The sequence below is a fragment of the Pezoporus wallicus genome, unplaced genomic scaffold, assembly GCF_028554395.1.
Source record: "Pezoporus wallicus isolate ANWC-B61680 ecotype Strahan unplaced genomic scaffold, APGP_CSIRO_Pwel_v1 contig_6472, whole genome shotgun sequence".
In the NCBI taxonomy this organism is placed as follows: Eukaryota; Metazoa; Chordata; class Aves; order Psittaciformes; family Psittacidae; genus Pezoporus; species Pezoporus wallicus.
This window is the reverse complement of record NW_026641049.1, coordinates 408,042-480,130: the sequence shown is the minus strand read 5'-3', so window position 1 is coordinate 480,130 and position 72,089 is coordinate 408,042. Positions and strand designations below refer to the sequence as shown.

Sequence of the window (72,089 nt, the reverse complement as noted above, 5' to 3'; positions counted from 1 at the left end):
GGAACTGAAACTATGATCTAACAACAGGGGAACTGATCTGCAGAACCCAGAGATATTATTTTACTGAACCCCTGAGAATATCATAAAACTTGTGTGTAGGTACTCTCATATTTTAAGTGCATTTGCAGAGCACTAGGAAAGAGAAGCTATAGATTTGTAAAAGATTGTTTGAAATGGGAGCCGGTCAAAATAAGGGAATTCTGAAGAAAAGCCCATTGGGTTACATTTTGGCACATTGGAAAGAACTGGGAGGGTCTTCTGGGGGCTCGGTAAACAAGAAAACGTTGATAAAATATTGTAACCAATGTCTGTTTTTAGTTAGACTGTTGCCAACTTAAAAGTTAAAATTCTCCACTCCTGTAATTTTGCATGTACACCCCTGTTATTTTTAATTTGTAAAATTTGATAGGAAACTTCTGGATAAAGTTGAGTATTTGCATACGTATGGAATATCAAGTCTTGTGTGCAGGTATATTTTTTTTATGAAGACTGTGATGTTCCTATCTGTAAAAATGTTGTGAGTGTATAAAGCTTACTTTTGAAAAATTAATTGCCAAGCTTGTGATTGTTTATGACATTGGGGAAAGTATTAATTGGGATTTTGGTGTGAAGTTTCTGAAGTTGATTACCAGAGGACAGGTATTAGCCCCCTATTTATTATATCCGTAAAAAACCCATAAGACATTCAGGAATGATATGGAAAGAGAACAGTGTGTCAATGAAATGACTCTTTCCCATGGTCATCATCTATATGTGTTTGATTTGCCTTTCCAGACTTGGATTGTTCTGGAGACTGCTAAGCATTATTCCAATTTGATATGGAATTTTCCCTGACTTGGATTCCTCCTTCTGTCTGTCATGTGTTAGGGTTTGATAGCAGTTCTTTAAGGATGTTTGATGCCTAAGGCAGAGGATCCTTTATGGCAGTGTGTACATGTATAATTTATTTATTTTAAATTTGTCAGACCAGAAAATGGGGCTACAGCTCCCATTGTCTGGTAACTCTTAGTGAATTTAATTATATAAAGCAATGAAAATGGTTGAATTGTAGGAGAGATATTAAAAAAAAAAAAAAACAACCAAAAAAAACCCCAAACAAAACCACCACATTTTAATCTCATAATGACATGTCTCAAGCTGGGCATGGGGAGGCTTAGTCTGGGTATTAGGAAAAATTTCTTCACCAAAAGGTAATCAAGCATTGGAACAGGTGGCCCAGGGAAGTGGTGGAATCAGTGTCTCTGGAAGTGTTCAAAAAACATTGAGATGAGGCCTTTAATGACATGGCTTAGTGGTGGTTTTGGCAGTAATGGGGTAATGGTTGGACTTGATCTTAAAGGTCCTTTCCAACCTGGTTAATTCTACAATTCTGTGATCAGGAGAAATGGCCTAAAAATGGAACTTTGAATTATAATAAATTGTTGCAATTAATGTTGATTTTGAGGTGGCCAGGAAATGGGATGAAGTACTATATACAGATAGGTTTTTCACTTTAAAAAACCACCCGGAGTGGCAGACAGAATGTGAAATTAATATAGCTCTGCCAGATCCCTAATTTTGGCTTTGAAAAAGGACAGAGAAAACCAGAAAGCTAAGCAGGAGAGATGTTGTTCAGCCTGTGATATTGGAAAAATTATATATCACAGTTACCTCTGAGAGGAGCATCCTTTATATCTGTCCTATAAGATACTGATAAGGAGGAGGAGATTCTGTCACTGGCAGCAAGCAACACATTCACATTAACCCAGAAGTGCTGTTGCAGAGGCAGACATCTGTAACCCCTGCAGAGCAGGGTGAGCAGCTGTGAGAAGAAAAAAAGAAAAAAAGGGAAAACCAACGGGAAAGGAGGGGAGCTTGCACAGCTCCTGTGTTTGAGCACGGGATGGGTGCTGGGGCAGGCAAACAAGTGGGAACAGACATGTTGATAGACGGGACTGAGGGGTTGTTGAATGTTTTGAAACTGGTGAAGGAGGAATGTCGGACAAAGGTGGGGGAAGTGGGTTCTTCTCCTACGGGACCGGATCGGTGTGTGTGTGCTGTGGAGAGTTTTGGACGTTGGAAGTGAGACTGCCACTGCCCTGGGGGGAGAGTGCCATGGAGTGACTCCGGTGGCTGAATTGAAACTAGACTGGCAAGGGACCTGGGGAATCTGCCCTAGTAGATCCACTGGTTAAATTAAAACTAGAGACCAGAGGAAATAAAGTGGAATTTTAGTGGATACAGGAGCAATTTATTCGGCGTTAATTCAGAGGGAAAAGAATTTGTTACAGATGGGGGAGCTCCTGGCCACCAAGGAAAAGAAAAACAAAACAAACAAACAAAAAAAAAAGGTCAAAAAGAAGCACAAATTGAAAAACAAATAAGAATGCATAAAATTTTTATGCATACTAAATTCTTCCTGAAATAGAAGAAATCCTATAACAGAGAAAACTTGGAACTGCTAGAAAAGAAGCCATTTGTCAAGCTCCACGACTGTCAACCATCAAGGTGCTCCAGACGTTCCTGGGAATCACTGGATGATGCAGACTTTGGATGCATGATTATGGTGTTCTGGTAAGACCCCTATATGAACTGTTAAAAGAAACCCCTCTCTCTTTGGAATGGACTGATTCAGCAGAGGAGGGCTTTAGGAATTTAAAAGCAGAGCTAATGAGAGATGCAGCTCTGACTTCTGGATGTGACTAAATCCTTTTGGCTATATTCCTATGAAGAACAGGGAATAGCTTTGGTGGTCCTTACTCAGAAACTAGGACCCTGTAAGAGAACAGTGGTGTATTTTTCAAAACAGCTGAATGAAGAAAGCAAAGGATGGCCCGGATGCCCAAGAGCTGTGGCAGCAGTTATCATCAATATTGAAGAGGCCCGCTTATTTACCTTGGGACAAAAATTACTGTACTAGTGTCCTGTGTTGTATCAGCATTCCTGGAACAGAAAGAAGCCCACTAGTTTTTTTTTTCAATCCAGCAACTATTAGACTGATTCTAAATATGCATTTGGTGTGGTCCATGCACATGGTGCCATCTGGAAAGAACGAGGACCTTTGAACACACAGGAGAAACGACTACTGAAAGCTGTTCAGCTACCTGAGGAAGTAGCTATTATGTATTGTCAAGGATATCAACAAGGTGAAATTTGGCTGATTTTAACAATCTAAACTCATTCCCTTAATCCCTGACGGCAAACTAACAATTGAGAAATCTAAACCTAGAAAATCAAAGGAGGATAGAAAATTTATTGAAGATCTCAGAGGAGGAGAGGAAAACAAAGAAGATTGGGTTCAGATACCTGATGGGAGAATTATAATCCCCTATAACCAATTCTGGACGCTAGTTCAGGAGGAACATAATAAAACTCATCGAGATAGCAAGTCTTTGTATAAATACTTAGATGAACAAATTGAAGGAAGGAATCTATATATCATAGTTCAATTAGACAAATAATTTTTTACCAATTTTTGGTGTTAACGAAATACTTTTTTAGGGTGGCAAGAAGCATCCCCTTGTAGGTTTTGGAGTACCAGAGGCACTTTCTTCCGACCAAGGCTCGCCCTTTAGTGCAAAATAGTTACAAGGGCAACTACTAAACCTCAGTCGAAAGAAGAGGCTATCCTATGTAAAAATTTTATATGGAAGACCATATCAGTCCCAGTTTAAAGGAGAAAGTCTTCTGGAAGTGGGAGAAGTTTATCTCCTTAAATTTCTGGTCAATCTGGGAAAACAATTAGAAGAAATAAGAGAATACTAAGGACAAGAGTGAGAGGCATGGATTACCCGACTCACCCTTTTAGATCCAGAGACTGGGTTTATGTTAAGAATTTTTCAGGAGATCCTCTACAGGAGAAGTGGAGTGGACTGTATCAGACAATATTGGCCACCTTTACAGCAGTGAAGATGAAGGAACAACCTGCTTGCAAGAATAAAGAAAGCACCAGAACCAGAGAAGACATGGCGGATTGAACCTTCAGGACCCTCGCATATGAAATTATATCAGTCATAATTTGGATTTATGTGATAACTGACATACCATCTTGGGTCTAATACTTATACCTGAAATTAATGCAGAATGTTACTAAAGTTGTTAATTGTAGTGACTGTTGGGTGTGTGCACAGTTGCCTGAATCAGAAGAAGATCAGGGCCTTCCTGAAACAGATAAATATGTATTACACCAGGAACCAGAATAGGAGACTATGTTTATTTAAATACCACAGGTGTAAGTCACTATTCAAATTGTATAGATGGTATCGTGGTTCAGTGATAGCTTGATTCCTGAAGGGAAAGGATGGTATTGTTCAAGCGAATGTTTAACCCTATTGCATTTTGTGAGATGTTTTGTGAGGCAATCATAAATATCTCAGCAACCATAGAGGAAATACGGAAAAAGTTAACTTCATGGTTACCGGATCTCTCCTGCTTAAGGCAACTGGTTGCAGGAATATTATTATTAATTGTTTTAATATTGATTACTTGTGGTATAACAAAATTTTCTGGAATTGTAAACGGAAAATTTGTTGCAAAAAGAATTTGCAAAATGATAGAAAAAGAGGTATAGACATTTGTTAATACTACAGACACCTTTTCAGGTTGACCAGAAGCCTTTCCAACTAGAAGCACATAAGCCCGGGAGGTAACAGAGATTGTTATAGGATGGTCGTGGGGATTTCAAAAGTATGTGCTGCATGAACTTATCTGACCATTCTGAATCAATTCATGCTAAACTGCAAAAATTGCAGGAAAATATGCAAGAGCTTAGTATTATTGGAGGCAGATTGGATGAATGGTTAAATAACCTAGGAGTTACTGGATGGTTCAGGGACATAATGAAACAAGGCCTTTTAATCTCGGCTTTAGGACTAAGGAACATGGATAGCTCTGTCATGAATCATACAGTAAAAGAATTTACTAACTTTATAGAAAAAGGGGGGATTGATGCAGAGAGTTGACCAATGTACAGGGGGGTTGTACAGGGGGGTTGTACAAGGGGGCTAGAGGAATTTGCTTGCTTAAACAAAAGTATTGTCTGTTGTAAATGCCTGCTAAGCAGAACAAAGGCACCTGGTCCTATTGATAAGGAAAAGCAGACACTTGGTCCTATTGAGAAGCAGCTGTTGATAAGGAAAAGCAGACACCTGAATCTACTGATAAGGGGGAGAAGCAGATGGTTTATGGCTGGGATACTGACCAAACCCTAAGGCCATACATAAAGACTAAAAAAGGTGAAAAGTGCAAGAAGAGGAAGACTCATTTACTTCATCTTGAAGACCCCTACCCACAGGAGGAAGACTCAGTTACTTCATCTTCAGACCCCTGCCCATGACCAGAGGGGGCACTGCACAGGTGCAGAGGACCTTCTGGCTCATTATAATATGAAGCGGGGATAGGACATGAATATGTATAGGCGTGTTGTGCAACCTTATGAATATATATAACTTTAGAGAATAAATGTAGAGGGAAACAACACTGAGGTATGCATGACTTTGAGGAATTATCCTCGTGCGTCTCATTTACTGAACAGCCTTTGTAATTGGATTAATATGTTTAATTCCAAAAAGGCATAGGATGTGCAGATAAAAAAATGTATAGTATTGAGCAAATGCTACAAAACTGTGATGTTAATGATCTGCATGAAATACTGACCATGCACTGGCAGAGTGGAGCCCTGGAGACACCTTCCCACCTTCCAAGGACTGAGCTGTTTTTCATAGCAGTGGACTTAAAAATCTGTCAGAGCCAAAAATCTGCAGAGGTTTGCCAGGGGATGCTGGAGTATCTCCATTCCTGTGATGTGGTAAATATTTAGAGCTTCACTTTATTTAAACTTGGCTTATTCTGGATGAAGAGCAATGTTCTCACAAGAAGCAACTGTAATATCAGAGTACTAGTGTAGTTCTTTTTCATATATGTGATAGATAGATAGTCAGTAAACAAATCACAAATCCTATTTTCATCCAGTAAATTACTCCACTGTGTAACCTTGGATGTGTGTACTCTAGTAGAGCAAGTTCTTTTACATAATAATAAAGCTACATTGAGCAGACTGTACGTTTTCAATTCCATTTTGAAATAAAAGATAAAATGGTTCTTTGTAGACATTTTGCAAGCATTAGCATACAGGTCCATTTGCAAGCTAGGAAGAAAACTGTAGGCTCAATGCACTCTGTACAGCCATTGTTGCAGAGGTGCAGTTACTCTCTTTGATTTCAGAGGCACAAAGACTAGACTGGTATACAACAATGGAGGAAGGAATATCATTTTCCCATTTTAATGGCAATAAAAGCTACCACTTAAGTCACAAATGATTCTGCAAAATCATTATCAAGTAATCAAATTCAAATATTTTAAGGTTTCGTTCTTTTTACCAAAGAGCAGTAATACATCACCAAGAAACTGTTCCAATGTTTAGTGTTTTAAGCACATGCCCCCTTGATATGTCTTATGCCCAGGCAATGTATTTATTCAGTAGATCACTTCATTGACTGTCCAGTGCATATTCATACGCAGGAAGAAGTGGTAGCCCATTATTCACACAGATGTTCCATTAAATATTTTTTCTGCTGTTTAATGTGAGCAAATGATTGAAAGTTGAGAATGAGGTTTTGATAAGAAGAGTGAATATTCTCTGTAAAAATCAAAGGACCTCCTTTTGATGATGTGAATCAGCTATGTTTAACAATAAGCAATTAAGTTTCAGGAAAAAAAAAAGCAAAGCCGTTTACTGAGGGTGGGACAGGGGCCGACCTAATTTAGAATGAATATTTTTATTTCCAAAAATGCTTACAAAACCTCCCTAGGGATTCATCTTCAAATAAATTAGTATCTTATTTCGAGCAATTGTAACTTTTTCTGAGTTGTTTTTTTTGTTTTTTCCTTCTGCTTTCCAGCTGGCCTTTCTACCTGCTTACAGTTTGTTTCCAAAAGCACAGTTCAAAAAAACAGTGAGCTCTTTGCTTTAAATGGAACAAACCAGACAAAATAATGTCCATGTTCTTCATTATGTCCAAAATTTTGACATGATCTGTAAAAACAAAGAAGAAAATTATATCCTGAGCAATAGCACTGATTGAACTAATGGCCCTTGTACTTAGGGAGAAAATCATATAGTAGAATCTTCTCATGAACTACTGATTATTCTTAGGAAGACTCAGATTTGCTTTCTTGTTAAACCTGACATCATCCTCCATTCCCTGCACCACACTAACAGAAATGAAGAAAAATCTTGAATTTCAACAATGCTTTTGCCTGTATACACATCATTTTACATCTCTGGAGCAAGTCCAGAAAAAAAACACAATCCTCTTCTTGTGGTTTGACACATGAACCTAACCCTATTCTAGGTCTGTAACCTATTCTAGACTCTCTTATTTACAAAGCATCCACACTTCTAAGTACTTTTGCCAGTTCAGCAGTAAGGAAACAAATAAGAGAGATGTTTTGTTTGTCACACTTCTGATTAAATGATCATAGTCATCCTTTGTGGAGCTGATACATAATCACAGAACAGGAGTTTGAAGATTTCTGTACTTACATGCAAATAGAGACAACCCAGTTCCCTTCTGCAGGATACAAAAGCAGAGAAGTTATTTCTTAAAAGTATAATTGAGATGTTTATGCCAATTTAGTCTGCAAAATTAACCTAAGCATCTTCTGAAAATGATTCACTCTTAAAACTTACAGTTACTTTGTCCTGACCAAGTAGGAAATATACTTCACACTACTTCAGCTCAATCCTCATGCTGCTTCATATGGTAGAGACCTATTGACACCATTTGAAGTATGGAATGATTCTGCAGTCTCCACAGTGTCCCAGAGGAGAGTGTGTTGAATTCTTCATTGTGTTCTATGTCTGGCAACAATGCTATTACCAGTACTTACGTTTCTAGTCTATACAAGTAGCCACAGGCCTAGAACTGCACATACAGAAGTGGGCATTTAACAAGAGAGCCAACAGAAGTTTTTCAGACATTCACATTTTGTGTCTGATGTGTCCTTTGAATGTTAACCCAACCACACACATATGCAAACATGAATCATGATATGAAGCATACGCACTAGTCAGCTGCTATATTTCTCCACAGTGGATCAAGGTTGAATATAGACAGAGGTATTAGAGTGTAAACAACCTCTCACTGCTGGAGGTGATAACCTTTACAGCAAAAAGTGGTGCCAGTTACCTTCAAATTTCACACTTTATTTTGTTGTTGCTTTTCTCAATGACACGCTCAGCTATTCATTATGCCTCTTTCACTAAAGTGACTTGCTGAGACCAGTGTCAGTCTTCCGGACTTGGTCAGTCAGTGTGCCCTATTGAGTTTAATTTTACCAGCATCAATTTGATTGTGGTGCAAATGGTGGCTAAGAAAGATTAACTTGAGATCTTCTACTCTGAAGATCACATATACTGACTGGTTATTTTACTAACCTAGTTTAGATTCTGATTCATCTGCACAATGGATAAGATCTTACTCCACAATTGGTTTTTGTAAAATGAAACTGGAAGAAACAACAGAATGAACAGCGCCTTTTTAAAGGAAGTTAGTATTCAGAATCTGTCTCTCTTGAATACATAGCTTTTCTCCTAATTTTCGTTCCTGGCTGAAATCTATTTATGTCAGTGTACTCCAGGGCAGGAGGAAAGAAGTATATAATAAACACCTAGTTTTCCATCAAAAAGATCTGAAATTGGAAATTTTCAATCAACCTAATATTAGCATACTTTCTTTTGCACATAGCTTCCAAGTAAGCTAAGTATTCTACTTCAATAATTGTAATATTTTTGTATAAGTGGTTTTGTTTTTGTTTGTAATTTTATAGGATTACAAAGTATTTGACGGAAAAATTAACTTGGCTGAATTTTATATGAATTTCTAGATAGATGAAAAGCCACCATAAATAAGTGTCTTGTTTATATCAGTTATTTCTCCAACAAGCCACAAAATTGAAAGAACATTGGCAGAAAAAGTCTGTTGGGGAGAATATTTAAATATCTTTAATTCAATGTGGTCCGACAGAGTACTCTGGTGACTGTGAAAGATAGTTCAATTTACATTTAATTATTGAGAGGAAACCGTTTCAGTGTTTGAATTACTGCTAGTAGTTTGCATTAAGAGCTTCCTTGAAACACAGATGTAAGCAATTGCAACTCCTTTGTATGAGAATTATTCTGTGACAGAAATTTATATGCTTGTATTAGAATAGTTATCTAATGTATTAGAGCAGAGTATGTGTCTTCACTGAGGGCAGGTTTTGTTACCCTGTAGCATAAGGAAGCAAAAATATCACTCCTACGATCCCACATGCTGTAAAGAAATTAAATAAGCTGTCAGGCTTCTGCCAGAATCTGGAAAAGATTTGTATGGTGTTGGAAAGAGATTGCAGAGGATCAAATTAAATACAGAGTAATTATTAATCTTCTTTTACCAAGAGCACATGAGATTTATAAAAAAATCCTCCTTCTCCACGTGTTTTCTTATTAAAATGGGCTAATTCAGGGAAGGTGATCACAATATTGCAAAGGGATATTCTTGCCACTTAAAAATTTGCCACTCATCAAACTAGGATTCTATGGAAATTAAATTTGGATTTTCCCATAGAAGCCACATAGATTTCCATACATTGTAAATACAGCTTTTGTGAGTATTCTGAAGGATTCTTCTGAGCTACACTGTACTGAGGACATACTTAGTCCCCATGAAGCACCTATAAATACTGTTTTTTTCTAACGAGTGAAACAGGATCATTACATTGTTGTCAAGACTACACTCTCAAGTTTCCCACCTGACTTGTCCTCTGGTATTACTATTAGTAGATTTTTCACATGAACTGTCATGAATTCTATTAAAGAACTATTGTGGATTCAGTTTCTTTTTTTTCCTTCATCCACTTACTTACCAGAGCAACTTGCCTGAACTTGCTAGATGAGAAGAATACAGCAGTAAGAACAATTTTCTGTAGCAACCTGTTATGAGTTTTTCTGTTTTGAAAGACACTTCTTTTAAGCACACACTTAAGTGATTTTGGCTGGTCAGCATCTCAGATGTTTGCTCTTCATTTTGAAACAATCAAGCCCAAACGGAAAACTCTTGTGAAAGGCATTATGTACCATTTCCTATCTCTTGAGACAGACAATCTTGCAAAGAATTTGTTTTGGGTTTTTGTTGCATCACATCATTTTGTGTGTGCATCACAAAACTGTTGCACATAAGGGATGTTTTGAATCCAGCATATTAGTTGAAGTCATTTTGCTACAAAAGAAAGGAGCAAATAACCTTACCATTGAATAATTTGATGTCATCTAAGGTAGGTCTTACTTAATGAGTTTGGAAGGGGCCTGCCCTACCTAGAGCAGTCTCACTAGACCTGTGACATGCAACTTGTAGGTATTGCATAATGAGCTTCAGTATTTCAGTGTACAAAATCTTCTTTTATCTGATTAGCTTTGAAACTGTATGATACTGGACTTTGAACATGCTTTGTTTTTTTTCAAGTTTGAATCCAGTACTTCCCACTTTCTTGAAATATATACTGATAGTTAGACTGCCTGCCTGTGTCTAACCTGCTTATCATTTCTTATTCTCTATTACTGGAAAAAATAGTAATAATACTGGAAGAATAAGATTTTTTTCTTACTACTAGGCAACATGAAGATGGATTAACATTCTGTCTTCTGGGAAAGAAACACATATTGTTCCCAGCTTCTTGGAGAGCAGGAACATGGCGAAGGGTAGATAATTGTTCTGTATCTTCTAAGAGTTGTGAACACTGTAAATAATTGTCCTCCATTCTCTCGTATGCATGTGCACAGCAATAACTGTCACACAGGAACAACTGGCTGGTTTTAGTTTCCTAATGACTTCTTTTAAGAACACTTTCAGAGCTTTTTCACTTTAGAAATGTCTTAGATACTGGGTAGCAGTTAAAGACAGCCAAAGTTTATGCAGCATTTCCCAAACCTTTGCCCTCTCTATATCTCCTAGAGAAGTCTCTTCCTCCCCAAATAAACACTTGGCAGGCTGTAAGCCAGCAGGTTGGTGAGGAAGCAGCCAGCCTCAGGGAGTGCAGGTCTTTATTGCAGTAGATGGTAATGCTTTCTTTTCTTTTTTTTAGCAGCCCAATAGGGCTGGGAAATGGGTTTCCTGCTTATGTGCTTGGATTGCCTTCCTATTTCTGGTTTAGACATTAGGAGTCAGCAGGTGATCAGAAATGACAACAGGAGCAAGGATACTGAAATGCACTCTTGGCAAAAGGGTACAGCACAGTGTTGAGGTAGAGTGAACAGAAGGAAGCAGGTCTGACGCTGCAGCAGCAAGGGCTAAAGGGTGGATACAGGTTTTGCACACCTGCTGGTAAATGCTTCATTACTAGCTTAGACTTCCCAGAACTGGCAGTGGATAGTGGTGTCCTCAGTTGCCATCTTTTTCACTTACTCATATCCTCAAAATACTTTTCTGAAAGCATATTGTGAAACTCCTATTGTTGTTCCTTGTGTCATGGTTTGAGCATCTCCTGTACCTTCTTCATTTATTCCCCAGCCATAACATAGAGGAGGATTCAACCTGTGTGAAACTGACATATCAAAACCCAAAATAGCATAGGTGACCTCAGTTCTGTTCATAGAAGTATCTGTAACTAGTGTCTCCCAGCCAAATTCACTAGAGAGAAAAGAGCTTTCATTTCTATTCCTCATTTGTCAAGATGAAGGAAGTACAAGCATGCTCACAGCTTTCTGAGAAATCAGTAGAAAGTCCAATGAATAGGAAATTCTGCTTGTTTGGTGGTTGTGTATTTCAAACCAGGTTCCATTTATTTTCATTTTGTTTCATTTACACAAGAGTTGGAAACTGTTAAATAATACTACAATAGTATATTTCTAGTTGATAACTTTGGTGCTGGTTAATAAATTTCAAGGAGTTTTGGAAAACCCGTGTAAGAATTCTGACTGACTTTTTTAAGCTATTTACTCACATGCTTAAGTTATTAAATTTTCAAAACTGTGAGCATGTAGATTGGTTTCTCTTGATGTTTAGCTTTCCCTCAGGCTTGTTAAGGCAAAGAGTAGGAGTTTTACTTTTGCAATGATTAATCATTTAAATGGATTGCTTATATGAACCTACCAAGAAAATTATTTTATAAAGTTTTTAAAAATCTTATGTTGATGTTATATGTGCATATATATACATAAATATGTATGTAATTCTAGTACTGGTGTGTATATATATGTGTATGTATGTAGCACCAGAATTATGTACACTGTGTACATATGAAAATGTATTCAGAAATTAAACTGTTATTAGAGCAGCAGAAACAAAAAACTAAGAAAGGACACATTTTTAATTAAAATAGAAACAGATTTTTAAAACTTGAAAGCCACAGGTAGAATAGTCTCCACTGAAAGCATAAGTTGTCTTCAGGCCTGAACACTTCTAAATATTCAACCTACAATAAATTTCACATTGACTTTAACCTTAGCAGGAATGCAACCCTTAAATAATAATAATGAATGTATAAAATACACACAAGTATACTTGCTTCCTTTTTCCAGGTAAAATAGCTAAGCTTTTAGTGCTGCAACAGTGACATCCAGTGACTAAGCCAGTTAGTTCTAGACACGATCTGCATTTGGAATGAGACTATAGAACATGGGTGGAAAAAGGATATTTATTTACTAAGATCCTTAGTGAAAAAATGCTCTGTCTCACCAAGAGCATAAACAGACACCGCATGAGAATGAAAAACACAATAAACAGCTAATCCAGAAAAAATATAGAAATGTTTAATTAACCCATATCTATTTCAGACTTAGACATTTGCTGAGCCAAGTCAGGAATAAATTGTTTTAAAACAAGTGCTTTATCCAGTGAGGCAATTTGCTTAACAAGACTAAGCAGCCTTTCACACCTTTTTTTAACAGTAACAACAGAATTCAGTTAATAACTTCTATTATGTTTTGCTTCATATATGATCTCAGATCTAAATGCAGCTGTATGATGGAAAGTTCTTTCCATTTTTACCAGATTAATAAAATAAAAAGACCAAAAAGAGTTAAGAAACCTTTCTTGTGTAGGGAAGGTGACAAAATGGGTACCATGCTTTTATGTAAGTCCCTTACTCTGTTTCAGTTGAAGTCAGCATGAATCTGAACCTCATATAGATCCTGGCTCTAAAACTGAGTGGCATCTAGTACTGACCTGACCCCATAATCTCCTCAGCTATCCAAAAGGTTTTTTGATTGGAACTGAGTCTTGAAATCACCACATTATTCAAAATGTTACATATTATGCTCTGTACTCTGATTACAGTAACCATACTACAGAAGTAGCTTGTCTCTGGAGTTTTCAAAAAGATAGTAATAGCAACTAATTATTTAGGATTTCAACTTCTAAGTATGCTCCAAGTTTCCCATTTGCTTACTGTTAAGAATTTGATAAATGAAGAAATAAGTATATAAGAAATGAGTTTATCACAGCTCTTTGTTTGACAATGAGGCAATAGTTTGATAGTGACACCAGGAAAAGACCAAAAATTTAAGCCCTAGTCACAATTGCATTACTTTTCTGTGCTTCTTTTAAGCAGTTTTCAAATTACTAAGAACACTGTTTATTTAGTCCCCCTTTGTCTGGTATCTACAAAGTAATGTTATATTCTGCTAGTATGCCAGTACTGGATTTCTATGGGATCGAAGAAGATAAAGAGTGTTCACTTTAAAGAAAAGAATTCTTTTTAAAATAAAAGGAGAGCTATTTTTTAGTCCTGGATTTCATAGATGGATAACTGAAGAATAGAAACTTTCTCCAGGAACAAGCACAGCTGACTATAGAACCAGTGTACTTTTGCTGGGCAAAACAGAAGTTTAATTTCAAGTTGCTCAACATAAGGCAGCTGGGTTTATGAAATCAGAAAGGTAGATTTAGCCTTGCTAAATATTTGACTTTCAAAGCAGAAAAGCACAAGACATCTGTGATAAATCTGGGTGCAAAGCATGATAAATTTGATTCACTCCCCTTTAAAAATGTTCCTACATTTCCATCAGTCTGTAATTCCCTGAGCTCAGGGTGTCTTCAATGACAAACATCTTATTTTCAGACCATTACATTTCTGTGTTGCTCCTTATAGTCCTAAGATTTCGTGATTATGACCTTCAATAGAGAGGAAAGTGGAAATTCAGTAGTCAGTGCCTCAAACTGTCAAAAGGGGGAGAATGAGCAAGCAGCTTCATGGTTCTGAGTTACAGGCTGGGCTTAAACCACAACACTGCCTTAGTAACATGCCTTACTCTAAGGTTCTACCAGCTTTGAAGTGAGGACAGAAATAAAGCCTGTGTTTTTAGAGTTTCCTCATTGTACTACCTAAAAATTCTGCAATCAGCAACAATAGTCACGCTCTCTGTACAATCTCATTTCAGTCTTTAGAGGACATGGGATAGCCATGGTTTTTATGTAAAAACAGCAAAGAGGAACAATATGGGGAAAAGGAGAAGTGTATAGAGACAGGTTTTCAAGGGTCACATGTTAGGTTCTAGTTTTCCTTTCACTGGAGAAGATCCTTCACTTTCACTTCCTTTCATGTATTTTTAGATGGGTTTCAAATATTAAATTCTATAAACACTACAATAAAAATAACAGATATAACAGATATAAAACAGCAATACAGCCATTTTGCAAAAGTCTTACTTTATCATCAAACTAAAGGCAAAACACAGCACTGTGCCAGGTAATAGGAAGAAAATTATCCCAGTCAAAACCAGGAAAGGAAGTTAGATTCCTCTTTTAAAACCTGGTTGAGGTTCTAAAAGAACATGCAGATGTCCTCAGCTGGAAAAGAAGGCATACACTTCAGTGGCCTCAAAAAGATCAGCTAATTTTAAGATAATGTAACACTTACTTAACTACAAAACTGACTACTTATAGTGCAAACGTGGAGTCTGCGGTAGGTAGGTGACTGTCCCCTCCTGTAAATGTTCACTGTGTTGTGCCATTGTATATGGGAAACAGCAACTTTCAGTGCTTTTGGAAATTCTGCAAGAGCAACAGCGTTGCGCTGTGTAAGATGATTAGTGTCTGTGTGAAGAAAAAGGTCCTTGGGAGCTTTTGCCCTGTATGGTGACAATGTCTGCTACATACTAGCTCTGACTTTAAACTCACTGCGGCAAGCAGACTATGATGGTGGGTATTTTTCCTGTAAGCTTGCTATCTGGTTCCTTATGGGGATTCAGAAATATCCATGCTCTTTCATCTAATTCAAGCACTAAGCAGAAGCATTAAGTTATGACTTTGTTGAAGGCAAGAGACAGGAAGCTCTTGCCTCTATGAAAATTCTTACAGAACTAAGCAGTGGAAAAACGAAGCAACATCAGTAGGGGGCAACAAAACATAGCAAACGCCTATGTTGTTGACCAAGCAATGTCACACCCTCATTAAGGGAGGCATTTGTGTTATAACCTGAAGAACTGCTTGTCTGAACAAATGCTTTTGTGTTTTTCCAGCTGTGTTACATGGTAAATCCTGTTTCATGAATGATAAAAATCAAAACCCAGAGTATTATATATAGACACACAAAACTTTTCATGTAGATTTGTGCTGCTCTCTCTCTCTTCTAGTACAGTAAAACAATAACAAGATTGGACACTTCTGAATCATTTTCATTTCTAAATGCCGTGCATTTAGCACTATGGTTAATATAGAATATTCTGCTAAAGGCCATCCACTTTTTACAAATAAAGGTGCACTGTATAGGAGAGCTGGAATTTGAAGTTCACTGTCTTTCCTTCCATCCCTTTCAGTCTTGGCATGATTTTAAGATGACAGACATTCCAGAAGACAAGAAAAATGGAGCTGTAAGGAATTTTTTCTCCTTTTTTGACAGAAGTGCAATATTAACTGTGCTCATGTCAAATTTCTTTATGAAAGTTCTTGATTATATGAATGATCTGGAATGTATTCAGTAGCACTGGTCTTGTGTACTGTTCTTCAGACCTTCCTGTTGAGCCATTTCTGAACCTCTCCAATCTGTGATGTTCTGGAGGTGTAATCTCTGAGTAAAGCTATTCTGGTTACAGAAGAAGAATCATATAAATGCTTTCTGGACTTTCCCTTGACTCTCAAACCCAAGTCCTTTCAAAATAGCCCAGCAAAAAGCAGCGTGTAAAGGGGGCTGGAATAGTAGGCTTGTACTGCCACTGCTGCATGCCAGTATAATCAGTGAATAATAAGCAGAATTTGGTAGATAACCTGCTGATGTATATACTGTTGTCGTGGTTTAAGCCCAGCTGGTAATTCAGAACCACGCAGCCCCTCACTCACTCCCCCTTCTTCTTCCCCACTTCTGGAGGGTTGGGGAGGAGAATCAAAAGAATGTAATTCCCACAGGTTGAGATAAGAACAGTCCAGTAATTAAGGTATAACACAAATCACTACTGCTACCACCAATAATAATAATTATAAGGGAATTAACAAGGGGAGAGAATACAGTTACTTACCACCTGCAGATCAATACCCAGCCCAACCAGAGCAGCAATCTGGCCTTCCAGGCAATTCCCCCCCTAGATTACATACTGGGCATGACATGCTGTGGTATGGCTAGCTTTGGGTCAGGTGTCCTGTCTCTGCTTCCTCCCAGCTTCCCGTGCCACTCCTCACTGGTAGAACATGAGACTGAAAAGTCTTTGATCAGAGTAAACGTTACTCAGCAACAACTAAAACATTGGTGTGTTACCAGCATTGTCCTCAGACTAAAGTTGAAAACACAGCCCTGCATCATCTACTAAGGAGAAAAATGACTGCTATAGACAGAACCAAGGACAACTAGAAATAATCTTTTCTCACAGTGATTAAATAATGCGTACGGTTCCTACTATTGCATAATTAGCCAGAGTTTGACTGTGAGACTTGACCTCAGAAGGCATGTGAAATGATGATCTTCTGAATTACCATCTTTTTATTGGCAACTCGTTCTTGTAGCATATGCTATAAATAAACATGAAGAGAGAACATAATGTCACATACTCAAAGGTTAGAAATTCCTAAGTAAGGACTTTTGGGTTCTTCAGAACAGAAAAAAGGTTAATAAAAATAACCCCAGTTAGGGGTAGTCTGGTGATGTCCTAAGAAGCTAGGTTGGTGAGTTTTGTGATTTCAAGTTTTACATTTTGAGAGGATTCTAGACTTCCATAGGATTTTGGAGAAGTGCTTATCAATTACTAGTTTTAGTGCTAAAATTTCAACTTGCTTATCACAAAAGCCCCCTCTTATAAGGATCCAAAAATGTTTTTTAAAATTGTAGGGACTTTTTTCACTGTGGACCTTTAACTGTTGAAAACTGTCTTAAGCTATCAGCAGGTTTCAAAGCAAGCCTGAGATTAATGTGATTGTTTAGGCCAGGTCACAGCTGAATGGAATTCTTTGATCTCACTAAAGGTTCAAATAAGTGGTTTTTCCATCTTAAAACTCTGATTCCAGTTTCAACTGCAGCCTTTTGTGTTATAGCTATAATGCAAAGGAGTGCAGAGGCCTTCCTAGAAACTAAATTAGGATGACTGCATGTGGGAACTGGAGAGGCATTAACAGAATAGAAAGCAAAAATATTCACCTTAAAATGAAATACTGTTTCCTTTGAAATTTTCTTTTGGATATGTGTCCCTTTTGCACATGGAGGTCTTTTTACTCTTATCCTGTTTTATTATTTACCAAAGATTTCTTAGCTTTTAATCAAAATAAGGTATTGCATTCTCCTACATCTTCCCTACAGTAGTTTTGACCAGGTCAGGTCCCTAGACTTGGAATATATTTGCATGGACTGGTAAATTCAGACCATTCAGTATCTGGTATGACTAAAAAGAAAGCAGTTTATCTGTAAATTACTTTAAGTTTGAAACTATCTCTGTTCATCCACATAATAATTCTAATAACATTATTCTAATAAAAGCAAAATGAAGTATCTAAATGAAGAAGTATCTAAAACAAATCTAGTTGGTTTTGTTTCTATTGTAAATGTACAGACTAAGATTTCTTTAAATTATCATGTCATTTTAGTACATCTGTTTTGGGCTCTCTTACTTGTGACCCTCAAGGAGACATATGGATAGCACCGATACATACTAATTTGTAACACATGGACACCCAAAATACGTTTTTCAGAGTGTTGATGTCGCACAGATTTCAGACCAGCCATTTCATTTTAACTGACTTCTCCTGGGCTGGGTTGCTCCTTGGTTTATCTGAGCAGGGAGTTAGTGGTAAGTATGGTAGAAGTCCACCTCCAGCATTTTAAACTGCCCCTTTGTGAGTGCTTCTAGTCCATTTCAGGAGGGTTAATCCATTTGAATACTGACCTGGTTAACAGAGGGCAGACTCAGCTGACTACTGGCTTTGCCCTGAACATTATTACATGCATTCTTACAGTCAAGAATAGCAGACAGGAGATTTAAGAAGCTGCCAGGAGCACTTCCGTTTGTTTCAGAGATTGTTAACCTGTTAACTGACTGTGAGAAACTTCCAGTCTATTTCAGGATGGTGGTGGACAGATGATTATAGATCTCTAATGAAAGTAATTTAACACACCTTTTTGTCTTTGATCAGAAATAACTGCAATTAAGTTAGAGCTACTAATTGTGTAAGTTACTGTTCTTCAGCTGTTACTTCTGTCTCTGTTGGTTTTAATTTACTGGGAAATTTTCATCGTTAGTTTCCAGGACTAAGATTCTGGTCACGTGTCTCTACATTCACAAGTTACAAGGTCTCTCAGTCTTACTGCTGGAGTCTCTTCCCTGTCTTCAGCCATGGTACTTCAATGATGATTAACTTTAGTTTTAGCACATACTAGCATGATTCATAAGTAGATGGTATATTCTAGCTGAAGGCAGAATAGCTTTTGTAGTTCAGCTCCAGACACTGTGATGAATGAAGCCCAGATCTAGACTGAGTAGCGTGGCTTTATTTAAAAACAGACAAAACCCAAACCCAAAAGTAAGCCACAACCTATTTCTCTTAAATAGGCAATGAGTATGGCATCCTCATGAGCCATATCAAAGCATGAAAGGTATAATGAATAACATATCTTATGCTTTTAAAGGACGAGACTGTTTCTCATTCTTTAAAAGTGCTTTTCATTTTAACTAGCACTGTTTAGAAAACAGCTGCTCTAAACCACAGCGCAGATAAGAAAACTTTAAACAGGAAGAGTCCTTGCTGCTGCTGCAGATCCCTGACTTCTACCCAGAGTGAACCCGTGTGCTACACAAAAAGCAAGAACAACAGCTAGCTGATTAATCCTCCAGCAAGAGCCTGCTCTAGGAAGATCAGGTTGCAATCCTTCCTTTGCAGCTTTGCATCACACCCTTTCAATGTGAATTAGCAGGGGAGGATTTTATTCAGCATTGATTCAGGAATTCTTTCTTCAAGAACTGTTGCTAGGCGTTTGGTGAGTACTTTGTACAGACTTTGTTTTATGTGAGAGTTTTTTTTCCTTTAGCTAGCACAATGATGTACATATGTGTACACAATGGTATGTTTTCTTTAGAATGTGGTAGATGGAGGAATTAGATGTTTAGATTCATAGTCCAGCAATGAATGCTGCAAAAAGGGAGCATTTCTCTGTAAATTTGAAACTGTAGAACAATTAGTATACTTTCATGGTTACTAATAAAACTAACCTTTTGTTGTCAGAATGTCAGACTAAGGTATTTTGAGCTCCAAGACAATTGTTTGTAAGTAAGCCATCCTAAAGATAAATATGTTAAACTTGATCAATAGCTGGAGTTTGGAAAAAAGCTTTTGATTTATATAGCAATTTCTCCTCTACAGTAGCTCAAATGGAGCCTTGATTCAGGCAGAGTGGTCTGCCATGCTATTTTAAATCCTTCTAAGGCATTTGATAAGTAACATTTGAAGCAGTTAATATTTTGAGAAGTACAAGAACATTTTAGGATAATAAAATTAAGCTGATTTTACTATACACCAATTTCACTCACAATGTATATTGAAACTCTCAAGAAACTATAAACAATGAGGAGGGTAGTGAATGAGGCTTACAGTGGTGCCACTTTAACAAACAAACACCCCATCACCACTGCCCCAAAACCCCAGAATATTATTGGTGATTTGTTTTCATATTTTACTTGGAAGAATTGACATAAACATCATTTTTAGTAGCTGTGTAATTAAAAACAGTGATTCTAGCTTGTATTAAAAAAAAAAAAGTTTGCTAAAATTTAAATAACTATTTGTAGAATATCTAAATGCAATTTAAATGAGGAAAAGACATGTAATGATGGGAAGAGTGGAGTAGGGAGTACAATAATAATTTGGATGGAGAGCAGTATGTGAAAGGGGTATGTGACTCAGTGCCCTAGAAATTAGTCATCAAAGTACTTCATGGAAAATATGTAAAGATATAAACCTTACTTCCTGAACGTCTTATGGCCAGATGCAAAGACAGGAAGTCCTCCAGCTGTCAGTATAGATATGAACAGCAAAGTCAGGCTGTAGGAATTGCTAGGCGCATACTCAGGGAAAAATCGGAAACCTTTTCTGTTCTTTATCTTCTGCTTGTTATTTAAGTCTACTAGGAGAGAGCTTGTGATTGTTAAGGCAGCAAGTATCATTTACAGTATCCACTGTAAATGGATGTGTTTAAGCTGAATTTGAGAATTTTAAACATGTTGACTTAGTCTGAAATGCACACAGAGCAATGTGAGGAAGTAAAAATGATTAAAACACATTCTGCTCTAGCCTTTTCTCCTGTCAAGTGTGTCCCATGTGAAAGGGTTCATTAAAAAGTAGTCATGTGGGCAACTGCTCTGATAAATCCATTTCTTTGAAATTTTCCTAACTTTTATGCTGGAACACAATGCTCTAAGTGTGTTTTAAATTGACTTTCAGTAATCTTTATCTTTATCCTTACACTGTGCATTGCGTAGTTTGTAATCTGGAGATTTAATGTATTTCAGCTGTCCAGAGTAGTTTTATGACCTTTAAAGTTCATTTAGCCTTTTTGTGCAGTGCCTACATTTACTAATACTGCTAATGAAACTCAGTTGTTACTCATGCAGATAATATTCTAAATGGAGAATAATTGTAAGTTAAAGTTTTATGACCTTCTTGACTCAGGATATATAGAACAACTAATGGCATTGAATTTATCCATAATTGCATTAGAGAGTTAATTTTGAAAGTTTAATGTTAAAATGTTGGTATCTAATTTAGGGTTTCATGTCAGACCTACAGGGCAGTGAGGGAGAGTGTACAAAAAGGAGGCAGATACTCTGTCAGAAATAAATTTTAAGAGATTGGGGGGGGGGGGAAGTGCTCAAAGATAGAATGTCTAGGAAATAAAACAAAGTTGTAAAAGAACAAACTTCCTAACAGGCTTTCAGAGAACATGTCCAGAGCCTTTAGTGAGTTTAAAATCTCACCTCTGTGTACACCAGACCCACAGTTACAGAAGGAGAGTTACTGGATTCCAGCTGTTGTTTCAAGGACTGTTTACACGTTTTTCCAAAAACCCTTCTAAGTGTATAAACAGGAGCAGATACTAGCATTCGGGTTGTTCTCAAGTAGAGGGGCACTGATATCCTTTACGCTATTCTTCTGACTGTGGATTTTGAGTTACTTTTAGGGCAGAGAACACAGATTTCTTCCACAGATATATCAGTGGGATTAGGAAAATTTCTGGAAACATGGATATTAAATCTCTTAGAAAAAAGACATCAATACCATCTCCACGTTCTGGGAATCTGCTTTAACATCTGCATTTACTTTTAAAAGGTGATTCTGGCACCTGCAGAATCTCTTCTGCATTTTAAAATAAACTCATAGCTGCTTGAAGTGCTTTGTAACCATTATGGTCTTGTGCATTCAGTAAACTGTGGGAATGTCTGACAGAGTCAGAGCGTGTGTACAGGAACAAGAAAATATATATCAAAACCCAAAAATACAACATCAATAGATCTTAGGAGCCTCAAGAATTATATGACCCTATATCTCACAATTTTTGAGCTGTTTAAAATATGTCTAACTCCAGTACTTATTATTTGGCCTACATTCTGGACAGTCATATTTTCTCTCTAACAACTAGAAGATGATGGAGTCTTCACATTGAGAGCTGGGAGGACTGTCTTAAAAAACAGGGACAAATTACCTACTTGTGTGTGTTTCTCTTATGAAACTGGTTTTTACAATAGGGACAGAGTGCCCCTGAGGACAGAATGAAACAAAGCCATATGGGAAATTGTATGGTTCCTTTCCTCTCATAGTTATTTCACAGCAAAATAGGCTTATTTTTAGTCCTTTCAATTTTCTCTCACAACTCCTTTGTTCAGTTTCCTTAATCATTTCCTGTTGCTGTAAATACAGCTGTTCATTTTCCTGCTTTAGTATTAGTGCTATCTTCCATGATGTGTGCCATTCATAACTAAGTATACCTCTGAAGTTAACTGGTTAATTTGATTTACTGTTAACTGACAAAATAAAACTAAGCAGCTGAACATGTTAATTCAGGATATGATCTGGGCACAAGAAGGTTCAGCCTTCTTCCAGAAACTAGATCATTCCTTAAGGACTGATTTTAAAACAATCACATTGAAAATAGCAATTGCAGCAAGTATATTAGAAATTCTGTGAAGGAAATATTTAGCTGGTACAGTTTTTATGCTTCACAGAAATGTCTGCAGAAGTGTATTATGAAATGCAGAAGCTTTTTCTGTAAACATTTTCCAGTTTGACTGAAAAGCAATCTTTTTTTCTGTATTTGTACAGTCTCTAACATAATGAGGTTCTGGATAATGTTTTATGCTTTCATCAGTCGGACAAAAGGTAGCATAGAAAGATGAGGCTGAAGTTTTCTATGCTCTAAGACTCATTTGGTGAAGGCTTTAGGTCCGCAAAATCATAGAACTATACAACCATAGAACAGTTTGGGTTGGAAGGGACCTTCAAAGGTCATCTAGGCCAATCCCCCTGAAATCAACAGGGTCATCTCCAACTTTAAGCTGTCACTGCCACTAGAATAAGCAGTGGGAGATAAAGGGTATATGACCCTTTCTTTTCTATGCCAGCATTATTTTATGTTGGTTTTAAGTAATTGCAGGGCGATAATCTGATGCAGTCTGAATCTGGGGGCAATCCCACTGATTACTGGTAATTACAACATTTCTAACCTGTGTTATAGTCTAAAGATCATACATGCACTGCAGTAAAAATGTCTGTGGTGTCTCCAACTAGGAAAATAGACAGGGTGCTTCTGGAGTTGTTTGTCAAAGCCAGGAAACTTACATTTTGACGTTCAGTATACGTGCAAAATGTGAGCTATGTGATGATGAGTTTACAAAAGGTTAATAGGTATGGTCAAAATCAGTCACAAGAGGCATCAGTGTGGCAGGTAGTTTCCCTCTGTGTCTGCCTGTTCTATTTTCAGTAACTGATAGCTCCACTTTAGTGAAATCGAGTAGTCTGTACAATGTGAAATTACACACAGCTGGCTTGATAACAAATGTACAGCACTGAAATGACCATTAGAGAAGGTTGTGGTAAACTAATTGGCCCCTAAATACATGACTATTTGTCAGTAAGCACAGCTGAGATTAAGAGCATACACTATACCTTTCCAGTCCAAACTGGTAGAAAAAAAGACAGGCTGGAAGTTTTATAATGCTAAAGTTGGGACTCCTATGCTGTGTTCCTAAACCCGTAACTAATATTGCTGCTTGGTTGGTTTTATAGTGGCTTTTGTGCTCTGAAAGTAGCTGTTATTAGGATGGTCAAGGTATTCCTGTTTGAAAATATGTTTATATGGCCTATATTTTTGCTACAAACAGGTAGTTTCTGTCCAAGTAGTACAGTTTTGAATGTGGTGGGTTTGGTGTTTTGTTTTTTAAGATTTATGAAATTATGTAAACTAGTTATTTGGTTTAGTCTACATTTAAAAATATGTTTGCGGGAGCAAACAACTATATCCTTTCCCTGTTGAAAGCTATGTCACAGTGAAAATGGGCTGTATACATGGAGTAGAGGTTTACCTCAATGGGATATGGCATGCTAGACTAATGGATTTGCCACATCTAAATAAATAACTGGCTTCTTTCTTCCCATTTGAATCAGTCTTCTCTGAGGTAGAAACTGAAGTTTAAATCATGCTCTCAATAGGTCTTTTATGACAAGCTGATAATGTTGGATCATGTAGCATGTGTTTTATTTGGGGATTTTTTCCTTATCGGTAGTAGAAGTAGCCACAAAACCATTAGTCATTCTTGTTGCGGTTTAAGCCCAGCCTGTATGAAGCCAGGGCAGTTCTCCATCAAGGTATCACTAGTAGTTATATGATTTGATGTAGGTAAATACAGTATTCCAATAAAAAGTGCATCAATTTTTAAGAATCGCTCTTCATTTCAGAGTTTGTAATTCACATGAACTGCTGCATCAGGTGCTCTGCACTGCATGATCAAGTTGTTAAGAAAATTACTTGCAGGCTACTATTGCCAAGGTATACTCTCACCATCTCTCTGCCTCCCAGAATATATCCATTTCCCAGTTGCCAGGTGATGGATATCATGACTGTGAGGCCCAGACTGAGCCAGGTAAGAAGGGGAACTCGGTGGAGGAGGAAATTAGGGTCTGAAGCTGTGTCACAAGAGAAGATGATTGAAGACAGGATGGCAAAAGTACCCCTTGTCAGGTGTTAGCTGACTAGGAGAAAAAATTAAATAGGTCCAGGAGCTAAGCTGGGAAACGGAAAACAGTTTTAAAGCACAAGTGAAGGGAGTTGGCAGGGAAAGTAAAAAGTCAAGAGAGGTCTACAACGACCTTCTTGTGGTGGGCTTTGTAATGTTGGTAGGGTTTTTTGGTTTGATTTCAAAACATAACAAAGTTTTCACTTATTAGTTGTGGTTTCAAAGCAGAATTTACAACCTTAATAAATAAAGAAACAAAATGGGAGTTTAAATCTGAAACTGACACCGGGTCATACAATATTTCAGCATAAAAGCTAACAAAGACCTTTGTTTTTCTAAATTTTCACTTCCCAATTTTCATTTCCCAGTTTTCACTTGGGAATTTAAGACATTGGAATAGTGCAGCAGCAAATCAACATTTATGCTAAATGATGATACATAGGTTACCAACAAAAATTCTTTCATAACAAGGTGGAATTTTGAAGTTCTGATGAAGGAATCTGATGGAGTCTCTAGCCTCAGGACTGATACAGACTATTAGGGCTTCTTCTGTAGGGCACAGGAGGGAGATAAGTTGGGGCAGGGAGAGAGATTTCAAAATCTTGTGCTTTCAATCAATCAATAATGTTTGCATGCTGTTGATCCACAGTAGGCTGCCTCCCTTTTTATTAAGTTGCTGTGACACTGCTAGGCTTTGCCCTGGCAGAAGTCAGTTTGAATGACAGAGCATCACTGACACTGAGACTTCTAAAGCTAGGGCATGTAACATCATTCTTTGTTCAGTTTACGTCAGAGCAGAGGTGATAGAATTGATGCTTATTTCATTCTTCATACTTACACCAGAGTAAGTGAGAAAACATGATTCTCTTCAGACAGCTGCAGAATAGCCCATGTAATCAGATACTTTCTAAGGGAGCTCACTGACTCTGCCAGCTGGGAGACAATGCTGCAGGTATGCCTAACTAAATCACTGTTATAGTAGTTAGATATCAGAGAGCAAATATGTTGCCTCTGAAGTATAGTGAACTGGAGAGGGTCTGATTTTGTATCAGAAGTGCTGTTATCTTGTTTAATTAGGTCTTTTTAATTTTAATCTGTGCTCAATTAAGCCTTTGAATATGCACATTCTTTCTTCTGCTGTTCATTCCTCTGTTTAGTTATATCCTTTGCCTGACCCTCCTCCCCCTCTTTGTTTTTGTGAGTGCATTTCCATTTCCTGGGCTGTCAGTGTGAATAAGTCACTTTTATGGTCAATGCAATGTCACTTTATGCTGTTTTCTAAAGTTATCTGGTTTTGGCTACTACCGGAAATACTCACTTTTCTTTTGCCTTTTCCAGTTAGCTAGTTAGAGATAAAAAACATGTTGAAGAAATGTTTGCTTCTAAACATTCTGGTAACTTTAGAAATCAGCATTAAAGAGACTGCTAAGTAATATATATATATATATATATATATATATATAAAATGCATATATACATGCATAAAAGATCTGGCTCCAGAGGTTACAGACTGCAAGGAGAACACACTGAGTTTTATACACATCTGTCTTTAGAAAAAAAAAACAACAAAAATCAAAAAAAAAACCAACCCAAACCACTATTTTGAGAGCTTTCTTGTATTTCTACGTTTAAGTGGCAGGATAAAACAGGCCCATTTATAAGGCCAGGTAATAAGGTTCTCTTCCTGGGAGCTTCCATGCTTGTGCTCTGCCTTATGTACCTATATCACAGCTTGAGGGAAGTTAATGGCATTCACAAATTAAAGCATCTAATTAAACTAGTAAATGGTGCAATTATTACCCACTGACCTTTGATCTCCTTTGTGAAGTAACTTAGATGTTGTCTGTTATAGATATAAAAATGTCTTATTGAAAAGGTAGATAGTTTGGGAGCAGTAGAGTGCCAGCTCCTAAGGAAATGTCTTAGGAATTTATTAAATTTGCGTTAATGACATTTGATCTGGAGAAAAGACAGTATTAATGCTGGACTGATTTCTGGTTGTCCTAAATTAGAACCCTTCTGGAGTAAGAGACTACATTTAATCCCAGAGATTTTCAGAATTTGGCCTAAATAATCAGACCATTTAATGTGAATTATTTAAACTCAAAACATTTCCTATCTTTCCCATGACAGGCAGTCTTTCACAAACGTGTGCATTTTATATTTTACTGAGCCAGATGTAATAGATGAAGTATTTTGAACTGTGCTTTACGTCTAAATAAAATAACCAGAAAGTATTAAAAAAGGAAATAAAATCAGTATCTTGACAAGCTTGCAGCCTTAATGTGCTGTTACTGGGCAGCTGAACATTAAATAAGGAAACTTGTACTTTCTGGAGGGTTTTTTAATTGAAAAAGTAGGGCCAAGTTCACTTTGATCTCGGATTTCACTCTTCCCTGAGGAAATACAAGACATAATTAAACTACAGATGGATTTAAGCATTTCAATGCTAAAACCTTCACCCCCTTTATTCCACCTCCACTGATACTTGACACAATGTTCTGGGAATATGTGACCTTGGGGAAAGATGAAGGAGATTGTGTTTGGACAGTAAACTTTGCACTAAGACAGATATATGGTTATAAAGTCTAAATTTTTCCCCTTTGGAAATTTCCCAAGCATCAAGAATGTGTACATTTGACAATGTACCCTTTAAAGGAAATAGTAGGAGTTGAGTGGAAGAATAGAAATATTGTATCCTGGCAAGATTTTTGTTCTTTGCACAAATACACTAATTTATCCTCCTAATCATACAGTGATAATTAGGTATGATAGTTCACAATATATAAAATTCTGTTTTCAAATGAAAAAGAGAATCTTATTAAAGATTTCAGTTTCTGGCTGATTATTTCCTTTACTTTTCTTCTATTGGGAGCAAGCTTTAGGGAATACTGGATGACTGAGTAAAAATGGATTACTAAATTTTGCAGTCTAAATCTATACTTTGCAGATTCCTGGAAAGAACAAAGGTCTTAACTTGAGTGATCCAAAAGCAAATTCAAACTGAATTTTGCTGAACTAGGGAGAGTTTTTGTTGTCATGTTTGGAATAATTCAAACATAGAAAATGAGTGGCAAACATGGAATTAATCCATGGACAGCTGAGGTTGCAGATAATTTGCAAGTTCCTTTATAGAGGGTCACAACTATGCCAATGAGTACAAATTAAACTTCTAAAGAAAACCATGTGCTTAGAAAATTACCCTTTCCCATGTAATTTCAAAAACTAAAATTGAAAGTGTATTTTGCGCTCAGAGCAACCAGGCAAAATTAGATTCCATTCTACATGTCTATCCAGAATAGAACAATTAGAATAGAATGATTTAAGTTTATTCTATAGTATCACAGTATGCTAGAGATTGGAAGGGACCTCGAAAGATCATCTAGTCCAATCCCCCTGCCGGAGCAGGAACACCTAGATAATGTTACACAGGAATGTGTCCAGGCGGGTTTTGAATGTCTCCAGGGAAGGAGACTCCACAACCTCCCTGGGCAGCCTGTTCCAGGGTTCCGTCACCCTCACTGAGAAGAAGTTTCTTCTCAAGTTTAAGTGGAACCTCTTGTGTTCCAGTTTGTACCCATTACCCCTTGTCCTATCATTGTTTGCCACTGAGTAGAGCCTGGCTCCATCCTCGTGACACTCCCCCTTTATATATTTATAGACACTTATAAGGTCACCCCTCAGTCTCCTCTTCTCCAAACTATAGAGACCCAGCTCCCTCAGTCTTTCCTCATAATGGAGATGCTCCACTCCCTTAATCATCTTTGTTGCCCTGCGCTGGACTCTCTCCAGCAGGTCCCTGTCCTTCTTGAACTGAGGGGCCCAGAACTGGACACAATATTCCAGATGCAGTCTCACCAGGGCAGAGTAGAGGGGAAGGAGGATCTCTCTCGACCTACTAATCACCCCCCTTCTAATACACCCCAGGATGACATTGGCCTTCTTGGCCACAAGGGCACAGTGTTGGCTCATGGTCATCCTGTCGTCCACTAGGATCCCCAGGTCCCTCTCCCCTACACTGCTCTCTAACAGGTCGTTCCCCAACCTATACTGGAACCTGGGGTTGTTCCTGCCCAGATGCAGGACTCTACACTTTCCCTTGTTATATTTCATCAAGTTATTCCCTGCCCAACTCTTCAGCCTGTCCAGGTCTCGCTGGATGGCAGCGCAGCCTTCTGGCGTGTCAGCCACTCCTCCCAGCTTAGTGTCATCAGCAAACTTGCTGATAGTACACTCAATTCCCTCACCTAAATCGTTGATGAATATATTAAATAATACTGGTCCCAGTACTGACCCTTGAGGCACTCTACTAGTTACAGGCCTCCAACTAGACTCAGCCCCATAGACTACAACTCTCTGGCTTCTCTCCTTCAGCCAGTTCACAGTCCACCTCACTACCTGATCATCCAGACCACATTTCCTCAATTTAGCTGTGAGGATGCTGTGGGAGACTGTGTCAAATGCTTTGCTGAAGTCAAAGTAGACCACATCCACCGCTCTGCCATCATCCATCCACCGTAGAATTCCAGTTCAATAAATAGAATAGAATAAAATAGAAGAAGAGAATATAATTCTTTAATTCTATTCTATAATTCTAACTATTCTATGATTCTAAAATGTGAAGGTTATCACTATCTAAGTATCAAGTCTGAAAAGCTGATGGTATTTCTGCTTTTATTCAGCCTAGATGATGTCAACTGTCATAACCTTTATTTACATTATACTGTTAAATACTTGTGCAGTTGTTTGAAAGCTTTTACTTAATATTTCTGCCCATACAATTTTTCTTAGTTGTGGATTTATTTTGATTATAGTTGGTGTCAAACATACATCATGACTCGGATGTCTCTCAAATCCTACAGGCAATCTTACACAACTTCGTGTTGCCTTGTGCAGTTATTTTCTTCCTTTTTTAAAGCATGATTAGACGTTTTATCAGGTTTGAATAAAAAGATTGCTGTAACTATTTCTCTAACTTTTGGATAAAAAAATAAAATTTTTCCAAGGCCACAAAGCTCTTCATGAAAGAAAATCTTTCTGGTATTAGGCCAAATGCATCGTAAGAGGTAGTCTGTTTCTGGAAACCATAGAATGAACTACAGAATCATAGAATAGTTAGGGTTGGAAAGGACCTTAAGATCACCTAGTTCCAACCCCCCTGCCACTGGCAGGGACACCTCGCACTAAACCATGTCACCCAAGGCTCTGTCCAACCCAGCCTTGAACACCACCAGGGATGGAGCATTCACAACAAGCACTTCAAGGTCCCTCTGGATGGCACTCCTTTCCTCCAGCATGTCAACTGAACCGCACAGCTTGGTGACATCAGCAGACTTGCTGAGGGTGCACTGAATCCCAGTGTTCATATCGCTGACGAATGTTGAACAAGACTGGTCCCAACACTGATCTCTGAGGGACACCACTCGTTACTGTGTTCCGACTGGACATTGAGCTATTGACCACAACTCTTTGCATGCAGGCATTCAGGCAGTTCTATGAAAGCTAAGAAGAAACAGTGTTAACTCTATGCACTTTGTATGTAGTCAATGGAATTCCATTTAAAGATGTTTTCTTGGTTTATTTGGGGTTTGTGTTACAGTCTTACATGGTACTATTTTGATATGTAAAAAAAATATTGCTTATCATGTATGTGATTTATTTCTAGTGTCTGAAGTCTAAGGCACTATTTTTGCCAGATAGTGTCTCCAGGTAGTGTCTAAAGATATGCTTTGGTGGATATTTTGGCATTAAACTTCATCCACTTTTACAGAGCCTGATCAAATTCAGGGCAAAGTTCCTGAAGCTGGCCATTGCCTTTGGTCTATAATAGCCACTTTGCTTTCAATTTAAGTTATAGTATGTACTGTACCCAGAAAAAGATGGAGAGGGAATATGTGTTCTTTGACTGGAAAATACAGAAGTACTCAGTGGATAGCAATAATATATATACATATATATAAACACATATATATATTATGCTATATTTATTTTATATATATGTATAAAAAAATAAAATTTCAGAAATACTCTTCCTTTCCTTTATGTTGTAATATTTAGAAAAGTCGGGGTGAAATAACACTGGGACAACAGCTGGGAGGAGGATGGCATTAGAAAATGGAAATATTATCACATGTAAACAAGATACTTCCAAACAGGGGGAAAAAAAGGAAAGGCAAATGAGAGCAGATGGGGTACACAAGTAAATGTAGACAGTAGTATTAATGAATATACTTAAGTCTGGCATGTTAGAGTGAAATAACAAATCCATAGCCCAGTGCTGTGTTTTTTGCCCATTATAGCAATGCTGCAGGGATATCCTGCAGTCAGCTAAGTAGCCCACAGTTAATTCCTCCAGTAAAGAGATTGGGTGTAGATTATTTATGGATTATTCAGTCTGAATGGAGCAAATGGATCAATAGAAATTTGTTGCGGCGGAAAGGGGAAAAATAATACCTTATTAAGTTTTAATATGTAAAATAATATAGGAATGAAAACTGGTGTTCTAGTTAGAAACATGAATAAAGACACTGTTTGTGTTTCTTTGAAAAACACCTAGAAATGAACAATTGTAGCTCTTGCACATTTTCTTAGCATAACATCATTTCAGAATTCACAACAAGGTCATTTCTATTCCAAGAGTAGTAATTGCCTCTGTAGTAGAAGCAACAATTTCTGAATTTGTTCACAGAAATAAAATACAGACTTTGAGGAAAGTTTGTTTAAAAATCATGATTAATAGCACAAAATGAGATCTAAATTATTTTGGTAAACTTTATGGGATAAAGGATTTTATTTGTAAATTAAGCTTAAACATTGAGCTTAGAAGGAATGAAAGATAAATGCATTCTTTTGTTTATTTTGGCATGAACGTATTATGATTAAAAAGTTAACACTATAATATTTTCCAGTTCAAATAGAAATTTGAAATTCGCAAAATTCTGTTCCATTACCCCCACACACACACAACGCACACACACACACAAAAGAATGAAGACATCTGTCAATGCTTTTCCACTAAACTACATACTGAAGCCTTCTGAAGTTGAAAAAATCATCCAAATAATTAGTGCTATTTATGGTTTGGTCTGCAATTTAAACAACACTTACTTTTTAAGACAGTTTAGTATTTCTACTTAGGAAAATGCTGAATATGCAGGAGGAAAAAATTGACACGTTGTCAAGAGAGAAATGAAAATTCTGGCTCTGATTTGGTGTTGAAGATATAACTGCACCTTCTAGCTCTGGCACAATTCAGAGTGGCTGTGGCAAACTGGTTAATCTCTCTTGGCACGAATTTCACCTTCTGAGACATCATTGCTTACTAGTGTTTTCTTAGATACGATAGCTGTGGTTTACTTCTGACTTCACAGAAAAAGATGTATCATTAAGAGAAAAGTTTAATCTGTTAAATTATTTAATCTGTTAATGTCACTTGCCCCTTCATCATCCTCTCTTTAGCCTTCCTGATATAGCTCCGTATCGCAAGCACACAATGACAGGTCATCTCATTTGCTTCTATAGCCTCTCCTGCCCTCACTGTTTTAGGTGCTGCAGACAATCTATCTTCAAAGGTGTGCAAAGGAAAACACTAAAGACAAAATGGTGTCTGAAGGCTAGGAACTTCCTAGTCCTTAGATCCTTAATTTCTATTAAATCAATATTAATTGGCTTAGCCAAATTTTAGACTCCAGAGATCCTTCAGGAACTTTTAGTCAGTTGGAAAATACGTATTTCTAACACAGTTAAGCACAAGTTTTTTAGAGGTGCTCACATATGTGCATATGTTACCTCCTCTTTGTCAACTTGAACACAACAGCTGCCATGGAATAAAAGTGGTTTCTTTGTGTGAATGACTATGGTTATACTGTTCTTATGAGAGGAAAAAAATGGCTCTACACTAAAGTAAGGTATTCGATATTAAAGAGATCTTCAAGGTACGAAATACTTCTCATGGTACTGAAGCCCCTGTTGCAAAAAGTTCACCAGCTCCTGTGAAATGCAGCTTACACAGAAGTCTGGGAACTTGGTAGCTATCAACTGATGAAATATCTGTTAAAAATAGAATCTTGCTTTGTGGCAATGAATCTAGGGTCTGCAGACAGAGTAAAACTTATTTGGAAGGATTGTACATGCCAGTCAACTATAAATCGTGTGAAACTGGTCAGGACATTAAAAGTATTAAGTGTTACATTTTGTATCATTATGTATTCTGGGAGGTGATTTCAATTGTGGCTTGAAATAAAAGTAATATCAATGTCTTTAATACTGGCAATAGGATAGGAGGCTTGCAATCAGCTCAGCACAACTATAAATCTTGTCTTGGTTTTCATTATGTTTACAATATACTTATAATAACATAGCTCACATGATTTCTATAGTTCCAAGTTTGTATATCTACCCATAGCCATAGTGCATATGGCTATGCACTACCCTGCTTGTGACTTGTACAGAGCACTCAAGGAGTTGACTGAAGTGTGTGTTGTCATTTACGTGTTCTACAGGAAAGATGAAAGGAAGAAAGAAGGGCTGTTCCTTGCCTTTAACCTTTATCTTGCTGTTCGTCTGTATCACTGGGCATGCAACTACTGACTTAGATGACAGAGAAGACGACGATGTCCTGGGTAAGAGGTTACAAAAACATCACGTTTTCTCAAACAACAAAACCCCACTATGTTAAAATGCACTTTAGATGTAATTCTGTACTTGACAATAGGTCTGGGAAATGTTTGAAATTGGAACTAGGCTAACAATGCACTGATTTCTAAGAGGGAGATTCTCAGAATTTTGCATTATGCTCTAGAAAATTGTCTTCTATACTGGCTTCTGTTTCCCATGCTTTTTGGAGCTTCAAATCCTATTAAACATTGTGCTAGATATCAAAATTATTCTCTTACAGCTCTACTTTAGGACCCATGGAAAAGCTCAATGTTTAGGGAATGATTAAGATCATACAGTTAGTGAATTCAGGTTTTATCTCCCCACACCACACAAATGGAGCAAAAATGGGATGAATAACATTGCAGATCATTGTTACTCTGTCCTGTGTACAACTCTCTCGAGTCACAGTTAATTTGCAAAGCTTGGCCTAAAGATGCTGTAATTACTACTCTAGCCTTTTTTTCTGTGATTTGAAGAAGCTCTTTGTGATTTGAAGAAGCTCTCCAAGCGATTTGCTGTTGCTGGATAAATGAAAACTCACCAGTTAAGAGTTTTTTGTTAAGAAAAATAATGTCAGAAGTGGGACTGTTAGAACTTAGAAGGTTCTCTGATTCTTTCCATTTGTAAGATCATTGTTTTCTTTCACTTCGCTGAAATTAAGTAGGGTGGATCAAACTTCTCTACTAGATATCATTGTGAAAGATATATCAATTTACTCCCAAGCAATTTTGAGAAAGCAAAAAGACTTTTGGGGCCATACCAAAATGTTCTTCTTTCCTTTGAGAAAATGATTTAAAACTGATCTCTTTCTTAAGCTGCAAAGAACTATGCAGTGGATACTGCTCCCATTTGACAGGTTTGATTTTGAAGCCTAACTGGGAATGCAGCTAAGGGGAGCCCTTTTTTGTGTGTTGTCACTATACTTAATATTTCCATGTCTTTTTCAATTTCCATCCAGGTTTTTTCTCATTATCAGACTTTTGCAGCAGTGTTCCTTGAAACAAAAATATTAATTATGCACAATCAAGGCTATACTACAAATGAAGGTAGTGCTCTAGAACTGTGTCCCAATTAGTCTCTATGATATGCGCTGTTCTGCATTAAGCATATGCTTAGCATGTTGCAGAGTCAAGATTGTTTCATACAGAATAAGTCTATTTCTCTTTAATCCTGAACTACATACACTCCCTTCTTGTTTGAGGGCAAAATCACACGTAACTTTGTCCTGCAATTCAGCTTTATAAAAATCCTTATCTTAAGTTTGCAGATCACAAAAACCAAATTGTCTTGCTTGCTAAAATAACACACTTCATCATCAGAACAAAAAATCTGCTGGATTAATTGTTTTTCTTCTTTTTACTTTCTTTATGAAAGACAGTAAGAAAATAATCTCAAAGAAATTAAATAGTTTTGTTGTTTTGTTTTGTTTTTTTTTGGGGGGGGGGAATTATTTTATCACTGTTTATTTTACAACCAGTTACTCAAGATAACTCAAGATGCCAATAATTGATTTAGTATGAGGAACAGTTCTGAACTTTTGGGTTTGTATTCAAAAGTAAAAAACAAACAAATGTGATGCTTAGAAATTAAACTAGGACCCTGTTTTTGCAACTACTGATGACTCTGTAGTAGTGTTTAAAAAAAAAAACTTTTCAGTACTCTCTATAAAATGATTAGGTTGTTGCTAATTAAAATTCTATTTGTGGTTTCTTAAGAGTGAAATTCTGGTCTCAGTGAATGTAACTGTAGCAATTTTGTATGCTGCAATTTCACTGATAGCATTTATTTTCTGAGTTAGATGATTATGAGAAATTGACATATTTTACCCTCTAATTCAATAAATTTCAGGTATTAAAGGATAAAGTAAGTAGTGTGCATCCATTATTATAGTAATGTCATACTTTTTGATCACATTGGATACCACTGCTTTGTGAATATGATGGGATTTTTTGTCTATTAGTATTTAAATTACAGTAATAATTAAGGTTGCAAGTCAAGTACAATGGGGTACAAAAGGATTTTCAATTTGCTAACTTCTGGCAAAACATGTCATTTTTCCACCAATCAATAAGGGTAATAGCAAAAATAAAAGGTATAAAACTAACTAGTGTATGTATGTTGGTCAGTAATACCTTATGTGGTTGGGAGCACTTTACTTGGTGTTCCAAAGCCTGAAGGAAATGACTCACAAGTTGAATGTGCATTTTATTCGTATGTGAAATTTTATCAAGAATAAATGTGACTGCTTAAAGAAGGGGTAGGAAACACATGGGTAGGAAGAGCACTGAACTGTGTGCCCGTGGAAAGCTGTCAAACTGATAAAGACGGGGAGAGAAGAAAGGGGTATTCCTTAGTGGCAAGGTGTTTAGTATTGATATCACTTATCAAAGAGAAACATTTATAACTGAGTTGCAAATTCTACCATGTGAATGACAATAAATGTGAGAATGGCTGTGCTATGTAGGAACAGTCTTGGCCAGTATCCTGTTGCTGGCATTTGCCAAAAGAAGACTGAAAGAATGGAGGAAGAAGGCAGTGACATAAAATCTAAGTTCATGCTCATTGTGAGCCATTTCAACAGCATTACTTTGCTCTTACCACAAACTATGGAGTGGAAAGATGATAGTTAAAACAGAGCTTTAGTGCTGTTAGTGTCTTCTGTTATAAAAACCTATGTAACTGGTGTAATGAAGCTATTATATTAAAAAATCAAGGAGGAGGGGGAGAAGGAGAGGAGGTTTCGCTTTGCTTTATTTTGGTTCTAGTATGGCAAGTAATAACTTTCATGTGACAGTGAGCATCAGCTGTAAGCATTAGTTAACGTATTTCTAACGAAACAGACTCAATTTTCTTGGTCTAGGGTAGTACAGTGCTATATTTATATGGATTTTCCAAGTTTCTCTGGACCAGATACCTAAATCAGATGAGTAATAAATATCCAACAGTGCTAGGTTCATTGTGGAGTGCTAAATTAATTTTCTTTTTAAAATAACAAATGCAAGATGCTATACTTAAGAAGGAGAACATGTTGAACTTCATAAGGTTCTTCTTAGCCCACTTGTCCAGCCTATCCAGGTCTTCCTGCATGGTGGTTCTTCCATTTGAAGTGTCTACTTCTCTACTCAATTTGGTACCATTGGCAAACCTCTTGGTTAGGTTACACTTGATCTCATCTTCCAGATTACTTACAAAAACACTGAACAGTGTTGGGCCCAATATCAAACCCTGGGGGACCACACTTTTGACAGATCTCCAGTTAGAAAATGAGCTATTCACCACCACCTTTGGGGTGTGGCCAGTCAGGCAGTTCCCCACCCACTGCACTGATCACTTGTCTACGCTGTAAGACACCCGTTTTTCCGGGAGGAGGTTGAGGGAAACTATGTTCAAAGACTTGGGGAGATCCAGGTAGATCAAAATAAATTGGTTATATATATGGTATTAGTCTGTCTGTACACTGAAGGAAGTACAAAAAGGTTTAATATGTAAGAAGGAATATTTAGGCTGTATATTACAAAACAGGACTATCTTGCAAGAAGGGTAGTAGACAGGGAACTGACTGCTTCAGGTGGCTGGAAAGTTTACTTCACTGGATTTATTTATTTATTTTTAAAGAACAATTTGGACAGCTGTCAGGAAAGGTCTCAAGGTATTTATTCCATAAAAATATGCCAAAAGTCAAATTTAAAATTCCTTAAATTTCCTTAAAATTCCCTTAAAATTCCTTCCAGTTTTAGCTTCCCATGTTTCTACTGGAGAATATTCAGTGACCTTCCTGACAGACATTCTCCCTAAATGTCATATCCTGTGCTCTTCACACAGGACCTAAAATGTAGTAGTAATAATTTGTTTCACTGTTCAAGAGCAAAGAAGGAGTCCTTATACTGAGAATTAGTTTTCTTGAGGTATATTTCATATGAAAAATTAGTACAATCAGATTTTGATTTTTTTTTTTTTATCATCTCCATGAGTTAAGTTTTCCCAGGTGTAAAATAATGGGGAAGAATTCTTTCACTGTTCCCAGACACAAGAATGATTCAGTTCCCATGAATCCCTTTGAGACTTCTTTCTTCAGAGTCACTTGGTTATTGTTTGAATTGGAGGGTTTGGCACACGGGGGTTATAAAGGGTACGGATTTTAGTCAACACACAGTAACTTGATAGCACTCCTAAGAAAATAAACATCTGATAGCCAAAAAGTATGACATGGTGTTGTGGTTTAAGCCCAGATGGTAACTCAGAACCACACATCTCACTCCCCTCCTTCCTCCTGCCCTGCTCCTGGAGGGATGGGGATGAGAATCGAAAGAATGTGAATCCCACGGATTGAGATAAGAACAGTCCAGTAACTAAGGTATACAAAACAACTACTGCTACCACCAATAATAATGATAATGATAAGGAAAATAACAAGGGGACAGAATATAAAACTAACAGGGGAAAAAAATAAACACAAGTGATGTAAAATACCACCACAAAAATGCTCACCACCTGCAGACCAATACGCAGCCCCACCCAAGCAGCTATCTGGCCTTCTGGGTAACTTCCCCCAGTTTATATACTGGGCATGAAGTGCTGCGATATGGAATACCCCTTTGGTTACTTTGGGTCAGGTGCTCTCTCTGCTTCCTCCTGGCTTCCCGTGTCCCTGCTCACTGGCAGAAGATGAGACTGAAAAGTCCTTGATCAGAGTAGGCATTACTTAGCAACAACTAAAACATCAGTGTGTTATCAGTACAGTTCTCAGACTGAAGTTGAAAACAGCCCTGCACCAGCTACTAAGAAGCTAAAAATGACTGCTACAGCTGAGCCCAGGACACACAGTATTTATGTATGCAGCAGATGTCAGTACATCTGACTGACAGTGTCATTGTGACTGCAGAGGAAAGGCCTCAGGAGGTAAGCAAAACAAGGATTTTGTTATGTAGGTTTGATGTGAAATAGGTTAGGAGTTGAGACCAGAAAGTTCCTAAGATAAACTGTACTGAGCCATTTGTTCATCATCTTTGTAGTTTTGCAACTATGCTTGCACACTGTTTCTTTTTTGATAGTCCACAGCGGTGTTGTGGCATAATGTAGAAAGCAAAATGAGCTGACATAACCTTATGTCTGAAATTCCAGTAGTTAGGAAACCTAGTAAGTTTTCACAACCTCCTCCTTGACTGAACTGAGGTCACTAACACAGGTCATACAGATTTCATTTCTTGTATTTCAAGAAAATAATGTGTTTATAAACCAGTTGCCATCCCTCACCCCAACCATATTTCAGTTGGATCAGCTTCTGTAGAGCCCTGAATGTGATTTTTACTATTTCAGGAGTTGTTCCACAAACTTTGATGTTATGAAGCCATTTTTTTCCCTACTACTGAATGGGGGAATTCCAAAGTTTCATTTTGCAGTGCAGTATCATCTCAATTCTCAATGTTGAGCCTTTTTATTAAGTCCCTTCCAAAGGATTCCCAGACCTGGTGGAGAACTTTAAACCTTTGAGGACCAATTTGGAATCTCTTGTGACTTCTAAATCCTAATACTTTGTGGACTCAGGAAGATTCAGATAAGGAAGCTGGCAAGAAATGAAAGTCAGAAATGCAAGCAGAGTTCTATAGGAAGTTTACTGAATCTAATGACTCTTAAAAATGTTTCTTTTAACTCATCTGCATTTCCTATTCAATAATAGGAATAATTCAATAAAAGTCTTCAATAATATTTTCAAATTCCTGACTTCAAATTCTGGAAATAAAATTTCACTAGTGAGGAAACAGTCACAAACTATTTTAGGGACTGAATATTTAATAAGAGTTTTGAAAATAGTAATTGTAATCTGTATTTTAACACCAAATTGTCCATTTTTTGAAAATATAATAGTGTGCTACAATTTTTGTGTGGATGACAATTGTGTAATAAAGGTTGTTAATTTTTTTAGTATTTGAATGCTGAAATTTTAGTGCTGAAAATTGTTTCTTTCCTATAGGTTTAATGAGTTACAAGTGACTCAAATGGAATAAAATTAGTAAACGTCTACTGACCTCAGTATTTATGAGTATTTATCTCACCTGTGCATTTCGCTTAAAGGTTATAAAATAAGGTAAACTTTATATGTTAAAACCAGATATCCACCGTGGAGGTAGATAGTAGTTACACCAATTTTGTTTTTACCATGTCATAAAGTCTGATATTTATGGATTCTTTAAATTAAAACTGGAAACTTTATCTAGTTAGTAGTACAAAGCTGTGCAATGGTCATGTAAATTCTTGTCCTCTGTGGTTTGTTTTTTTGTTTTTTTTTCTTTTCCCCTCCTGTTTCCTGGACTGCTGCAAAGAGCACTGATGGATACATTTGCATATACGTGTTAAGAGACATTAATGTTCTGACTAGCTGTGGGAAAATGAATGAAAATTTTAGGCCTGTTTTTTTTTTTTTTTTTTTGCTGCTGTTACAAGCACACAAGCTTCATAAAGCTTTCAAAGTCCTCTAGGGTAAAATAGTTCCTAGGAAAAGCAAAGCAGGAAAAGATATTAAACCATATATTGATAAGGGAACAGTATCACAAACTGGATCGTCAGTCAGAATTTCCTTATTAGACATTAACAGTGTAAGACTTCAATAGTGTTTTTCATTATATATATGACATTTTGTTACAAAACATTCCCTTTGAAAACATTGAAAGGCATAGAAATAGCACAGTTTGAAAACATACGGTTTCTTTTCACCTTAACTTTCTAGTTGTGTACTTCTTTACTCCCGAAAGCTCTAATGCAAGAACAGTGAGACCAAAGAAAAGAAGACAGGATGATGACATTTCTATTGTATTGAATGGCTTTATGCGTCAATAAAGTGTAATCTGATGGGGGAATGGTGCCCTCTTCAGGGCTGTCTTGCCTAGTTCATCCCACACTGCTACGAGAAGTCTCTGTATAAGCTATGTTCACTATTAGACATGCATTGAAGGGAGCACTCTTTCTGCCTTTTTTATGTAGCTGTTGTGTCTTTAGGAGCCACTAGGATTTTCTCAATGTATTTCTTGTTCAGAATTGCTTACTAGCTCCATAGCTGTTTAGATATTAGAATCATAGAACAGTTAGGGTTGGAAAGGAACTTAAGATCATCTAATTCCAACCCCCCTGCCATGGGCAAGAACACCTCACACTAAACCATGTCACTCAAGGCTCTGTCCAACCTGGCCTTGAACACTGCCAGGAATGGAGCATTCACAGCTTCCCTGGGCAACTTATTCCAGCGCCTCACCACTCTCACGGTAAAGAACTTCCTTATATCTAACCTAAACTTCCCCTTTTTAAGTTTGAACCCATTACCCTTTATCCTATCACTATAGTTCCTAATGAAGAATCCCTCCCCATCATCCTTGTAGGCCCCCTTCAGATACTGGAAAGCTGCTATGGGGTCACCATGCAGCCTTCTCCTCTTCAGGCTGAACAGCCCCAAATTTCTCAGCCTGTCTTCATATGGGAGGTGGATGGGAGGAAGATGTTTATGATGAGAAGTTAAAGTTTATAATGTGAGCTGTTTCGGTTAAAACTTGAACTCACACACTCAGTTTGATCAAATGGAATTTGTGTCCCTGTACAGATGACGATTTTCTTTCTACATTTATGTTTAGAGTGGTCAGAGCTTTACGGCCAGATGTTATGTAGTGCCTTTCTAGCAGAAGATGCAAGCACCCTTATTTTGAAGTCATGCTGTGCAGTGAAGCAAGCTAACTTAATAACAGCTGTTCTACCTCTCTTCTGTATTACAGGTGCTGCTTTGCCACCACTGAAACTAGGGCATTCAGTCTGTGCCATGAAAGCAGATGAAGGTCCATGCAAAGCAATCCATATGCGCTATTACTTCAATATTCAAAGCCATGAGTGTGAAATATTTGAATATGGTGGATGCCACGGCAATGAAAACAACTTTCTAACACTGGAAGAATGTCAGAAGAAGTGTGTGGTAACAGGCCAGTACACATTCTCTTATATTTATTCTTTATTTGCATGTTATTTCTCATCCACAAGCCATCTGAATTTTGGAAGTAGAGGCCCTCTTCAGTTCCTATTAATACAGTAATGAGATGCCTTTAATTTTGTTCCCAAGTACTATACTTGGTTTTAGTTATCTGAATTACTTTACACTGTGCAAGCAAATATTCAGGATTTGGAAAAGATAAGTGTGACTTCTTTTAGTGGACCTTCTAGAGAGACCAGTGAAAGAAAGCTTATTTTCTAGCTAGAGCCCTTGTTTTGAATGAGTTCTTAAATTAAAATTTATTCTAAGTCTGGGCTAAGCTGGTGGGCAGCACAGATGTCCTTTATTGCTTTCAGAGTACCTAAAATAACTTTAATCCCAGGTTTCTCCTTTACTTGAGGAACTGATAGAAGCTGTCCAAAATCTTGGGCATCTGCTATGACTCAACATAATTAGAACTACAGTTGTAAACAATTTTCACTAAAAAGTGTCAGTTATAGCTGTTTGTCATAAAAAATCTGTTTTGTTGAAAGAAGAAAATGAGATCCAAAATATGATACCCAGCAGAATATGAAGGAAGTGATTCTTGAATGTTGTCTTTTCTATAAAAAATGATCCTTGTAACTAGGGCTTTTAGCCTCATGAAAGTAACCAACTCCTGTTCCTTACAGGAATGCATGAAAGTCATAGGATTCTTACAATTGAATGTTAAAGGCAGTGGATCTAGAACTTTGACAAGTTCATGTTTTTAGAGTCCAAAGGAACTTTATTGAGAGTGTCCTCTGGATACCTACCTAATATGGATCTTGCTTTCATGGGAATTAGGTAGAATGTGTCTGGCTGTCTAAACAGGAACCGATAGTGAGAGAAGTACTGAGGGGGAGCAATAGGAATAGAAAATACCAGAATAAAGATCTCCTCAAGGGTGTATGATAACCCTAATATAGTATACCAAACATGTAGGGTTTGTTGTTGGTTTGTTGTTTTTTTTTTTTTCCCAAGTGAATTCATGCATTAGATGTTCATCTATTTAGACTTTGAGGTAAGAGGAAAGATTTTTCAAGTGTGCCCTGTGTTTAGCTGTAACGGTTGTTTTTCTCCCTCTTAGTAGCTGGTGCAGGGCTGTTTTCAACTTCAGTCTGAGAACTGTACTGATAACACACTGATGTTTTAGTTGTTGCTAAGTAATGCCTACTCTGATCAAGGACTTTTCAGTCTCATGCTCAGCCAGTGAGGAGGGGCACGGAACCAAGGAGGAAGCAGAGAAAGAACACCTGACCCAAAGTAACCAAAGGGGTATTCCATATCACAACACTTCATGCCCAGTATGTAAACTGGAGAAGTTACCCAGAAGGCCAGATCGCTGCTTGGGTGGGGCTGCGTATTGGTCTGCAGGTGGTGAGCATTTTTGTGGTGGTATTTTACATCACTTGTGTTTATTTTTTTCCCCTGTTAGTTTTATATTCTGTCCCCTTGTTATTTTCCTTATCATTATTGGTGGTAGAAATAGTGGTTTTGTGTTACACCTTAGTTACTGGACTGTTCTTACCTCAACCCGTGGGATTCACATTCTTTCGATTCTCCTTCCCGTTCCCTCCGGGAACAGGAAGGGGAAGAAGAGCAGGAGAGAGCAAGCGGCTTCGAGATTGTGAGCTGCCAGCTGTACTTAAACTATGACACTGTGTTGCTACCTGAAGGGCTGTGTCTGCCATAGCTAAGATTGGTGTTTGGTTCCCCCCCCCCCCTCCCCCCAGCCCTGAAAGATACCACCCCCCTTCCTTTATGCCCCTTTCCTTCTTAGTTAGCTTTAAATTGCTTCCAGTTATTTTAAATTAATTAATTAATGTGTTATGTCCCTATGATCAGGGACTGTAGTGATAGGACAAGGGGTAACGTGTTTAAACTTAAACAGGGGAAGTTCGGCTTAGATAGAAGGAAGAAGTTCTTTATTGTGAGGGTGGTGAGGCACTGGAACAGGCTGCCCAAAGAAATGGTAAATGCTCCATCCCTGGCAGTATTCAAGGCCAGGTTGGATGGAGCCTTGGGTGACACTATCTAGGGTGAGGTGTCCCTGCCCATGGGAGGGGGTTGGAACTAGGTGATCTTAAGGTCCTTTCCAACCCAAACCATTCTATGATTCTATGATTCATTCTCACTAGAAGGTACTTCTCAGTCACATATGCCTTGCCAAGCAGCAGAATACGTCATTGGGTGTTACTGAGATCAAGACAGTGATGCTGGGCAATTCTGCAGTTTACAGGTTATTCTGTGGATGGCCAACACAATCAAATTTAAATTGTTACTCTCTCCTGCCTATTAAACATGTGCCCTGATAACACATTACTGCTATGCACATCTTGGTAGGTGTTAATTCGTTTGCCCTGTTTTTATAACTTGTGCTAGCCCTGGGCCTTTCCAGAAAACTAAAAAACTGCTGGTTCTGTAGCACTGAGTTGGTATCCAGGATATAAATTTATAACTTCTAGGATCAGCAGAGGTCACTTGCAAGCACAGCAAGTTTATGTATGTTACAAAAAATGCTTCCAGAAATTTCAAATTAGAAAATTGTTTTCAGAAGTTGCTTTTGGGGGTTTCTGATCCAAACAGACTATATATATATATAATACAAGATGATTTATAGCATCATGCTTTGTCTGTATTAAATGTATATGTCTCTGCTACCCACCTCTGTCCCTTCCAGAATTCACATCTATGTAGTATTTAGATCAGGTCTTAAATATGTTACATTGTCTGTTTCATAACACATTTGTATTTCGTGAAAAAAAATACTATGAATTGTGTCACTAGATTGTTTCTAGACATCAGAGTAAGTATCTGTCTCCCATCCCAGCGTGAAAATAATGATCGGGACTAATGTGCACATTACAAGGGCACGTAGGGATAGAATAAGGGGAATGACTTTAAACTGACAGTAGGGAGATTCAGATTAAATATCAGGAAGAAATTCTTCCCTATACGGGTGGTGAGGCATGGGTTGCCCAGACAAGCTGTGGCTCCCCCATCCCTGGCAGTGTTCAAGGCCAGGCTGGACAGGGTTTGGAGCAACCCGGTCTAGTCAAAGGTGTCCCTGCCTGTGGCAGGGGATTGGAACTAGGTGGCCTTTAGAGTTCTTTAACTGTTCTATGATTACCCTAAGTAGTATTTTAATAATGTTGGTCATCATGCTTCTAATCCTCAGAATCTGCAGACTTAAACATATGATACCAATAAGCCAGGTGCTGTAAATAAACAATTTATTGTCTTCCCTTTTACTGATGGAAAAAGAAGGGTGGTAAGCCAACAGAAAAATTAGTGAAGCCCACAGGCTGTCCTTCAGTCAGAGCAGGGAGTAAAGCTCAGGGTGTCTGGCATTTACTCGAACAGTAGATATAATAATAGAATCACAGAATCATAGAATCATAGAATAGTTAGGGTTGGAAAGGACCTTAAGATCATCTGTTTCCAACCCCCTGCCATGGGCAGGGACACCTCACACTAAACCATGACACCGAAGGCTCTGTCCAACCTGGCCTTGAACATCACCAGGGATGGAGCATTCACAACTTCCCTGGGAAACCCATTCCAGTGCCTCATCATCCTTACAGTAAAGAACTTCCTCCTTATATCCAATATAAACTTCCCTTGTTTAAGTTTGAACCCATTACCCCTTTTCCTGTCACTACAGTCCCTAATGAAGAGTCCTTCCCCAGCATCCTATAATAGGTTCCCTTCAGATACTGGAAAGCTGCTATGAGGTCTTCATGCAGCCTTCTCTTCTCCAGGTTGAACAGCCACAACTTTCTCAGTCTGTCTTCATATGGGAGGTGCTCCAGTCCCCTGATCATAACCATGGCCTTCCTCTGGACTTGTGCCAACAGTTCCATGTCCTTTTTATGTTGAGGACACCAGAACTGCACACAGTAAGTGAGGTCTCACGAGAGCAGAGTAGAGGGGCAGGATCACCTCCTTCAACCTACTGGTTACACTCCTTTTGATGCAGCCCAGGATACAGTTGGCTTTCTTTTTTTCACACACTGCCCCTCATGTTCATTTTCTCATAAACCAATATGCCCAAGTCCTTCTCCACAGGGCTGCTCTGAATCTCTTCTTTGCCCAACCTGTAGCTGTGCCTGGGATTGCTCTGACCCAGGTGTAGGACCTTGCACTTGGCATGGTTAAACTTCATGAGGTTGGCATCAGCCCACCTCACAAGCGTGTCGAGGTCCCTCTGGATGGCATTCCCTCCCTCCATCATATCAACCAAACCACACAGCTTGGTGTCATTTGCAAACTTGCTGAGGGTTCACTCAATCCCACTGTCCATGTTATTGACAAAGATGTTGAACAAGACCAGTCCCAACACTGATCCCTGAGGGACACCACTCGTTACTGGTCTCCAGCTGGACATTGAGCCATTGACCACAGCAAGACATCTCACAAGTCATCTTTTCTGTCTGAGTGAAATATATAGCCTTGATAATATATTATACAGTCTTAATACCTATTTATAGTTCCACTGATTTTTCAAATAGTTACAAGTGTCTAAAATGAAAGGAAAAGTTACTAGTAAGTTTTCACAGGTTCTGTTTCCTTATACTGTTTTTCAGCTACAGATACAGGTAGCTGACGTTTCCTTGGGTACATGAATACAAACCAATGCAACAGCAACACGTCATTGTCCAGCATAGGCTTTGCGAATATCTCAAGTCTGTAATTCAGTTCTCTGCCTCAGACTTTTCTCCCTCTGTATCAAATCCAGCCACAGCAAGGGAAAGAATAAGTGACTATATACATTTATGAGACATCTCTAATTACACCAATTTCCAATAGTGTTTACAGAGTAAAGCAGGGGTGCTTTCTCAGCTGTACAAAGTGAGACAGAATAGTGTGGATGAATGGAACAAGGCCTCAATGGGACTGTATGTATAAGTAATAGCAAAATTTAACCTCAAGCGTTTTATATGAGCACAAAGTTTCACTGATTAGAAAATAGTGAAAGAACAGCTAACAGAGGAAAACCCATCCTTCCTAAGAGGTAACCCTGGTCTTGATCCCTTTGATCTTTCAAGTGAGGAGAATGGATTTTATTTACTCACTAAGTCAAGGCATTATTCCATTATACCATTCACACCTATTTTCTGATCTGCTGGCACCACCATGCCTTTCTGTTACTGTACCTGGCACTAGACAATCCATTCAAGAAGCCAATAACAAAACCCACAAATATGAATCTTAAATTCTAAAATGAAGCAGGTTCCAGTTATTTTTCTAATAAATTATGTTTTGCTTTCAAACAATTTAATGCTTCTAGAACTACAAGATAGGAAAAGACTACAAAATTTCACTGACAACTTGTCAAAGTGAAAAAAAAACAAATTGCTGGCAATCTCATGTGATTGGCAGTGAATGGCAGTTTTTCAATGCATTTTACTCTAGGGATTAATTTGAAACTCACCTTTTAATGGCTTTTGGCAAGATCCACTAAGGAGCCTCAGAGACCAGGTGTGATCCAGGAAAGACATGGTAAGAATCTGTCACAGTCTCACCCTGTTTACAGAAGTCACATAGAGTAGTATGTGTAAACGTAGTGCTAACAATACTAAAACAAGGTATACCTTGAAATTACATCCCACTGATGAAAAATGATAGGGAAATCATAATTCCTTAGTTACTAATTAACATAACCTAGCATTTCAAGTTAAAAAAAAAAAAGACATAAAGGATCTTCCTTGAATATAAATCTCTTGCCCTAAATGCAACCACACACAAAGCTTATAATCAGTAACAGATTTCAGATTTCTTATCTCAAGGCCAATACTCTATATTTGGGTCATTTCCTTCAACCAGAATATGTGAGTTTTAGTGCTTGTTATTAGAGAAGGTAGGGATATAGTGCTTGAAGCTTAAAAGGCAGGAGTTCATGTTGCTTCCAATTTGGACTGAAGGTTGCTACCCGCCAAAAACTGTGTGTTAAAGACTTACATTTAGTATTAGTTAATCATCACCCCGTAAAGGTTTATGGCTAAAGAAACTGATGTCCCTCATCTACTTAATTCAACATGGGCAGATTTTTTAATATTAAATATCATTACTTATTCTGTATGGTTATCCAGAATATGTATCTCTATCAGAATTGAATAATATTTTCATGAGCATTCAAGACAGATTAATTTTAAGGAGTTAAAAAAAGATTCAATTTTTGTCATTAATATTTTACATAGTAATTGTCTGTTTTCCTGAAAAATGGCATTTCTAAACTTAAAATTCTTCCTCTGTCATACAGCTTCCATAACTCATAACATATATCATGGATTTAACTAGTTTGTTTTTTTTTCTCTATGGACACCCAGCTTTAAAGTTTCTTTCCATATTAAATTTTTGGCATGGAAATAAAATTTGCTGCTGAACTCCACAGTTAATACATAAATATAAGTTTAAAAAAAGAAACGTTGGCAACATCATTCTGAGAACAACCCTCCTTAAAAGGCATTTTCTTCTCTTCTACGGTGTTTTGTTTAGAAAATTGTGATTAATCTGTTTCTAGTTATGGCTCCATAAAATTTAGTGAATATAGTCTTTCAAGATAAAAAACCAAAAATTATTTTTCTTTATTAGCATTCAGGATCACAGGGACCTGGTATCATGAATGTGAAGACAGCACATATTTTTCTGTCACCAGGTTGGCTGTTGGTTACTTTATAGCATTTTTGCCACTCCTGGAGTCTGCAGGACTTCAGCTGCCACTGTCTTATCCAAAACATGCTACTTCCTGGTCATTTGGAGTGTTTGTCCTAAATTCGAGTTTAAATTCCAAGACAGAGGGCAAAACTGAAAAAGGCAGGGTTGATAAATAACAGAATTTGGAATGTAAAGTATCCAAAAGTCCTGATCATGTCCCATGAGTGAAGATCTATAAAATTATTTCTTCAATCTAATGTTGCTATTTTGACTAATAATGTTATTTTGATTCTGACATATATGTTGGGACAGCATCTGAATCAGATCTTCTGGACCAAATCCTACACTGGCATATAACTGGCATGTAACTGGCATAACTCCATAGTATAAAACAGTCCCTTAAAATGAGAACTGTTTTAGTGTCTACAACTTGGTACCCAGCCCAAGTACATTATTTTGTGTATGCATAATAGTACATAGATCCAATAGTACATAGATGCAAGTATTGAATCTGTTAGAAGGAACTGGAGCAATAAAGGCTCATTATTTCTGTACTCTTTGAATGACTAACAGCAGAGAAAATGTGATGACACACAGAGTATGCTGTCAACCATCAGCTATAGAACAAAGTAAATCAATAAGTTAACCCACTTTTGCCAACACAGTTCAGTAAAAAAACATACAATTCAGTATATTTTTTGTTAAATCTGACTCTGTCTCTGCAGCTTTGTAGTGTATTCATCTTACTTAATGCTTGAAAATATAACACAGGCATGTTTCCAGAAGAAAAATCAAAAAACTGTGTTAGGATTATGCCACAGAAGGGCAGTGCAACTAATGCTGACAGTTTATTAGTCAACTGCATCATCTCTTATAACAGGAATCACAGGAGGTATAAAGGATAGTTAGAAACACGTATGAGTGGCGAATTAACTGCAAAACCCATTTCAATTTTGGACTCTGAAGAGATTGTTATAGTGAAGGGAGGGGAGGAACTTTATCAAAATTATGAATTGCAGAAAAGATGGGCTACAGATGGCTCAAGTATCTTCTTTTAGTGCTTCCATAACAAGGAAGGCACAGCAGCAGCTCTACTTTCCAGCAGTAGTTGTTTTCAGTATGAGGTCTTATTAATATGTCCCTTCAGGCTGAGATGGGACACAGCTCTCCTGTATCCCCCACCCTCATCAGTTGCGCAGAGCAGCTGTATCTTGCACACAAAGCCACAGAGAGGCTGTAGGGATGTTCTTTAGGTATATGATTTAAAGGCCTTCTGGGAAACATGTCACGAGAGACTAATGCATGTCACTGAAATTCAGATTAAAATTATACTTCCCTTTGCATTCCCCTTAATTTCATGTTTCAAAGACTAGACTGTGGGTTACACTGATGCTTTATGAGCAGGTCTGTGGAAGATCTGCATCCACTGAAGCACAAAGAGCCTTCAGCAGTAAAAAGTACTTGTAATGTGTTTCTGCTACTGAACTGCTTGCTACTCTTGGCATATACTATAGCGAGTTAGTATCTTTTTAAGGGGCCCGTGGTAGCTACGTAAGATGGCTGGAGTCAAGCAGATGTATTGCTTCATTAGTTTGATTGCATTTCCTTTCCAGCAGACAACTTTAAGCAAGGCACTAGCTGTACCACTCTATCCCTTTGCTCTTATGCAAGAGGTCAATGGGTAAGGGTGAGTTTTCTAGAAACTAGCATTTTATAATGCCGTTAAGAAGAGCTTCAGTGCGCTGTGAAGCAGTGAAGTTTCCTAGAAGCGCAGGAAGGTTTGTTTTCAATCACTGTAAACAAATACGGGGTTGAATTCAGATATCTGGCTTCCTGTGCAAGTACAATAAAACCCAGGCTCCTCCATTAAAAATGGCAGTAGCAACTTCATTAGTGCTGATCATTCACTGAAAGAACAGTGCAAACAAGATGATAGACAGAGATACTTAGCCAAATGGGCTTTAATATGACAAACAGCACTATGAAAACTTTATCCAGACACTATATAGTATAGCAAAAGGAATTAGCATGCAAAAGGTCCTTACTGCTAACTACATCAACTTCAATTAGCAGTATCAGCGGTTGCAGCACTTTGGTTAAGTTAGTCTGCTAAAATACTTCAGAGGAGTAAGATTGCATAATACATGATTCTGTTTCCAGTAACATGAAGAGGAATTTCCCTGTACAATTCAATATCGTCATAATTTGATTCCAGTACTTTCCATATCCTCAAGTTTTCAGTATAGCAGGTGTTCCATAGAAAGGAAAAGATACTTCAGTCCTTCAGAAAAAAAAGAAGGGGAAGAGATTCTATATTCTTCCTCCTCAGTGCTCATCATTACTGTTAAGCACCCTGGTAACATAGGTGAGAATTATCAGGATTGATTTTGCTAAATACTTTAATACTTTTTTCTTTTCTTTTTTTTTTTTCATTTATATTTCAGAATTACTTCAGAAGAGGATGTTGACAAAAATTAAGAAAGGTAATTATGTTTACATTGTAATCTAAGGCTCTTATACAACAATAAGGATTTAGCTTCTTTTGATAAATTCCTTATGTAAGCTATTAAAAGTAATCAAAAACTGCCATGTCAGACTAAAGTGAGTTCTTACTCCTAGCCTCCATTTGTTTCCATTGAAGACTTTGAGGACAGTTGTGGTCACTGAAGATGGTAGCTGCAATCTCTTCTCCCCCAAATATACACATCATGACACTTCAGTAAAGACAAAAGGACTCTGCAGAGATTCAAGCATTGCATAATTGGCCATGATGTGGAACTCTTATTATGTGTTTTGAGACTAATCTAAATGCTTCCTCCATTGTTAGAAAAGTAGGAAAAAACACTGTGAAAGAGAACTTTTCAAGCATTGCCTAGGTAGAAGCTAACAGAGGTTAGGACAGATCCCCTAATTACACACTAAGTCATGGAGCAAGTTTCTCATTCCTGAAGGGGCAGACTGTTTAAAGAAATTTAAATGCTAGATACCCAGAGTTCCTAAATAGCCAATTCTTAAGTACTGAAAAGAATCATTTGTCTGAAACACTGTTGGTCTGTTCAATATCCTTGTTAGGAACATAGGCTACCTTAAGTTTGACACTGAATAGAGCTTGTGAAGACTCACTCCACCCTTCCCACTTTAGAGATGTACCTGGATTGGGCCCAATGCTGGTATCCAGAGTTTCACATATACAGACTTGAATACATTTCTTCACAAGGCAGCTCATCTTTCTCTACTTACATTTCTTCATTCCTCCTTGAATTGCTGTGCATTTAACTCCTCACAGAAATATTAGTATTTGCACATATGTTTTGAAATAGATTAACTACTTTATCTTTGTAGGATGGTCTTTGTAATACTTTCATACCGGGAGCAGGGAGGGGGGGAAAAGGGGAAAGGAGTGAGCCAGCAGCTGCGTGGTTCAGAGTTACCAGCTGGGCTTAAACCATGACAGATGATTATTTTCTTGTCCTGTTTTCTACTGTCTGTCTCATTCTTAATGCGTATAAAAAAAAAAAAAAAGAAGTAATTCCATGCTATGGAAGTTAGTACAGTTGATTTTCTACAGATGCTGCAGACATTTGGCACTCCTTTCTTTAAGGTCTGATGCTAGTTCCCTGTTTTTAAAGACAAAACAGAATATATCCCATTAAATTCAGCTCGTGGCTATCATCAACATCATTACATGTTTACTATTGTTTAGAGTAATGTAGTCATTGAGTCTCTGGAGAAAGATGTGGCATTTAAAGGGATAATACTAGTTTGTGTATTTAGAATTAATGGTCTTCATGACCTCTTTCTCCAAAAGTGGCTATAAAAGTTAGCTGTGAGCTCAACTTATTTGGACTTAATTTCCTTTTTTCTGCAAGAGCCATTTTAATGATTTTCTAAATGAAGAATAGCTGCTTTTAAGAATCCGTCATAATCCTGTAGTCTACATACTCTTATTAAATATCTAATAATGTTTTTCTGTTATTTCACAATTGTATGCAATGTTTGATGAACGAATTGTTTCTGTAGCTCCTATTGTCTGTGAGCTCCTAATGGATGGTATATGGAATAGATATCACTCTGGTAGATTTTTGCCTGTTACCTGTCGGCATAGTTATCTTTTTTCCATTTTCAGCCGAAAGCACATCTTATGTGCATAAGCACATCTTATGCAGCACAATAGGTGCTGCATTTGAATAGTAAGAAACATGAAATACCTGAGTTGTAGAATACATATACTCACTGGCAGAGAATGAAACTCTAGTGAAAAATCAAAATCAAGCTATTCAGGAGTGCTTAAAATAGTTGATTTTGTTACTTTATACAACAATGTTTTAATGGTTTAATTTTACATGAAATCTCTGAAATTTACATTAACTGTTCATGAAGATTTTTAACAATTGAAATACAAGATATTGACAATTATTTCTTGGAAAAACATTATGAGTTATTATAATGTTTTATATAAACATATGATGTTCATTAGCTGAATTTAATAACATTCTTATTCTAACAGGTTTTTAATAGATACTTGATGAACCAGATGTAATAGGATTAACTTCCTTGCAACTCCATAATCTACTTCAGAAATTTGCAAACTTCAATGTAATTATGCTGTAGTAATTTTTATTAAAATAACAGCACTCTGCACACTGTTTTTTTTCTCAATATTCTTTCAAGTTTCACAGGTGAGGCCTTTACATGCCATGTCTGATACAATTGTCCTATATGATGGCTAAGTACACTCCTCTCTGCAAGTCAGCTCAATCAAGAATCATACTTCAAAGTATCTGCTAGTGAGAATTACAGGATACCTCTGTAAATATTTAATTACTGTTTTCATTAATTTCTTTCAAGAATACAATTTCGATAAAAAATTGAATATGTTGAGAAATTGACATTTGGGGATTATTGTATGTCTATGTGGTTTTCTCCTCTAACAGAAGTCATTGGCTGACATTGTAGTTAGTGTGACTGCAAACAAGGAACTGGGACTGAAAAATGATCATAAGAATAGCTGCTCTGTCTCCCAGTTTCATGTATCCTCTAATAGCAATAGACTGTACCAGACAAAATGTTAGATTTTTTTTTTTTTGCTCTTTCTTTAGAAATTTTTCCTTCTCTGTTAACACTGCTTTCTGTATAATTCACACAAACATTGACTAAAATGCCTACATAAATGACAAGAATGTGTGCGTAGATTCAAATGATCCAGCTGAGATTTACATCTCATTTCATTTCAAAGTAAAAACTAATTTTTACCTCAGAGCTTTAACGTAAGAGGACACTTAAGGGAATCATTACTCCTTAATTTGCAAGATATAATTTACCAGCTACTTAAAAAGAGAATAAAAAGCAATAAAAATATCCCTCTAATGATCCAGCATAATAATGTACTGTTATATGTAGAACAAAAGCAGTAGAATAAAGCAGCAGTTACTTTACATTTGTTCTTTAGTCCAGAGTTACAGGTTTATTTTGTAAACTTCCTCCAGTTCTACTGTTGTCTTGGAATGCGTGTGGATTTTTTTCTTCCCCCACCCTGTTCATCATTCACCATTGTTTGTAGAAAAGCCCAACTTCTGCTTTCATGAGAAAGACCCTGGAATTTGCCGAGGCTATTTTTCCAGGTACTTCTATAACAAAGAGACAAAGTTATGTGAAGTATTCAAGTACGGTGGGTGCCTAGGAAACCAGAACAACTTCAAGAATTTGGAAGAATGCCAGACTACCTGCCAAGGCAACTGTAAGTTGCTGCCCTCATTAGTTTTATTCTTGTATAAACAATATTGCATGTTGTACAATGGTATACAATATTGTATGTCAGGCATGTTAAAAAAGGCAACAATAGGGTACCCTGAAGTGGCAATAATTTATATTTGAAATTAACATTAATTATACATACATTTGAAATAAAAATATAAACTAAACCAACTCGTAGGTACTATTAACTGTAATTAATATTACACGACTCCTGCTTTTTTACTTAATGTAAAATTTGCCAGCTGCTTGGCTTTATAATATCATAAAATACTAATTTATTTTTTTAACACATACATCTGCATATACTCTTTCCAGACTAAGTCTTATAGTGAAAAGAGGTGCCAGTATAGGGATTCATTATTGCTGTTGCTAGCTTCCCACCAAAGTATCATGAGAAACCTGTCCCTCACTTCTGAATGATCTGGATGTTCAACTTAGGCTACAGAGCAGCCATTCAGGCAGATCATAGATCTTCATCCACTTTATTGTCCTTCTAGTTCCTATGAATTGCAATCTGACATGATGCCTCCACATAAATTTGTATAAATACTCAAGAAGAAAGAAAGGATTACGGGCCATTGCCATAGTTTAAATAGAACAAAGTTTTTACCTTAGTGATATTGAGTCATTGGTACCAATTTGGGTTTCTCCTTATTATTTTCCTTTCATTTTTCTTTTAGCATATTTATTGCCAATTGTTCCAACTGAAGAGCGCCCTAACAGCAGTTCCCCGGTAGAAGAACCCAACCAGTTCCCTGGGATTTTTGGTAAGAATTTGCTTTTGCTGTTTATAGTTATCCTTCTTTATTGCAGATGTTCCTCGTCCATTCATTTTCCCATTTATTTGAAGATATATATGTTATTTGAAATCTGTAAGCACAGTGAAGACAGAAACATTAAAAATAACTTCATAATCATTTTTTTTTGTCAGTAATATGTATTTTGAAAAAGGCTTACAATTGCAAAGGTTAGAATGTCTGCTAGTTACATAAAAACAACCTTACCAACCATGTTTGATTTAAAACGTTCATTGGTAAAATTAAAGAAGAAAAAGGAATCCATCCCAAAGATACCTCAGCATATGAGTTTCCTACACTTTTGGGACTCAAAGAAATGCTTGCTGCCTTTTAGTGGTATTAATACTGGAATGGAGCAAAACAAATGGGTACCAATCGAAAGTTATTTTCAGAGCTTTGGTGTGTCTAGATAACCATCGCTTAAAGTTTCACACACACCACTTTTTTTTTCCTTTTAGTAAATTTGTTGCCAACTGCACCAAATGAGAAGTCAAACACTTTGAACAGTAGTTCCCCAAAAGAGAAGCGCAACCAGTTTCCCATTTTCTTTGGTAAGTATTCGTTTTCTCAGTTGTTAGCTGTTTGTCTTTTATGTGCACTCTGGGTTGCTTTTCCATTTCCACCCATTTTCCAACATACCTGAGACCAAAGAATGGGCTTTGATCCATGTCAAATGTTTTCATAAGCAGAGAAAACCAAAGATACATTGGTACTTAGAGATCTTACATAAATATCAGAAGGTGGAGGACTGACCAAATCTTGCGCTCTTCTGAAAGTGTGTGTTTCCTGAAGATCTGATAGATACAAAAAGAGCAAAAGCAGTGATGCAGAGTTCTTTTAGTCAAGATTAATATTTTTGTGAGGATCTAACTGGAAGCTGATTTAAAGCTCCTTTAACTCATTAAAAAAAAAGGGACCATATTTGGATTTTGGGATATGGCACTGTATATTTATCATAATATGCTTTCATTTTCACTAAGATAATCTAAGTGAGTATGAATAAATTTTATGTCTGCTTCAAGGTATTATTTTTGCATTACGTATTATAATGCAGATGTGACCTTTACTGTAGAGTGTTAGGTTTTAAGTTTCTGCATCTGGATGCTGTCCACTATAGATTGCTGGTATTTGCTCATACTGTAAAAGGTACTTGAATTTGAGGCATGTCATTTTTGATCCACAGTTATGCAAGAGGAAACAACAAACAGTTGGAAAAAGCCTGAGCATTCTTACCAAGTATTTCTGTTATTTTTTTGCATTTACACTTATTTGTACTTCTGGGGATTGAGTGATGACTTACAGACTCATTGAGGTTTTTGTGTTTTATATGATCTGTAAGATAACATTCTTGTGCTTTTTGCTTAGAATGGTGTGTCTAATAAAGCTTGAATGTGTGTTGTATTCTATTTTTTCATTTTCACTGTGATCCATGTTAACTGTTGGGTTAAGGTAAGTTTCTGTGATAGTTGGATTGTTCACTTACCACATACAAAGCATCAATACACACTGTTATTAAAATGACTAAATATAAACCAGTAAAGCTTTTGGCAACTTATTTTACTGTAAAATATTTTACTTATTTAAGGCCTGGTAATAAGTCTAGGGAAATAAGAGCATACATGTTCCCCGAAGGTTTTCACTCATAATATGCATCCTCAAAATTAATCAAGCAACAGGGCATGATTCACTGTTTTCTCAGAGGAAATTGAAGGGTTCTTGGTTGCTTCAGCAACAATGAATTTTCTGGTACAGCAGATTTTCTGAGGCAGAGATGAGGTTAAGAGAAAGAGAAGATTTGAAGGTTAGTGGAAGAAAGGGTCTGCGAACAGTGGTGAGTGGAGTCAGTGTAGCTGGATGGTCAGGTAAGGTGTATGACCTTGGAAGGACCAATGCATTTCAGTGGAAAGTCTGAAGGCCCCACATGTTCTCCCCTACTATATAACCTTTGTCTGTCTTGCACTAGCTTGCCATGTGCAGCCAACTCCTGCTATTCTGTTCATCAGACTGTAGCTTTCAGGCTGCTGGGATGAGCTAAAATCTTGTGCTTTTGTGCAATCCCACTACAGAGGGAGGAAAGTATAGGGCGAAAACTGACAGGTGATTTCTCCATATAGACATGGAGCACACAGCCTCCATTCCTGGTATTAATAGAGGCAAAGGTGTAAATTGAAGTAGAGCCACCTCACACAAACATGCACTGTGACTCTCCCCTCAGTGAGACAAGAATCTCGCTTGTGCCTCGCTTTCCCACCTAAAAGTCCATTTGAATCCAACCTCTGCGGCACCCGCTCTTGGCTGTCCAGCAGCAGAGTGAGTAGAGCACGAATGTTTGGCCTCTGCTCCCACAGCCAAAGAACCAGGACAGAAAGCTGATGCTGGGCCACTTCTGCAGACAGTGAGCTCTGCAACAGTGCCACCTGTATTGCTGTCACCCCTCACTTTCCCACCTAAAAGTCCATTTGAATCCAGCCTCTGTGGCACTTGCTCTCAGCTGTCCAGCAGCAGAGTGAGTAGAGAATGAATGCTTGGCCTCTGCTCCCAAGCCAAAGAGCCAGGACAGAAAGCTGGTGCTGGGCCTCTTCTGTAAACAGCACATAGGAGGTCAGGATGGACTGTTTGGGAGGGAGTTGCGGATGTCCATCTTCTCGAGTACAGGCAAAGTCACTGGTCTGCCACTATAACATCAATTTTGCATGCATATTGACCTGGCTATATATCTACATGATACATATACATGACCACCATTAAAAAAATTTTGCAAGAAGTTGTGTTTTATAGAATACCTGACCTCACAATTGAAATGCTATTTCATCTTGATTTCAGGAAAAAAATACATGTTATTGGTGTTATGTATAACTCTGACATCAGATTATTAGACTTAGATGTTCTTGATCTTCAGAAAATTAAACTCTTCAGTTAAACTCTTCTTTTGGCTAAACAAAACATCATTTTATTGCCTGCATATAAACATGAAACTTACAATGCTGTCTCTCAGCAATGAACTTTCTGCAGAGAGTGAAGTTGTTCTGGTCTTTGCTGCAAGATCTAAAATAACTTTTATTCTGGGAAAGTTAAGAGAAAGTGAAGCCAAGAATAAAAGTTTTCATTTTTAGATTGTACAAAGTGTTCTATGGTAGGAAATTACGAGCATTATACTCTACATTTGATTTGTGAGATCTAAGTGGGGTGCAGGATCAAAAGTCAACTCAGCGAATATAGAATGGCACGCAGAGACAGTTCAGGGCTGTATCTTTTGCTGTTATGAACTGACATGGTTCTATTTGCTATAATGGATCTGCTGTAATTTATACCTATAGAGCACTGTCAAGTGCAGGTGACTCATTGTTTCTGTAATAGTTTGTCTACTTGAAGATTCTTTTCTTTTCTCTCTGCTGCAACCAGAAATGAGATACTGAAGTCTAAATATATCGAAAATTTGTCAATTAATCTGAAGCTTCTTGAAAGTCACACACCCGTGTCTAGTGAAACAGAATACAGTGAGCATTGTTCCTCATCCAGATCATTTCAAACTTATTTTGTGCTGTGATGAATTAATAATTGTTTGTCACGCCACCACAGATAATCCTGAGAGATAATGATTAATGTTGCAAGGCAGAGTTGGGATTATTTTGATAAATGTGAGTCTATATCTGAATAGGTATGTTTCAGAGATTCAAAAGTATGATCAGGTCATCTTTTCACACCACAGAGGAGTACCCGGGATTCATGAAAATGCTGTACCATAAGAATTAAAGCATACATGTTTAGAGATTGTTTAGGTAGCAGTGAAGGGTCAGGTACAGAAGTCTTATAGGTAAAAACAATAGCCTGCTTTTTGTCTACTTTTATTATTTCATATAACTGGTTTACCTATTTTTTTCCAGAAATGAAATATTAAATATTGCAATTTTGGTCTTATTCTCTCACCAAAACAAAATCAGTCCAAAACATCTGCAAATTCAAATAAGAAAAATAAAAAAGTAACATAAGCATAAGGTAACAGAAAGATCTACGCTGTATTTTGCTGTTGTAAAACCTGAAACTCATTTGAGAAACCCCTGCAGAGCTAGTTGGGGAGTTCCACTTCCTGAGCTCAGCTTAAGATGGGTTCCAAGACCTAATGTCCTTCAAAAGTTTTTGATGGAATTGGCATGTTTCTGAGGAACATTTTGTATTTCACTGTATTGGCATTTTCCAGAAGTAAACTTCACACCTGTAAATGTTTGACTAGCTCAGCTTGGAAGCTTTCATTTGTCCTTTGCTTGTACTAATTGTAAATTCTTTTTTCCCAAGCTTGTTCATGACCTGATTCATAATGAATATATTTGGCAAATAATATATATAGCAAATCCGAATTTATGAGCTTGCTGTTGGATATTTAAACCCAGTTTCAGTTAGGTATTTTGGAAAAACAGAATAGCATGAACACAGGAGTGAAGCCAGAGTCTTAAGGTTTCTTCTGTAAATGTAAATAACCAGTTGGTTTCTGTAGAAATTGCATCAAAGGCCAGAGGATGGGCCATGTAGTTGCATGTATCAATGTCGTAGTTTAAGCCCAGGTGGTAACTCAGAACCACGCAGCCGTTCTCTCACTCCCTCCCTCCTTCTTCCTCCCCTCATTCAGAGAAAGATGGGGAGTCGAATCAAAAGAATTTAACTCCCACAAGTTGAGATAAGAACAGTCCAGTAACTCAGGTATAACACAAAACCACTACTGTTACCACCAATGATAATAATGATAAGGGAAATAACATGGGAAGAGAATACAACCGTTCACCACCCGCCGACCGATACCCAGCCTGACCCAGTCAACCATCTAGCCCTTCCAGGTAGCTGCCCCCAGTTTATATACTGGGAATGACATGCTGTGGTATGGAATACCTCTTTGGTTAGTTTGGGTCAGGTGTCCTGTCTTTGCTTCCTCCTGACTTCCCCTCCTCCCTGGCAGAGCATGAGACTCAGAAAGTCCTTGGTCAGAGTAAGCATTACTTAGCAGCAACTAAAAACATCGGGTTTATCAGTGTTGTTTGCAGGATGAAAGTCAAAACCACAGCACTGCACCAGCTACTAAGGAGAAAAAATGACTGCTACTGCTGAACCTAGGAACTCTCCACCCCTTATTCCATACCATTCATGTCATGCTCAGATCCCACATTTTTCAATATATACCATCACTCTTGTCTCATATATATATATATATATATATATATATACATCCACACACACACAAAGAGGGAGATGTCATTCCTTAGTGCATGGACTAATCCCTATAAAGCTGAGTTCATCTGGTCTGTGATGTTGGGCTCCATCTCTGGTAACTGTCTTTCAGAGCAGGAGAGACGGTGTGCAGTGTTTGCAGTGCTGGATTGTTCCCTGCTGATGACACTGCAGAACTTGTCTGGTTGCTGCTGAGCTCTTCTGGTTTCGTCGAAGCTCATTCTTCGTTGGAATGATGGTCGGAGGGAAGTCAGGGCCTGTCACTGGTGACCTGAAGACATCTACTTGGTGGGCTATAAAAGTGCTACATAGCAGGCAACAGCATATACTTGAGTTCATTGGCTGCTTTCCCCTAAAATAAAACCCCCTTGAGGTGCACATCAGACTTCCTCATCTTCCGCATTAACCACCAAGTATATCCAGGTCCCTGAGCAAAAGCAATCTCATGAGTGGGTTTCCCTTTACCTGAAGCAGGAATAACCCAGACTGTCTTCCCCAGCAAATTCCTTATGTACACGACAGGAACTTTATCCCCTTCTACAGTATGTAAAAGTTCTGACTGGGCTGGGCCAGCCCTGTTGGCAGATCCTCTGGTGTTAACCAACCAGGTGGTTTTTGGTAAATATGTATCCCAGTGCCTGAAAGCCCCACCACCCATTGCTCTCAGTGTAGTTTTTAACAGCCCACTGTACCATTTGATTTTCCCAGAGGCTGGTGCATGATAGGGGATATGATATACCCACTCAGTGCCATGCTCTTTGGCCCAAGTGTCTATAAGGTTGTTCCGGAAATGAGTCCCATTGTCTGACTCAGTTCTCTCTGGGGTGCTCCATCATGAGCCCATCTATATGTTGCATCTCTGCCCTGGTGGCCTGAAGGGTCATGGGCCCACCGGACCAAAAGTAATTCACCCTTATGTTGCCAATCTAAGTCCATCTGAGCCACTTCAATCTCAGCAGCTCTATCCATTTTTTGGTTGTTCTGGTGTTCCTCAGTGGCCCAACACTTGGGTACATGAGCATCCACATGCTGTACCTTCACCACCAGGTTCTGCACCTGGGCAGCGGTATCTTGCCACAGTGCAGCAGCCCAGATGGGTTTACCTCTGCATTGCCAGTTGCTCTGTTTCCATTGCTGCAACCAGCCCCACAGGGCATTTACCACCATACCAGTCAGTATAGAACTAAAGTACTGGCCAATTTTCTCATTCAGCAATGTTCAAGGCCAGCTGGATGGCTTTCACCTCGGCAAACTGAATCGTTCTGACTTAGCAAACTGACAAGTTCCGCAACTTCTCATCTGGGACTCCATACAGCTGCCTTCCATCTCTGATGCTTTCCCACAGTACAGCAGGACCCATCAGTAAACAAGGCATATTGCATTTCAGTTTCTGACAGTTTATTATATGGTGGGGCCTCTTCAGCATGCATCACCTCCTCCTCTGGTGACATTCCAAACTCTTTGCCCTCTGGCCAGTCCACGATGGCTTACAGAATGCCTGGACGACTGGGATTTCCTATTCAAGCTCGTTGTGTAATTAGTGCGGCCCACTTACTCCATGTAGCATCGGTTGCATGATGTGTAGAGGAGACCCTGCCTTTGAACATTCAGCCCAGCACAGGCAACCAGGGTGCCAGCAGGAGCTGTGCTTCAGTGCCAATCACTTCTGAAGTAGCTCGAACCCCTCATAGGCTGCCAGTATCACTTTCTCAGTTGGGGTATAGCTGGCCTCAGATCCTTTGTATCCCCGAATCCAAAAGCCGAGGTGTTGACCTTGAGTCTCCCCTGGAGATTTCTGCCAGAGGCTGCAGGTAGGAGCATCCTCCCCAGCTGCGAAGAGCACATTTTTTACATCTGGCCCAGTCTGAACTGATCCAAGGACTACTGCATGAACTATCTCTCATTTAATTTGCTCAAAGGCTTGTTGTCGCTCAGGGCCCCATTTAAAATCATTCTTCTTCTGGGTCACGTGATAGAGAGGGCTTACAATCAAACTGTAATTTGGGATGTGCATTCTCCAGAACCTCACAGCACCCAAGAAAGCTTGTGTTTCTTTCTTATTAGTTAGTGGAGACATTGCTGTTATCTTGTTGATCACATCTGTGAGGATCTGGCAATGTCCATCTTTTATTTCCAAAAATTGAATCTCCTGTGCAGGTCCCTTGACCCTACTCTGTTTTATGGCAAAACATAAAACAGGATTTGGATTATTTTCCTCCTTTTCTCAAAGACTTCTTCCGCTGTATCGCCCCACACGATAATGTCATCAATGCATTGCAGATGTTCTAGAGCTTGCCCCTGTTCCAGTGCAGTCTGGATCAGTCCATGGCAGATGGTAGGACTGTGTTTCCACCCCTGGGGCAGCCGGTTCCAAGTGCACTGGATGCCCCTCCAAGTAAAAGCGAAGTGTGGCCTGCACTCTGCTGCCAAAGGAATTGAGAAAAATGCATTGGCAATATCAGTCGTGGTATCCCACTTGGCTGCCTTTGAGTTCAGTTCATACTGAAGTTCTAGCATGTCCGGTACGGCAGCACTCAATGGTGGTGTGACTTCATTCAGGCCACGATAGTCTACCTTTAGTCTCCACTCTCCGTTAGAGTTTTGCACTGGCCATATGGGGCTATTAAAGGATGAGTGGGTCCTGCTGATCACCCCCTGACTCTCCAGTCTACGGATCAGCTGATGGATGGGAATCAGGGAGTTTTGGTTGGTGCGATATTGCCGGTGCAGGGTTGTGGTCAGGAATGGTACTTGTTCTTTGACCTTCAGCAACTCCACAACAGAAGGATCCTCTGAGAGGCCAGGCAAGGTGGACAGATGCTCAATTTCCTCAGTCTCCAAAGCAGCAATACCAAAAGCCCATTGGTACCCTTTTGGGTCTTTGAAGTGCCCTCTCCTGAGTTAGTCTATGCCAAGGATGCATGGAGCCTCCGGAGCAGTCCCAATGGGGTGTTTTTGCCACTTCCTCCCAGTCAACTGGGACTGTGATTTCAGCCTCCAGTTCAGTTCACTCTTGGGATCCTCCTGTCACTCCAGAAATAGAAATGGCTTCCACCCCTTGACAGCTTGATGGCATCAGGGTACACTGTACACCGGTATCTACTAGAGCCTTATACTTCTGTGGGACCGATGTGCCAGGCCATCTGATCCACACAGTCCAGTAAATCCAATTATCCCCTACCTCCACCTGGCTGGAGGCAGGGCCCATCTAATATTCATCACAACACTGGTCACTTATGTCTTGTATACAGAGATTAGTCTTCTTTATCACAGGAGCTGGAGTAAACTCAGCTCTTCCACTCCATCTGGGAACCTGCTCAACTGAAGCCACAGCTTTCATCCTTGACCTTTGTTCTCCAATTCACACACTCGTTCCTCCAGAGCTCAGGTAGGTTTTCCATCCCACTTTCTCATGTCTTGTCCATGATCCCGCAGGTAAAACCATAGGGTGGCCTGTACCTCCTATATCTTTTCTCTTGAGCAGTAGGATGCCTTTTGTTACTAGCTGATATGTGGGTTGCTACACACGGGGACCTCAATAGGTTGTCTTTCAATTGTTTGAACTCCTGGGACAGTTTTTTCACAGCTGAAATAATGGAGGGGTGGGATTGTCTTTGAACTCTCAGAGCTGGCGAATCATTTAATCCGCTGTTGGTGGTACTATGTCATTCCAGGTTATTGCTGCCAATGAGTGGGCATATGATGATGGTGCATTCCGTGTAAATTTACGCCACATGTGTTGTGTACATTCGACTTCATCTGCATCTACGGATGCATTCCCAGCATCCAGCCTGTGATAGGTCATCTCTACAATGGCTGATTTGCTCAGAGACTGGATGCCTTTCTCTAGCGTGGTCCAGTTGGCCGAACGACTCATAACATTATCCTCGTGTGGAAACCATTTTTTTCACAGCTGCCAATAGCCACCTCCGAAGGCTGAGGGACCATTTTTCTTTTGCAATTGCTTTGTCAATTCCCCCTTCTCTAGCAAGTGATCCCAGCTGCTTAGCTTCCCTACCTTCTAGTTTGTGACCATCGGCTGGCCCCATTGTCCCAGCATCGGAGCAACCAGGTGATGATGTGCTCGCCTGGTTGACAGGTAAAATCTCTTTGCATATTCCATACCTTGCTTGAGGTCTGGGGTCGAGAAGTCACCACTTCTTCTTCTTCCTCTGATTCATGTAATAGTAACACTTGATCAGATGCTGTCCCGTGTAGTAAATGCATTGGTTCCTCATCTTTCTTCACTGTACAGGTTGCTTACTGTGCTGCATTCTTGCTTTTTCCCTTGCATACAGGGGCAACCGATATTGGCACGAATTGGTCCTCTGTTTTAGCTGCAGTGATTATCGCTGTGGTTGGAGTGGCTGCAGTATTTGTTGTCGGGGTTGGTGCAGCTGCTGTGCTTGGGGTTTGAGTGGCACCAGCAGCTACGCTGTCTGTTGCTGTCGGGGTGTGGGTAGCTGCTGTACTTGTTGCTGGGGTTGGTGTGGTTGCTGTGCTTGGAATTGGATTAGCTGCGTTGTCTGTTGTAGTCAGAGTTTGCGTAGCTGCTGTACTTGTCACTGGGGCTGGTGTAGCTGCTGCGCTTGGAGCTGGAATAGCTGCGCTGTCTGTTGCTGTTGGAGTTTGAGTAGCTGCTGTATTTGTCGCTGGGGTTGGCGTAGTTGCTGTACTTGGAGTAGCTGTGTTGTCTGTTGCTTTGCCATCAGATCCAGAGATATTTTTTTCCCTTTGAAGGTGCTGGACGGTATTGAACAGGGCTCTGTAAGCATAGGCCAAGCCCCAGCGCATTGCCATGATTTGTCCCTCTCTGGTATGACCAGGATGACAACATCATGGTGGAGTTCAGGATCTTGTGTGGTAGGACTAGTAGAACACCAAGTAGAATTGCAACCCTGGACTTTAGCAGGGCAAACTTTGGCCTTTTCAAGCAATTGCTAGGGGAAATCCCATGGGCAAGGCTGCTTGAAGGTAAAGGGGCCCAAGATAGTTGGTTGACATTCAAGGACTGCTTTTTCCGTGCTCAAGATCGGAGCATCCCGACACGTAGGAAGTCAAGGAAGAGGGCCAAGAGACCTGCGTGGCTAAATAGGGAATTGCTGGGTATGCTCAAGTGGAAGAGGAGAGTTTACAGGTCATGGAAGGAGGGGCTGGCCACTTGGGAGGAATATAAGGCTGCTGCTAGAGGATGTAGGAAGACAGTTAGGAGGACTAAGGCATCCTTAGAATTAAACCTGGCGAGAAGGGTCAAGGACAGCAAAAAGAGCTTTTTCAAATACATGGCAGACAAAACTAACACCAGAGGCAATGTAGGCCCACTGATGAACGGGATGGGTGCCCTGGTGACAGAAGATACAGAGATGGCAGAGTTACTGAATGCCTTCTTTGTCTCTGTCTACTCTGCTGCAGGCAGTCCTGAAGAGCCCTGTACCCCTGAGACCTTAGATGAAGTCAGGTCGACGGAGCGGTTTGCCTTAGTCGATGAGGAACGGGTTAGAGACCAGTTGAGCAATCTGGACATCCATAAATCCATGGGTCCAGATGGGATGCACCCGCGGGTGCTGAGGGAACTGGCGGAAGTCATTGCTAGACCGCTCTCCATCATCTTTACCAAGTCTTGGGAAACGGGAGAGGTGCCTGAGGACTGGAGGAAAGCAAATGTCACTCCAGTCTTCAAAAAGGGCAAGAAGGAGGACCCGGGTAACTACAGACCGGTCAGCCTCACCTCCATCCCTGGGAAAGTGATGGAACACCTTATCCTTGGTGCCATCTTAAGGCATATCAAGGATAAGAGGGTTATGAGGGGCAGTCAACATGGCTTCACCAGGGGGAAATCATGTTTGACCAATCTCTTAGCCTTTTATGAGGAAATAACACGGTGGATGGATGATGGCAGAGCGGTGGATGTGGTCTACCTTGACTTCAGCAAAGCATTTGACACAGTCTCCCACAGCATCCTCACAGCTAAATTGAGGAAGTGTGGACTGGATGATCAGGTAGTGAGGTGGACTGCGAACTGGCTGAAGGAGAGAAGCCAGAGAGTTGTAGTCTATGGGGCTGAGTCTAGTTGGAGGCCTGTAACTAGTGGAGTGCCTCAAGGGTCAGTACTGGGACCGGTATTATTTAATCTATTCATCAACGATTTAGATGAGGGAATTGAGTGTACTATCAGCAAGTTTGCTGATGACACTAAGCTGAGAGGAGTGGCTGACACGCCAGAAGGCTGTGCTGCCATCCAGTGAGACCTGGACAGGCTGGAGAGTTGGGCAGGGAATAACTTGATGAAATATAACCAGGGAAAGTGTAGAGTCCTGCATCTGGGCAGGAACAACCCCAGGTTCCAGTATAGGTTGGGAAACGACCTGTTAGAGAGCAGTGTAGGGGAGAGGGACCTGGGGGTCCTAGTGGACGACAGGATGACCATGAGCCAACACTGTGCCCTTGTGGCTAAGAAGGCCAATGGCATCCTGGGGTGTATTAGAAGGGGGTGGTTAGTAGGTCGAGAGAGGTCCTCCTTCCCCTCTACTCTGCCCTGGTGAGACCCCATCTGGAATATTGTGTCCAGTTCTGGGCCCCTCAGTTCAAGAAGGACAGGGACCTTCTGGAGAGAGTCCAGCGAAGGGCAACAAAGATGATTAGGGGAGTGGAGCATCTCCCTTATGAGGAAAGACTGAGGGAGCTGGGTCTCTATAGTTTGGAGGTAACTGAGGGGTGACCTTATAAGTGTCTATAAATATATAAAGGGGGAGTGTCACGAGGATGGAGCCAGGCTCTACTCAGTGGCAAACAATGATAGGACAAGGGGTAATGGGTACAAACTGGAACACAAGAGGTTCCACTTAAACTTGAGAAGAAACTTCTTCTCAATGAGGGTGACGGAACCCTGGAACAGGCTGCCCAGGGAGGTTGTGGAGTCTCCTTCCCTGGAGACATTCAAAACCCTCCTGGACACATTCCTGTGTAACATTATCTAGGTGTTCCTGCTCCGGCAGGGGGATTGGACTAGATGATCTTTCGAGGTCCCTTCCAATCTCTAGCATACTGTGATATTGTGTGATACTGTGATACTGTGAAGAGCATACAACCACTCAGCACCTGCCAACTAATACCCAGCCCGACCCAGCAGTGATCTAACCCTTCCAGGTAACTGTACCCAGTTTATATAGTGAGCATAATGTGCTGTGGTACAGAATACCTCTTTGGCTAGTTTGGGTCAGGTGTGCTGTCTCTGCTTCCTCCTGGATTTCTCTCCTCAGTGGCAGAGCATGAGATTCAGAAAGTCCTTGGTCAGAGTAAACATTACTGAGCAGCAACTAAAAACATCGGTGTTATCAGTGCTGTTCCCAGTCTGAAAGTCAAAAACACAGCACTGCACCAGCTACTAAGAAGGAGAAAAAATGACTGCTACTGCTGAACCCAGGACAATTAAAATGTTAGAAAGCATTTAATCACATCTGTTAATTTTCAGGTTCATAATTTGGTGTTAACATGTAATGAGTTACGTAATGTGTAGTGCTACTTGCACTGTGAAAAAATGTTTGATAAAACATAATCTAAATTGAGAAAAAAGACTTACAAACAGCATTTCTATCTCAAGTAGCCTCTTAATAAAACTGATATTTGTAATTCATAGATCTGCAATGACTAGATTGGGGAAAACAATTCTGATAGTGGGACATGTATTGCTGATTTTTTATTTTAATTTTTTTTACTCTTTTCAGTGTGCACCTTTCCTCTCTGTGTAGCTTTGTGGGTTGTGGGATTTTGCTGCTTTCATTTTCTCTTTTCCTTCATAGAAAAAGCAAGAGATACAACAGTTCAACAACACTCACTAAAATGAGGTTGTAAAACAAAATATTAGAGAGAGAAACTCAAGAACAGGCATAATATCTAAACTCACTGTAACAACGTGCGTATAAGCACAGCATTAAAAGCTGGGGCTGATAGATTGTCCTGACAATCTAGATATTGGGCTGGGCATGACACTGTATGTATTTTTTGTTTACAGTGATTTAAAGAAAACAGGTTTTTTAGTGATCAGTATATTAAAATCAATATTTTGTATGATCCTTGGCAGATAGGAAATTATGATAAGTAATTTCATTTTTATTTTAATATATATTTCAGCTATATATATAGTTGAAAAACATGGCTTCTGTATGGCAAAGTTAAGAGGTTTTCTTCAGGGGCTGTTTGCTTCTGTCGTTATAATGAATATGCAGATATTTTGAAAATGGACAGGAACAGTATTTGCTTTCTGGGACATTTATCTAGCAGTGATCTAGACAAAGAACAACATAAGTTTTAGAAAGAGTACACAAAGGATTCTGAATAGCATTTGGATGCTGCTCTGCCTGTTGCATTATATGTACATAGGTAATCCTTACTACTAACCACGTTGTCGGCTCCATGGCTCCCCTAAAGCTTACAGTTGTGAGAAATCCTTCATGAAGGGACTGTGGAGTTTTTGGAAACTTCTACATACCAGATAAGTAATTTACATTACGATGTACTTAAATTTCATTATATAATTAACAAATGTATGCTGTTTGGCTCTTCTCTTGTTGGCAAGCCTTTCTGCTTTGTTCTTTTTAGGTTCAGAAATTATCAGGTTAAACTAGGTAAGCATTTATTTTCTATTGTTTCTGAACATGTACTTTGAAAACTCTCCAGCTAGAGAGACTAAATGAATTCTAGGTACAAGAGTTCTCAGAGCTGTACCAAAAGCACTTCATTACTTAATTTACCTGCCATGCTCTTTATAAATAAAACACTAGATTTAATATCAAGTGTATCACATTGTGGGCTCTTACTCTGAATCCAGGGTGAACCTGTCTCTTATGATAATGTCACAGTTTATAACAAGAAACTCATTTTATAACCTGAAACTAATTTAATCTATCTTGAAAAAAACAACTTATGACTCAATTTTTGCATTTCAGGATTCTTTTTGTATAGTATGATGATGCTAACACAGCTTATTATTATTAATCTCATTTTGCTGTCTTATATATCACTATGCTATTTCTTTCCCAGCAATTTTTTTGTACTTTTTCACGTCAGTTCAGCTATTATGTTTGACAGATGAACGTTTTTCAGCAGATGTAATATATGAATCCATGTGTCCTGGGTTCAGCTTAAACCACGACAACATGTAAAATGTATCATGCTCTTTTTGGATATATTCTTGTCAGCCTCTTGAATTGGCCAGCTTAATTCGTAACTTTTGCTTTCAGCAACTTACCTGCTTCCCACTTTTGTGACAACAGAGTGTCTTCAGTTCTGCTGTAACCCAAATTATTCCCTAAAGTGTTTACTTTTTTTTAGTTCTGAACCACTTCTACCTTGCTTTGTAACTTCAAGAAAGCCATCTGACTAACTGCATATTCCCATTTATGCACTCAGATCTCAGCTATCTCAATTCTGCTACTTCTTGAAGGGCAATGGTGTTCCTTGAGGTACCTCACAACTGATGATATAGTGGCTCCCTTCGGTTTCCTGCATCCTGCGCAGCAATTGTATCAGTTCTGACTTTGTATACGAGTCACTCCAGGGTGATAGATGATGAAGTTTCTTCAGGTTTGGGGATTCTGGCATGGGTTTGCTTCTTGAGCTTGCTTCAGTGCCCGGGTACTTTGGATACCCCTGGTACTTTGGATACCTCAGGCTCACCTTCCAGTGTTGCAGTTCTCAGACTCTCACTTGCAGTGACACTGAAGAAAGAAACCATCAGCCTGCTCCTTGGAATGATAAAAACCTAACTGCAGAACTAAATCACGAGCATCTCAAATCACTTTGTGCACTCACTCTTCTTTGTTATTCTACAAGTTACAAGCTATTTCTTGTTAATTGCTCAGTGTTTTCCAATAGACCAACTTCTGTTACTTAGGTCAAGCTTTCTGTATTCATGACAAACCTGATATTAAGGTATTGAATCTTACACTGGAAATGCTGGGTAGTTTTACCTTCTACTTGATTTCAGATTGTCTAGCAGTAATGAACTCATTAGTTATCATAAATATTTACCATATCTTTAAAGCTGTCCAAGTTTATTTCACTTTCTACAAATACTTCACTTAAAACTTCTCTGAATTTGAATAGTATCGCCTATCACATAAATGGCAATTTTATCACTAAATACGTTGTAACAAACCTTGCTTTCAGGTAAGTTTTTGCTGGCTTTTGGAATTCAAAGAAAGAATAACATTTGCTGTGGTGGTTTGTGTAATCATAAAAAAGAAAGGTGCTTAGGTAACGTATCCTTGATTTTCAGGAGGGCAGAATAAAACTTGCCAGTAAATTTTATCTAAATTTCAACGTTCTGTTGGCTTAAAATCTCATATACATATCAACATATCAGAAAACTGGTAAACTGCAGTGTTGTCTCTAACCTTGTTTCTCTTGGTGTTTCTAGAACCATCCCCTCTCCCTTCTTTGTGTATGACCCCTATGGAAAGAGGACTTTGTAGAGCCAAAGAGTTAAGATTTTTCTACAACTTCTCAACTGGAAGATGTCACACATTTAGCTACAGTGGTTGTGGTGGGAATGAAAATAATTTCACTTCCAGAAAGTCATGTTTGAGGATCTGCAAGAAAGGTATGGGGAGTGATACTGCCACGGACTATCATAAGAGGTAAATGTTATACATGCTGAAATATTCTTGCAAATTTTGACAGCAAGTATTGGCCCAATAAAACATAATAGTTGAAAATCTTAGAAAAGTGAAAATGGAAATCAGAGCTAAAGAAAGATGTACAGTAAAATACAGTGCACAAGAACATAAGTAAGACAACTTGGCATTGGTCAGGCATATGAAGACTTTAGGTAAGACATGTTCTCTTTTTTTAATAATATTTCTTCAACACAAGACTTGCCTCATTTCTGATAATTTTGGATGTGTTAATCATACAGATCTAATCTCTCTTCATTTTAACTTTAGGATTCAATAAAAAAAAAGGTGAAAGAAGATTAATAAAAATCAAGAAGAAAAGAAAGAAAGAGTCAGTAAAGCCTCTGGGAGGGGAAATCAACCCTGAAAGAATACAGCTTTGATTTTGATGGAACTGTGAACTGAATGTAATTTTTGTGGAAATGTAAACTACTATTCACCTGTGAATGAAAGCCTTTAGTGTACACCTTTTAAATGTATTTACTGTACTTATTATTTTGATTACACTATTATTAAACTGCTTGTTTTTCTTATGTATTCCTCATTCATGTTAATAAACATAACCTTCTACTTTGATAAAGTCTTGAATTGTAGTTCAATTATATATACTTGTCAGAGGTGGAAACACGACAGAACAGACTGTGTGGGTGTATAACTCATGATTAAGAAGCAGACAAGATTCCAATTTACTTTATCCTAGTATTCTTTTTTTGAAATCTATTTTTGTGCTAAAGAAAGCAGAAGGCTTGTCAAAGAATAACCACTTGTCAAGCATGATAGTTTCAATTGTAGATTAAAAGATCTGTTGCTATAAATAAGAAATAGGCACTGGGTTTGTTTTAATAAGATTTATTTTAGGTTATGCAAGCTAGATTTAACTCCACCAAAGTGCATATAACTACACTATTGTAAAATGAGTATGAGATCAGAATTAACCCATCAAAACCCATAAGAGTGTTAAAGTTGTAAATGTGTAAAACAATGACAGATATTTGCAAAGATTTAAATGTGTATTTGTTGGGATCATTGATTTTTATCCTTGCTACTGAACTGGACACATGGCTAGCAAGTTAATAATTTACAGAAATGCATACCAAATTTTTACAAAGCCCAGAAAAAATTGTCTTCATAGAAATAAATACAGTTGCTTTAGAGATAACACTGTTGACTGAGGGGTTTATTTGGCTGGGTTTTGGTGGACTTTTTTAAGACTGACTTGAAACACTAGTACATCTTCCTGCCCTTCTCCAGGGCACCTCTCTGATCTTGGGTAAATCTTTGATGCTGAGATTATTTTTAAGAAAAAAAAAAAGAAAAAAAGAGGTGGTTGGTTTCCTACTAAGGCTCTTAGAAGCACCTTGCTGCTTATGAAACAAAAGACAGCAGGGTATTTTTGAAACTTCTTCCCTATCTTTTCTGATGTTGTAAATCTTTTTACAAAGAATAGATGCATTTGTAGACAGATTGCCTTGTGATCCCTGTATCATTTCATGGTAGTACCTCTCCTTCAGGCTCCCTCTTGGTCCAGCAGCTTGACTGCTTGGATTCAGCACCTACAAAATCTACCCTGGAAGTTTAGTCCTTTCTATCCCTGCATGAACCTGTCTGTGTGGCTGCCCCCTATTCTTCTAAGTCTCCTGCATGATGAGCTCTCCCGCAAACTATGAGGGTCTCCTCACAGCATGTGCTCAGTT

At 38.5% G+C, this 72,089-nt stretch overlaps 1 protein-coding gene across 1 annotated transcript; it reads left to right on the top strand.

The window, feature by feature from the left end:
- The first annotated feature begins 19,135 nt into the window (after positions 1–19,135).
- On the top strand, positions 19,136–71,554 carry TFPI (tissue factor pathway inhibitor). The gene is made up of 10 exons (XM_057421922.1): positions 19,136–19,407; positions 33,154–33,273; positions 41,068–41,268; positions 46,036–46,056; positions 50,399–50,437; positions 53,515–53,691; positions 54,389–54,475; positions 54,964–55,056; positions 70,140–70,322; positions 70,666–71,554. Exons 2-10 carry the CDS (start codon positions 33,159–33,161, stop codon positions 70,776–70,778), a joined length of 1,029 nt encoding a protein of 342 aa, XP_057277905.1. The 5' UTR covers positions 19,136–19,407; positions 33,154–33,158; the 3' UTR covers positions 70,779–71,554.
- Positions 71,555–72,089: the final 535 nt, after the last annotated feature.

Excerpts from the sequence above, each read along its gene's own strand:
- TFPI (XM_057421922.1), top strand. The coding sequence starts at position 33,159 with ATGAAAGGAAGAAAGAAGGGCTGTTCCTTGCCTTTAACCTTTATCTTG. Across the intron at positions 41,269-46,035 it reads GAAGAAGTGTGTGGTAACAG|CCACAGCAAGGGAAAGAATA; the intron begins GCCAGTACACAT and ends TATCAAATCCAG. Across the intron at positions 54,476-54,963 it reads CCAGTTCCCTGGGATTTTTG|TAAATTTGTTGCCAACTGCA; the intron begins GTAAGAATTTGC and ends TTTTCCTTTTAG.